The sequence below is a fragment of the Hippoglossus hippoglossus genome, chromosome 9 (assembly GCF_009819705.1).
Source record: "Hippoglossus hippoglossus isolate fHipHip1 chromosome 9, fHipHip1.pri, whole genome shotgun sequence".
In the NCBI taxonomy this organism is placed as follows: Eukaryota; Metazoa; Chordata; class Actinopteri; order Pleuronectiformes; family Pleuronectidae; genus Hippoglossus; species Hippoglossus hippoglossus.
The window spans coordinates 27,692,155-27,764,243 of NC_047159.1; the positions used below are offsets into that span (position 1 = coordinate 27,692,155).

General features: G+C 40.3%; 2 protein-coding genes across 3 annotated transcripts; one reads left to right on the top strand and one right to left on the bottom strand.

Moving 5' to 3' along the window:
• Positions 1-11,389: 11,389 nt before the first annotated feature.
• On the top strand, positions 11,390-51,768 carry adgrd2 (adhesion G protein-coupled receptor D2). 2 transcript variants are annotated; one of them, XM_034595734.1, is made up of 25 exons: positions 11,390-11,874; positions 12,195-12,252; positions 12,394-12,633; positions 12,734-13,363; positions 15,291-15,413; positions 17,759-17,844; positions 17,991-18,281; positions 19,785-19,896; positions 22,510-22,644; positions 23,017-23,125; positions 24,368-24,473; positions 24,786-24,841; positions 24,995-25,121; positions 25,224-25,327; positions 25,826-25,928; positions 27,164-27,317; positions 28,820-28,953; positions 30,686-30,801; positions 33,819-33,939; positions 41,751-41,792; positions 41,932-41,985; positions 42,207-42,354; positions 47,126-47,184; positions 47,278-47,308; positions 50,466-51,768. In XM_034595734.1, exons 1-25 carry the CDS (start codon positions 11,830-11,832, stop codon positions 50,471-50,473), a joined length of 3,192 nt encoding a protein of 1,063 aa, XP_034451625.1. In that variant the 5' UTR covers positions 11,390-11,829; the 3' UTR covers positions 50,474-51,768. The 2 variants fall into 2 exon arrangements, with proteins under 2 accessions (XP_034451625.1, XP_034451624.1); XM_034595733.1 differs by lacking the exon at positions 50,466-51,768 and adding an exon at positions 48,535-49,160.
• A 2,952-nt stretch (positions 51,769-54,720) lies between these two features.
• nr5a1a (nuclear receptor subfamily 5, group A, member 1a) lies at positions 54,721-69,708 on the bottom strand. Its single transcript, XM_034595799.1, has 7 exons — positions 69,517-69,708; positions 67,490-67,608; positions 67,103-67,244; positions 65,804-66,459; positions 58,985-59,104; positions 57,630-57,777; positions 54,721-55,625 (listed from the first exon to the last, which is right to left on the bottom strand). The coding sequence occupies exons 1-7, from the start codon at positions 69,536-69,538 to the stop codon at positions 55,378-55,380; spliced, it is 1,455 nt and encodes a 484-aa protein (XP_034451690.1). The 5' UTR covers positions 69,539-69,708; the 3' UTR covers positions 54,721-55,377.
• Between the last annotated feature and the right edge of the window lie 2,381 nt (positions 69,709-72,089).

Below are 72,089 nucleotides of genomic sequence, written 5' to 3' on the forward strand. Positions count from 1 at the left end.
GCGAGATTCCAAACAGCACAGAAATCTCCTAAGTGTTCAGGTGAGGGGTGGCACAGAATGCAGGACGAAGGGTGTGCCAAGACAGAGATCGACATCTGTGCTGTGTGTCTGTGTCTCAGTACGATATAGTAAAACAAAAAAATTTAATTATCAAAACGATCCGGAGGGGATTTTTACCAGTGGTTTTACCCAGTTACCGACTGCTGATAGTTTATCCAAATACATTGAAGACAATGTTCAGCTTGGCCCATATTCACGAACTGACTGTTAAGGCATTCTGCTTCCTCCACCACTCAGACGCACACACTGATTGCGTTTTTATTATATTTGTATTAATATTTAAAGTATAGCATGCCCAAATTGCACTCCCCATGACCCCTAAGAATGCACATGGCAAGTGTAAAGTTGATTAGATGGTTTGTGAACAGTGAACAGTTGTGAGATATGTTTTCCAAATACAGACAGACAGACGTTTATGGAATTAGTAGGTAGATACCATCTTTTTGCATGCTTGCAATGCAATACGATACAAGCAATTTCACCATATATCAGTCTGTGATTAGATCTATAACTGGTGTCTCATGTACAACAAACTATTGTACTTTGTAACAGAAAGAGGCCTGCACATCCCCTTATATGAAAAGAAGAGAGTGGCATTTGCCCCTGTTTATTGAGGTATAAAGGTTACAAAGATTACCAATTTACATTTTTAAATACTGAAATTGTTAAATATGCTGTAAGATATGATGCGCCATCTTCACTGAATCATTTACTGGTGTTCTGTGGTGTCACTGAAATGTTTTAGAGACCAGATTTTAGAGACGGATAAGAGTAATCTTATGGGGGTATGTATTTTGCTGTTAAGTAGCACACTGATACTTTTATTCATATGTAACTATGGTAGGATAGTATTATTTTCCATTATCTTAATCCACAATGTTAACGGGAGGAATGGTTACAGAAAGTCCAAACTGTTTCAGTGATCACAAGGGCACTTGACTACTGTTTCACGACAGACTTGAAAAAAAGTTAACCTATTAAGATGTGTTGAAATAGACAATTAGAGAATGTGGTTTTATGAGCAGCCAGCCTACAGTTTAGAGGTATTTACTGACCATCTGTAAAGTGAGCTGAGCTACACGCAGCACTCCACAACCTATTAATTGCAGTTATTAAAAAGCAGTGGAATTGGGCTTATATTAACTATGTGTTACTAAGTAATGCATTGCAGCCAAAACTGATCACGTTCAACCTGGTCACTAATCAGAAGTGCTATGTGATGATTTATAGTATAGAGAGTCCCTTCATAATGATGCTACTGTTACTGATATGTTTGTACTGGTTAAATCTGACATTTTCTTGTCTTCATAGTCAGGGTTTCTCTCAGAGTTGCATTGTCAAGGGTGTAACAATATCTCAGCACAAATCTACTGAAAGTCAGAGGAAGAAACAAATGCTGATATTTGCAAATCATTCTGTCAGTGTGAACAGTGTTGTTCTGTACTGTATGAACTCTTTCTCCAGAGGGAGAGGCTGACTCAGATCTGTACTGCTTCACTCAAGCTGAAACCCAGTTTTGTCCAAAGAGGACACAGCTAACACTGGCCCATCCCTCCCCGCTGACTTTCTCTTTGTCTCATGCCAACACCCTATATCGTTTATATGGCCGCTTTTAAAAGCAGTCTCCGTGGTGACGGTGTGACCCCTGCTGTTGTCAGCCAAGTCCTCAGCAGCCTGATTGATAGCCAAGAGGTGGCCATAAAGACTATCTGCTGTTGCCAGATTAGGCCAGACAAACATGGCCCATGATTGCTGACCAGCCAGGAATGTTTGTTTACAAGGGAGCATTCCGCCATTTTATGCCTAAAGATTTACACATATGTAAGCGATATACAATGTATATTTCATATGTATGTTGCAATTTGCTTTTGTACTGAAAATGTCAACTTACTGTACACAGTGGTGCAACCTGTGTATCATCCCTGTGAATTAACCAACTGCTTTTAAAAGTATTCAAACTTCAAGAAGCATATGCAGAATTCATCCCCCAAAGCATTTAATTTCTGCTCCATTCATAAATCATGTCACTGCCCTGTGAGATCAAGATGCGATGTGTATTCCATGAAGCAGGTTTACATGAGGAGTCAGCGTCATTTCAGGTCTATTCTGCAACGGAGCAGCTGGGTGTGATTAAAATAAGAGTGGGGATTGTCACTGTGTTTCTGTCCCGTCCTCTAATGCTCTGCTGGGCTTGTTCTTCTGGGAAAAGCCTTCATCCTCACTCCACATGTAGGTCACTGGCCTTTTGTGTGCAATGATGCGAGCCCACCAAGTGTTTGACGTTTCCATACCGCTCTTACAATTCCTAGGTTGTCATGGAAATACACTGGGTGGCAGTGGCAGCAATGTTACAGTGGAGGGAAGAGCGAGCAAAGGGAGGAGGTCAATTAGCCCGGCCTCTTTTGTGAGCTTCTGCTGGTTGTGCCCAGTCTGTTGATTAAGAAAGCTCTGACCAAAGGCGTCTGTTGACTTCAGGCAGAAAGCAAGACAGATCACTCAAAAAACTGGGAAAAACCAGAGCTCTGTTTCTCACACAGGAGGCTCCTGCAATTCTTCAATGTGGTCAAAACACATGTGTTAGATTTATATGGCCTCGCTGACCGAGTTGAACCATTCTCCAAAAACCTGAATGTCCTCTCCTCAATGCTTAGTCTGAAGTGAAGTGTGCAGAGTGTCTTGTTGACTTGGAGACAGTAAAACAGCTCTGAACAACTGTTTGCGCACAGAGCTCAGGGCCAATAAAGCAAAGAAACATTCTGTATGCATGCTCACACACACAACTATCTTACTTTCACTCCAGCCTCCATATTTGTTGATATTATGTGATGAGAGAGTAAACATTTCTGCATTTAAGCATGTAAGTGAACACGTGGGTGTCGGAAGACCCAGGATACATTGGGTACATTTAGCCTTTTAATTAATATATAGTTCTCACAACAGAAATCTTCCTCATGTTGACTGTAGTGGGTCAGGGTTGTGTCACTTTGGTGAGGTGATTGTGTTGCTCTGGGATGCATAGGGAAATGCCTTAGCATCTCTTGCCCTGAATTTCCGTTGACTGCCACTGTTTTAATAACCCATTTCACTGGAATGAAGGTGAGTCACTCCAGCACCTGCCTGTTTTCACCAACTGTCCAGTTTACGAGGAGCTTGCTATGCCACAACTTGTTTTGGGTTTCAGGAACATTTTTACAACATGGTTTATTTAGCTCTTATCAAACATGGCATATCAAATTCATTCTTAAAATGTAATAGCTTTCTGTTATTTGGGCATAGTCTAAATATCAGACTTGACGTTACCAAACCCAATAAAAATGCAGGAGCTAAGTCCTTCCTTCGTAAAGTAATAATAATAATAATAAACTTTATTTGTTTAGCACCTTTCATACAAGAAATGCAGCTGAAAGTGATTTACATACAATACAGATACAAATAAATCATGTTAATAAAAATAAAAACGTGTTTATAAAATAAAAACATGTTAAAATGTAATTCATATAAGAAAACAGATTGCAAGTAACATAAGGACAGGTTAAAATGACTTAAACTAAAAATGCATAAAAACAGAAAAGAACTAAAGTGATACAAAAAAACAAGAGCGCAGGATTGCGGGCAAGTGCAAGATCTATTTAAAGGCTGAGGTAAAGAGAAATGTTTTAAGTTTTCTTTTAAAGATGTTCACTGAACTAGCTAGCGGCAGTCTGTTCCACAACTTTGGAGCGTAATTAAAAAAGCTGCATCTTCGATTTTCTTTCGGCTGTTGTTGGGAACCTCGAATGAACTTGCTTCTAGAGGGGACATAGTTAACTAGAGAGTCAGCTATGTAACTCGGTCCTCGCCAATTCAGAGCCTTGTATGTGAGGAGGAGAACTTTAAAGTCAATCCTGTGTGTTACAGGTAACCAGTGGACTAACGTGTTCTCTCCTCTTGGTTCTGGTTAAAAGCTGAGCAGCAGAGTTCTGAATGACCTGGAGTCTCTTTATTGTTTTCTTTTGGAGGCCTGTAAAAAGTGTATTAACAGTCATCCAGTCGCCTAGAAATGAAGGCATGGTAACCAGCAACCAACAATCAAAACACTGCCTTCATGGTGTCCATGTTGTTAAATGGTAAGTGTGCTAACTTAAAAATAATTATCCCCCATCTAGAACAAAAAATGCCTCTGGTGCATGCATGAGCACGTACATGTGCTTGTACAAAAACGTGCAGAACACTTAAGGGTCTCAATTTGGGGACTTGTGGTCACTCTAGTTATGCAGCAACATGTTTTTGTCCACCTGATGATTCTACATCCAATAATCCATCTATATTGCTCATGTTGGTCTCTTCATGAAATAACATTTTAGCTACTTTATTCTTCATTATACTCAGCAGCAAATCCGTAACTATATCCTACTGTTTGCTGCTGAGCAGATTGAACAGTGGACAGTGGCTTTTTAGACAAGCACTATGCGATAAGAGTAAATAAAGTGTTACCAGCTGGCTAATTATCAGCTGAAACTTACTTAAAAGCTCCATAAAGCTGAGGACAGTTGCAGATTCAAGTATAATTTACCAAAGGTTAATCTCTACATTGAATAAATTTTACATTTTTCACATTATGGCAACTAGTGTTGTGCCTTTTCTATAAATGCCTGTTTCATGCCCTTTGGTAATGCTCCTACATCAGAATTATTCCATGGCATGTAGTAGGCTACATAATGCTTAATATAATAAAGTTGATTCAGTGACAACCTGCACTGCTTAAACATGGCTGAAATCAGCCACTCGGTTTAACAGTATTTAAGAGAGTCTGAAATGGTTGAAGTGTTCATATTTATATAGCTGGCAGTTAATAATATATGATCACATTTACCGTTTTCAGGCATAGACTTTTGGAGTATTCACACTATGGTGTCAGAACTTTCTCTGGAGATGACCTTTCACATTTGATGTACACAGCAGGAGATTCTCCTGTCAACAACGCAGGAATCTCTTAAGCTTTCAGGTGAGGGATGGTGCAGCATGCTGGAGGCAGAACACAATGTATCTATTCCACTTTGAAAACCATGTGATTCTGTACACAGCACATTGACCCTGCGTAAGCCTGTATCACCAAAAGCTCTTAAATCTCCTTGTCTTTCCAAGTTGACATGTTGGGTGGTGTCTGCTACGTGTATAATTGTATTCTGGGATATCTGTATTCTTTTCAGTCTTTCTCATTTTTGCATTCGTTGGATGTTTGAAACATCATCAAAGCACCAACTAGCTTGCGGTGAATCTCCTGTTGTTTTCTCACATGGTCTGATTCAGACATTACCTGGAGTTTCTACTGAGGGGCTGGCTGGAACAACATTAATTATAAGGAGTGTAGGCAGGAGAAGGTAAAAGCTTTTGTCACTGTCTGACTTTAGATTACAGGCATAAATCCATTTCCTGGAGAACCATGTATTAGTGTAAACAGGATTTGTATAAAACTTGAAAAAATATCATTATAAACAACAAAGCCATTCATTATAGCCAACAATACAGTACGTCGTACATTGTGACTTCATTGAAATCATTAGTGTTTACTCTGTATAACTCAGCCACAATCAGTGAAAACAAGTGGGTGAGGGCCTTTTAAATCAAAATTTAAAATGTTACTAAAAGATTGTTGTTTATCTATTCAAACTATGCATACTATGAAGATATAACACTGATTAAATGTAGGTTTAAAAGTTGCGGCTGGTTGTTTAAACTTCTTTGTGACATAGAACAGACTGTGTGATTGTATTTATCACAAGTAGCATTAACTGCACATGCAAATCAGATCCACCTCTCTGGAACTGGTCATTATGGAACACTGTGATTTCCAACAATAGCAGTTGTATAATTGTGACTATACAGAGTTTACTCACATTTATATCCGTACCTGAGGCAATCAATATAAATAAAGGAGTATTCCAAGAATCCCCAAGCTCAACTGTCAAGCAACTGCCAACCTTTGATTTGCAGCACTGAACTGAAACCTAGAAAATTCCTTTCAATTGTGGTATGAAAAACGTAACTGTAGAATAGATTTGAATTGTAAACATGTCCGATGATTCCTCATCACTATCCATAAAGCACAAGCTGTGTAGGTAAGCCACAACTACAGTGGCTGATGTTGAATTCAGTTGTTTCCATGAAACAGACCTGCCTTTCAGCATACTGACTCAGAAAGCACCAACAGTCTCATGAGTAGTACATCTAGTGTTTCTGTGCAAAATGAGTTTTCAAACGCACACATGCCCTGCCAAATATACTTAAAGAAGTTCAGAGTAGAACAGATCTGGGTCACAAAATCCTGATCAATGCCCATGGTTTTGTAGAGAACTGTGGGTGGAATCAGCCTTTGAGATGTAGTTAGAAGGCAAACTGTTGCAAACTAAATTCCTGAACAATATGGAAATTACTGCAGTGTTAGCTATGACATGTATTTTTTAATCACATGTCAGAAGATATCCCATTCAGCAACTTAATTATTTTTTCTGCTTTGTGAGTCATTCATCATACCCACCAACATGTATCACATGTCGCAAACGAGAGGGACATTTTTAAAAAACTTTTCCGCACTTGAAACTCCAGGGCTTCTTGTACCAGCTACAGAATTGCCCCGGCTTTTCCACCTGCAGGGACCCTTCTTTGACCTATTGGCATATTTAAAGGAAGTCAAGAAAAACAATTTATAATATGTTGACAAGTGACTTATCCTGTGAGTTACTAACACAGTTAGATAGTTGGGAATGTATCTTTCTTGATGGTTGAAAATAAGCAGACAAGGTGCCAAAGATGTCTGTGACAAAATCCAATCATCAATAGACCTTCAAAATAACTCAACAAATGATGAGAGTTTGAGACTTGGGTTTCAATTTATATTTGACATTGGCTTTGACATTGTTGTCTCTCTTAAAAGAACCTTTGAATTGTGCTCATGTGCTCCGGATTCAAACTGAGATGTATTTCTAAACTTTTACAATTACTGCAGTGTAACTCTTACCATCTTTAACAATAACTTTATTTGTCAAGTCATATAGCACCAGGAATTTGTGTATGGCATTAAAGCTCTATGGAGCATATCAGAACACTGTAAAGTGTCTTAACATATCCACCCATGGAGCCACTAGACATTGTCCAGTGTAAAGGCCAGCTATCAATGTGGCAGTTAAGTTTTCTATATTAACCTTTATGGGCCTGATCTACGAAGATCCCAAATAAAGAGTGCTAAATTGTATGTGCATTAAAACAGATTGCACGTTTGGATTGGGGGCGTTTTGCGGCTGATCTACTAAAAATTATTGCGCAAATGATAACAGGTGCAAACACCGTAGAGGCAGTAGTATTTAAATGAGTGTGGAGGTGAGGGGGCTGGGAGAGCACCCTCACCTGCTAGAGAGGATCAATCAGCGCAGGTGAGAGCTGTTAGCTGATTGGTCCTCGTGCTTAAAAGGCAGCGTCTGCACTGCCTCAGGATGAACCCAGAGACTCAGACCCTGGAGAGACTGACACACTGGAGAGACGCCCGGACTGAGCTGCAAAGCCAGTCTGCTTTAAGTTGTAGTTTGAATTTATGTTTATTTGATTAAAGAATGTTAAAAAGGAACACTTCCGTCTATGGCTGTATGTGGGAGAGCCCCGTGGCAAGGTCTATTGCCACACTGGCGCCCAACGTGGGGCTCCACACAGACACAGACCAGCAGGCGGAGTGGGAACTGGTTTGGAGGATGGGGGACCTGGTGACTGCGTACCGGGAGGAGAGCGCGAGGACCAGACGGGAGCTGGAGGCGCTCCTGAGGCAGGTGAAGACGGAGGCGATGACGTCGACGGATGCTCCGGTCTCCAACCCCCTTCCGGCCCCTGCACCCAGACTGGCGGTGAAGCCAGCGTCCCCGGGCCCCGGACCCAGACTGGCGGTGAAGCCAGCGTCCCCTGTCCCCGCACCTAGGCTGGCGGTGAAGCCAGCGTCCCCTGTCCCCGCACCTAGGCTGGCGGTGAAGCCAGCGTCCCCTGTCCCCGCACCCAGGCTGGCGGTGAAGCCAGCGTCCCCTGTCCCCGCACCCAGGCTGGCGGTGAAGCCAGCGTCCCCTGTCCCCGCACCCAGGCTGGCGGTGAAGCCAGCGTCCCCTGTCCCCGCACCTAGGCTGGCGGTGAAGCCAGCGTCCCCTGTCCCCGCACCTAGGCTAGCGGTGAAGCCAGCGTCCCCTGTCCCCGCACCCAGGCTGGTGGTACAGCCAGCGTCCCCTGCAGCCCCTGTTCCTGCGTCGGCGGAGAGGCCGACACCGGCAGGCCCGGTACCTTTTGCCGGGGCGCCCGGGCGGCGTCGCCCACCTGGCCGGCCTCCGGAGAGACGCTGCGTACGTCGTCGCCCACCTGCTCGACCTCCTGAGAGCCTCGGTGGATGGGCTTCCTCTCCTGGTCCGGGGGGGGGGGGAGTAGGTCAGGCCGGGATAAATCCCTGGCCTGAAATTTGCGGTGGAGGTATGTGGAGGTGAGGGGGCTGGGAGAGCACCCTCACCTCCACATTCCAAGAATGTTAAAAAGGAACACTTCCGTCTATGGCTGTATGTGGGAGAGCCCCGTGGCAAGGTCTATTGCCACAATGAGTGTTACTGGTTTCCGCCATGGAGCATTACGGAGAGCAGAATGACCGCAAGTGCAAAGCGAAATTTAATGCCATGGAATTGGAGGTGTTAGTGGAAGAGGCAAACAAACATGCTGTTGAGCTACAGCAAAGAAATATTAATATAACTCACAGAAACATGATATGGGAGAGTGTCTGCGAGAAAATGAATGCTGTGGGTAAAACAAAAAGAACAACTGATGAAATTAAGAGAAGATGGCAGGACGTAAGAAGAAGAACAAAAGAAAAAATAGCTGATAATAAAACCTCGGCAAATAAAACAGGTGGGGGGGCCGGTGGAAGAGATGCCTCTGACCAATATTACGCAGCAGGAACAATTCACTTTCTGTGGCACAAGCGCTCAGGCGCGACACTTTATTTCACCATACCAGACTGGTACATGGTGCTGATGGCATGGCAACAACACTCATTGAATCACATCCTCTGAGCAATTTGTCTTTAAAGTAAAAGTGCAACGTTCATTTTGTAAAAATAACTGGAAATCATTCAAAAGTATATACAAGGCACACACGTAAACAGTAATAAAGCAAATTCAGTTTTCATTTTATGAGGATGACTCACTAATGTCAGGTAATAATTCTGAAGTAGCTCCAGAGCATTTACACAGGCCAAGCAAACAGTCCATTCCAAACAGGCAGGTTTAGAACAGTCCCTGTATTAGTTTAGTTATTGTGCAAATCCACTTTTGCAGGAAAAAGGTTGCTGTGATGCTGTGTTAGTTTTTGTCTCTTGATTAATTATGGGTGTTTTTTGGGCATATCATGGAATAAACCAATCTGAATGTCATCTCCCTTCCCCTTCTGAAGCCAGGAGAGATTGCACTTTGGTGAATTGACATTGTCATGGCCGATTTTCCAGGTAATGAGAATAGATCAAATTTCCTCAGAGAAAACAGATCATCTTTGAGTGTGTGCGTGTGTGAAAAAACAGTACCATTTCTGTTTAAACCTTTTATAAGGAAAACTTTGGTTGTGTTGCTGTTCATTGATGTTTTGTAATGCAAATGTTTCTGCCTCAGTACATAACTTAAAACAATTATTTGATAGAAAGAGTTCTAGTGTGGATATTTCAGAGACTCTTTGTAGAAAATAAAACTGATGTGAAATCATTTTAGCAACATTTCATTCAGCTCAATTCTGCCCTTTATTATTCTTTACCTGACTACCTTTATGAGCATGAATCCCTGATTTGTAATTTTCAAATGACATGCTTGTGTTTTCACAGCCCAGTCTAAGCCCTGGAATGAGAGAGTTGTTGAGTTCAGATGAATGGGTGATAAGAGTGGAGGGCACGAGGGTGAGCAATGTCCATGAGCCTCAGCCTGGAGGAGCCTTTGTAACTGCAGGCTCTTGTCCAGTTGTTCACACTGTGAGTGGAAACCTCAGTCTATGCTGGATATCTACGTGGAATACTAATGACCGACTTTGTCTTAATCAGGCTTTGTCCGGAGCCCTGAATTCTCAGGATGTTACTGAGGATGTCACAGTTTTACTCCAGCAGTCTTACCATCCAGTCTCCTGGTTTGTAAAGCCACTCTACATACAATGATGATGTTAAAGGATTATTCTGGCTGTGAAGTTTATTGCTGCGTTATACACAGCAACATCACAGAAAGGAAGTCAGAATTGGTAAGAAAGCAAGCAGCTAGAAGCTCATTTATCTAGTTATCTCAACTGTACTTCATACAATCCATAATATTCAAACAGGGGAACTCTGGAAGGACTGCTATAACCTGCAATTATTTTACAAGCACAACGTATGCATTCCATTTCATCCAAAGCCATTAGGCTGCTCCTCCATAGCTGTCACAGATTGAAACGAAAAAGTACATCCAACGCAAATGCTAGTAACACTCATTTAACAGCCTTAAATACAGAATAACCTTAAATACAGAGCTATTTTACCCCAAAACCGTTATTTTACTTTTGCAGTTTGTGTGTGAAACTGTCAAGCACCTTTATCAAATCCATGGCTCTGAGCAGATCACTAGAACAATGAGGACATTCATTTTGCTACATAAAAATTGTGCTTACAGTTAACTGATTAATTTGTTTTCTCCATTCAACAGAACAAAAACAACAAACCAATGTCAGATGCACGCCTGTCTACAAACCAATCAATGTCAAGTGCAGGGAAGTACGTATGTCATACAAAAGTCTTTTGTCCCCTTCTTAAATTGCAATGCGAAACCAAAACTAACAGGATCAAATGTTAAAAATGTAACAAAGACATGAACTTTGATTTGGACTTCCAGTGGTGAAAATAAGTTTTGTATCGCCAACTTTACACAAGAAGCATAACATGATACATTTAAGGTCAAAAGGTATACAGAAGCTTTTCAACCATGCTGCACATAACCAGTAAATGAAAGCCACCCAAACAGGCAGACTGTATTGACTCTATAGATTACTGTACACTGGTTACATTTGTAGAACTAACATTTTATTGACTATGAAGTACAGCAAGAAAACAGAAGTTCTAATTAACTTTAGAGAGTCCAGAGACATAAATAAGTGCTATGTGGTAAAAACGTCCACCACCCTGCTTATCTAGATGAACCCTGTGCCAAATGCTTGACACTGCTTGCGTAAGTGGGGTTCTTTTAAAAAATGACCCAATTTGCATGAGAAAAGCAAATGGCTTCAGGGTGCTAAGGAGGGAGGGGTCTGAAGGGTCTGAAAGGAGGCAGACTGGAACTGTTGGACAGATGCACTGGGATCGCTGGCTGTCTCCCACTCAGGAGACCAGAAAGTCTGCTGGATATGCTGGAAGCTGTGGTTGAAGTCCCGGATGAGGAGTCTGGATCTGTGTCTGATTATGCCACACATATGGAGTTTCTTCCTAGATTACCAGGAGACTTTCTGCTGCTTTGGGAGAAAAATCTACAACTGACTTAAATGCAACAATGAATCAGGACATACTCTGAAAATCTGTTGAAGAGTGAAATACTAAAAATGTATTGCTTTGTTAAGATATGCTCAAAGCTACATTTAGGAAATTATTGGCTTAAATACCCATAATTGAAAGGATTTTGCATTTACTTTTTTCCAACGAGAAGATTATCTGGATACAGAAGTATTGTTTTTTTTGTAAGCTGATTTATTTCAGCTGGAGACTACACTGGTGTAGAGATGACTGGAGCCCTGCATACTGGACTCATTCTCTTCTCCTTCATGGTAACAACCTGTTCATTCTATGCTTAATGACTGCCTTTTCTGAACAACCAACATTCCTTATCTATTTTCAAATGGCACGAATTCCAACTTGCTGGACACTTAGTACTGCATGTGCCCAATAACGTATTGTTCTTTCTACTTATATATATTGTTTTCTACTTATATATATATTGTTGTTTTTATGTCCGATGCACCAACCACACCAAGTCAATTTCCTGAATGTGAAAATATACTTGGCCAATAAAATCATTCTGATTCTGATTCTGCACAGCATTGGTTAAAATGAAAAAAATAAAGTAACTTGACTTTTTCTTCTTTAGGTTGTATGTGAGAGTGAGCCAACACATGCTGGACCAGACAGAGTGGGGGGTTCACATGGTGAGAAACTGTGACTGTTGTGTCAGCCAGTAGTGTCAGTTCATTCTACTTATTGATGCATCACTGGGTTTTTATTCATATTTTTCTTAAATTTTGTATGTCTTGCTTTGTTGTGACTGTTATCTGTGTCTTATTCCCCAGGACAGTCCGAACTGGTCCATCTGACGTCTCACTCAGCCTTCCAGCTGTTCAATGACTCGCTTGCCTTTTCCAGAGCAGAGAGTTTTTGCAGAGGCCAATTCAGCTCCCTCGCCAACCTGGACCAGACAGAGGACCGGGAAGGGGCCTTAGAGCTGCTACAACAGACTGGACTTACTTTACCTATTTGGGTCAGGGACCCCAGCAAAGTAGCATCCAAGCCTGTGGCCCTAGCCAAGCAGTGTGAGTAGATCAGTGCATGGACCTTACACAGAAAGTAAAGTAATCGAAAAGTAAAATGTACACATTGAATCACTAACTTCTTTTGTTGCTCTAATTTTAGATGTGCAGTTCTCAGCTCTAAACTTCACAAAGGAAACCCGGGAGGGCTTTGCTCGTGTCAACATGTCCTTCCCTGCCCTGTCATCTGTCAGTGTGTGTGTTCGAGTTCAGTGGGACCCAGAGTGGAATGAGGTGTCCACCATCTTCTCCTATGCTGCACCTGTCTTTACCAATGAGTTCCAGCTACGAGGCCAAGCAGACATGCAGGAACGCATCCTCCTGGCGCTCATCATCCACGGGAAGCACCTGCCTTATAAGGCATCCTTCCCCAATGACGGTGCGTGGCATCACATCTGTGTTACATGGCGCCGCAGCATTGGCCAATGGGCTATCTATGTGGACGGTATCAGGAAGGACATGGGATCAGGAACAGACACTTCTAGGGATATCCATGGAGACGGGATACTCATTCTGGGTCAGGACCAAGACTCCTTTGGAGGGAATTTTACAGAGCCTTTTTTTGGAGCTATCACTGACCTGAATGTTTGGAATATGTATCTGGAAACAAGACATGCCAGTGCCCTCAATGCGTGTGCACTCATGACCCAGGAAGTGCTTTTCAGTTGGAATCTAGACTACCTTACCAGCCACCCAGTGGTCAAAGAGGTGCAGGCCCTTCTGTTTTGCCCAGGTAAGATCACAATGCTTCTGTGTATACCGAGCCACAGTTCAGCAACAGCCTTCCTCAAGTCAGCATTTCCAAGTTATAAGACTCCATCAATTGAATCTAATAAACACAGTCCTTCTTTGCCTTCTTTTTGAGGACAAACTTTGTGTTTCTGTAATGTTAGAGACAGACCATTCTGAGGAGGTGAATCCTCTCAGTTTGTCTCAGATGGGAAGGAAGTCCAGGGTTACTCTGGTAGTCTTTAGTTCTCTGAAGGTCACAGTTTTTGAGCACCATTGCTTCAGGTTATAATAATGTCTTAGTCACAGTAATGACTGAGATTTGGGAACTTAGTAACAATGTTTCAATCAGGTGAAAAGGAACAAAGGGATTTTTCTGACCAGAGGATGAAGAATCTAGAGTTTCTAGATTAGCCACATTTAGTTGGAAGAACAAATAATGATCTATTCATCAAACTGTCTGTTGAGCATTCCTCACAATTTACAGGCTCACACCCTAGTTCAACTTTGACTAAATTTATTTACCTTAGTATTGTGTGCACAGTTTCACAATTCCCTATAAATTAAACGAATAACTTACAGTTTGACCCCCAATACAAACTGTTGGTCTGTTACAGCCCATGTTTCTTGCTTTATTGGACTTCACTTGCTTTAAGAAATTTACATTTGAAAAAGATCTTAACATCCTTTGAAATAACTGCAATGCATCTGAAGAGAAACAATAGAACAGTCATCTACACTGATTATAAAGTCATCAGTATCTTATTGGTATAGGATTAAAAGCTTTAACCACCACTAAACACTAAACTTCTGCATTTGAAAGAGATAGCAATCTAACCCTAATCTCAAATTTGTGGGGGTGATATAACTAAATTGCTTTAATAAATTCATGCCAATAATGATGCTCATATACTGTGGCTTTGAATAATGCTCATCTAAAATATCATGAACTCTAACTTAAAGGTGTGTTAATTTTGAGTTTGTGTGAGTTTTTGCCAAATTCTTAATGGATGGGAAAACAATAACTAAAAAACTTTGCAGCAAATGCTTTTTTATAAATTAAAGAAGATGGACAGTTTGACTGTGCCCTCGGTCATCACACTTTCAAAATGAAAACCTATTCCCTCATAGGCTACTCTGACCATTTATTCAATATGCTTATTTCACAATTTGTGTGGTCTTTACTAGCTTTCTTTGTGTTTTATTCTTCTTCTTACAGTACCTGTATATATTTTAAGCGTTGATATTCATTCATAATATTCTCTATGGGGCAGCCTCCACTCATTTCTTGTTTTGCAGTCTTATCCTTACTATGTGTTCCAACTTGCGTCCTGACATCTGACGTCAGATTAGTAACAGTAAGATTTCTTACCCATTGGTTTCTCGATATGCCTTTGATCTAGTGTCAGAGTCATTCAGTATGAATTTCTCCATAAAGCATCTTGCACATCTAGACAGAGTGACAGTGAACAGTCCAAGACCAGAAACAGGTTAGGATGACTGAGTGAACAGAATGCAGGGGAGTGGGAGTGAAACAGAGAAGCAGGGGGGCTGGATGGAGGGGATTTCCCATAGCTCTGGCAGTGTAGGGGCCGCATGGGGGAGAACAGAAAGCACTGAGCTTCATGTTGAGTTTCATTTATTTCCCTTTTTTTTTACAATAACATGTTGAGTTTAAAGATTTTTTATATGCAGATTCTTTTCATTATTGCAATACTAATTTGAAATAAATTCATGATTCCTCCATTTGCTGTCGACTGTCAAGGACCTCTTGATGTTTCTGAAAGCCGTCAGTCTTTTGAATCCAATTTACCTCCTCCATTAGTTTTAATTTGATACCAGTAAAGACCTGTAAATGTGCTCAAGCTCACTCTTGTCTTGTTGTGTGTCACTTTGTGTATGAATGTGTGATCTTATGAATGTGTGAGAAGCTGTAGACCAGCAGATGGAGCTGCAGGGCTGCAGGACGCTGCAGCGCTGGTCAGATCAGCCCCCACTGTTTGGCTTGACAGACTGCTCGGAACGACTGCCATTCATCTGCAGGAGCAGCAGAGGTGAGCTCTCACAGTGTCCAAAGGAACAGGAGCAGTCTGGGTTTTTTTTAAGGGTTTGTCCTCTAATTGTTAATGTTAATTAGAAAATATGCCCTCTAATTGATATTGATTACATTAATACACCATGGTGTAGCCTGCATGAAGTGATATCCAAATATAATATATGCAAAATTAAATGAGATTTATCTCTCCCTGACCTAGAAAAGCTCATACAAGCCTTTGTCTTTTCCCGTCTGGACTATTGAATGAACTTTATACATGCCTAAGTCAAACCTCAGTAACTGGTTTGCAGCTTGTCCAAAAAGCTGCTACTCATATTTTAACTAAAACAAACTGTAGGTCTCATATCACGCTATCCTTGCATCCCTTCACTGGTTGTCAATTAAACTCAGGATTGATTTTGAAGTTCTTTTAATAACTTTCAAAGCTCAACATGGGCTGGCCCCTACTCAGATTTCGCAGCACTTGACTCCCTACAATCCTAGTCGCAATCTGAGATCGGCCAGCCTGTCCTAGTTAGCTGTACCTAGGTCAAGGCTGGCTACTCAAGGTGACCGTGCTTTCTCCCTCAGGGCCCCAAGGCTCTGGAAGTCCCTGCCTGACGAGACTAGGCTCAACTCGCTACCTATCCTAAAATCCCTGCTCAAACCATATTTTTTATAGGAAAGCATTTCTAACATGTTATTTGTAATTCTGGTATACTGTGTTGTTTGAAAGGGCCCATATTGTGTAAAATACATGTTCTGGGCTTTTACTATCCGTAATGACTTGAAGGGGGTCAGTAGGGACCCTCAGGGTATGAAAACAGTCACTCCGCTGACTTTTTCACTCAGTCCATTCTAAGAAATATGTTATCGAAATGTCTCGTTTCGTACTTCCTCCCCCATATGAGTCATACGGGATCGCACTCGTCTCTCAGCCCCACCCAGCCGGTACCAGTCCAGCCTCCGAACCCACCACCCCTCCTCCCCTCCACACCGAACGCGACACCAAGCAGACTTGTTGCTGAGCTAGCAGCTTGTTAGCTACCACAGGCTAACCACAACAAACAACACTGAAGAAACACTGCAGCGTGGAGGGATGCAAGGAAGAGAATGTGTCCGTGCACATTCCTCCTAATAACGTTACTGTGCGAGACCAGCGGTTTCGCTTTATTTCTTCTGACGTGCCGTGTCGGTGTGCTCACTACGGAGTCAAGTCTACGTTACTCCGTATTGAAACTCCGTACTGTAACTCGGGACGTTACTCCTACATTGGCCGACTGTCCTGCTAAAACTTGAACAAACATGAGGACGGTGTAACTTACCGCTCAAAAACATTCTGTTGTAACCGACTGTAAATATGTGACTGGTCTTCTATAGCTGCAAACATAACTTGACAATTAGCTGTGTTTATCTGAGAGAGTGAATGTGCCAGAATGAGACCGGTGATAGGCCTGGTCGTGTGTCACTCAAAGTGCAGTCAGCGAATCAGAGGAGGGGCTGAAGAGGCAGGCGTAAACAGCCTGTTCTGTCTGCAGCTCCAGAGAGAGGCAGAAGAGAGGACATGGAAATACACATTGCAGCAGTTTTTTCGACTTTAAACCACTGATATATCATCTTAGGGGGACCAATACCTCACATTAAATCCCAGAAAGGTGTAAAATATGGGGCCTTTAACTCCTTTATTCCTTTACTTTTATTGCAACAATATTTATGTAGTTTCTTAAATAGATCAGCTTTTGACTCTGCTGCCTATGAGAGTAGGTATTTAGTTTAGAAAGGCATAGAGGTAATGATGTCCGATCTACTGAGCGGGCCACATGACTTTCAGAATACTGCAATACAAGCCAGTAGCCAGTCAGATTTACCTTTAGCCTCAGCCTCACGTTCGGCTTTTAACGTTATTGCGATAAAGAGGCCGAAATGTCTGATGACGCCAAGGCACAACTAAAGATTATTATTTTCATTATAGCAACCAGTCCGACAGAGCCTAAATGTGATGGTTACACAACTGTTTCTTAAATTCTTGAATTGAGTGAGATGAAATGAGTTCATGACATGGTACATACATGTTGTAAATGTTAAATAAAGGGGGGGGGGGGGTCCCTTTATTTGATTTGATATGTTTCTGTGTTGGTTATTAGAGAGATAACAGGATTAAGTACAACTGTATAATGTGTTTGCCTGCAATAACTTATTTATTATATTTGAACTTTAGGTGAGGGAAAGGTCCGGGGTCAGTTTCTGTTAGTAGTTCAGTGTTTAACTGAAGGAAGCTTCAGTTGTCTGCAGGTTGATGACGAGTTCTCAGAGCAGGGACGCATTCTGCTATCATCCACTGATGTCCTGTTGTTTTTGGCACAGAGCGTTACCTGAAAATGAAGCAGATGAGTGAGTCTCAGCCTTCTGCCTTTATGAACCATCTGATGAAGATTTCCAACAAAACCCAGGTAGACAACCCAGCACTATGACTTCCACTCAAATATTTACATAATGTCAGCTTAATATACGCTTAATACTGTATTATAATAATAGTCAAAACAATAAATGAATAAATACACATTTTATTGAACCCACTGTCTGTCTCTGTTTCCAGCCAGTGCTGGAGCAGCAACCATCAGGGCTGAGCAGCCTGGCCCAAGCATCCGACCTCCTGGAAATCTCTGTCCAGGCCTTGGAGGACAATCAGCAGGAGGGACTGCAGCCAACAGACATGGTGTCCCTCATTCAGCTACTCTCTCTGGCTGCTGACATCCCCTCACAGCCGTCTGCTGCTGCCACCAGCCACAGCCAGGACAGCATCCAGGAGCTCAGCCAGCACTTCATCAGCGTGGCAGACAGCATCATTAATGAAGAAAACGCCCTCAAGTGGCAGGCCATCAGAGAGGTAGCACTTATACCATAGGGGAAGCACTATCACACTTTTTCTATACCACCAGTATAGCTCCTCTCTGTGTGGTAGTTTTAGAGGCCGGATACATGAGGTGTTTGCAGATCTATGCAATGGGTTAGGCTAACCCTACCCTAACCCTAATTCTTATGATATATATCTAGTATTCAGCATATCTTAGATGAAGAAAGGAAATCATTTTGGCCATATCTCAAGGACACTTAAGGAATGTCATAATAATACGTTTTTCACGTATTATGTATTTTTCAGCTTCTATGCAGTCATTGCAAAAAAGGCTTTTCTATTTCATGTTTAGTTTGAGGAGGAGTATTACAGCCTTTAGAAAACCCAATTTAAATCTATATCAAGCAGTATTATTTGAGGTCATCGAGGTACTGGTTATCAGCTGCCATATGAAAATGATGAGTCTCAACATTCTGTCATTTTTTCATAAGTTGATGTTCCACCTGAAAATACTGCCAACCACCCAAGACAATGCACGCCTGTCTGAGTTCTTATATAACATTCAGGAGGTCACTTGTACCTTGACTGGTTTTTATATTTATTTATTTATTTATTTTAGCAAATTCCAGTGTAATACACAGAGTCTTGGTTGTGACTGTGTTGGGGTGAGAAAAGAATTCATGAAATTTGGATTGATGGATAGGCAGACTGGCATTTCAGCTCGTGAGCACTAGAGGGCAGTATGCCTCTGTAGATACAATATTATGGGAGCTCATCATCAGCATCAGAATGATTAAGTTAGCACAAGATTTATTGACAAACACTGTTACAGCCTCTGTTTGTCTTGATTAAGACATATTGCAATCATCCAATTGTCATATTCAGAATTTCTGAACAAAATAATTACTCAGAAAGGAAATAAATATTCAGAAAGGAAATAGTTCTCTAATCCACTTCATTGTTTGGACATTGTGCTCTCCCAAAACTCTATTACCTTTTTTTTAACCTTTTTTTGTCACTTCTGCCTCTGCACTATTGATGTGTGCAGATTATGGATCCGTATAGAGTCTGCCTTGTGAGTGCTGTGAGTCTCTCAGAAATCTCCACCCCAACCCCCCACACCCCCACCCCCAGGCCTCTCGACACTCCCAAGGCCACCTCAGCCCAGACTCAATGAATGAGCAGCACTCTGAAAAACTGTAGCTGTACTCATCCACAAACCTCCCTCGCTGTGCTCCCAGCTCTGTCTCCAAGGCTCAGCTCTTAAATGGGCACACTGAATTCAGAATGCGGGGTTTAAAAACAGACAATGGCAAAATCTATGATTGCACCATGCGATATAGGCCTATCTCCCACTTCAGCCAAACTGTGCGTAGACTCTGGTAAACAGTTTACAGCACTAAAAGCGTGTGCTTATTGTGTGGCATATGAATGGTCATTTTGAAATGTACCTCTTTAGCTCTGACGACCGTGCGGAGTGGGGCAGAGTGGGTCAGTGTTGCTGCTGCTGAGACATCTGTGCTCTGTGAATTTTAGGTGGTGAATGGCCCCATGGATGTGGTCAAGAGTATTGACCGGATGGTGACCAGCCTGAGCCCTCACTTGATGGCAGAGACTGATCACCTGACCATTCACCGCCCCAATATCAGTAAGTGACACTCTCTCTCTCTCTCACACAAACACACACATATTTGCCCAGTACACACCTGGCAATAACATGCAGTTTTTGTGATCCGATCACAAGTGGACAGCTCTAAGTGCATGCATTCACACCTGACATTAAAATGTGGACCTACATGCATCTCGTGATCGGATCTCAGATCGGATCTCACCTCCCTGCCCTATATGCAAATACGTCCATCTTTTAAACTTGCAAAGATGCAATGCATGGTGGGAAGCAGCAAGGAAAGAAATCAAAATAACACTGACAATTCCTTTAAGGCAGAGCAGATCGCTTCTGTTGTTTAAACAGTTTAAACGATGCCTCCGGCACCTGTATGTGTACTTATTTCCACTGACACAGAGGACGTCGGAGGAGAAGGTGGTCCTTTAAGTGGCCAGGGCAACATTCGCATTCACGCAGCTAAAAGAATGTAGACACATGAAGCCCAGACCAACTCTGAACGTGGTCTCGGGCGTGATCGGATCGCTATCCTATCTGAGTGCATTCACACCTGTACTTAGAGCTGTCCACTTGTGATCAGATCACAAAAAAACACATGTTAATACCAGCTGTGTACAGGCTCACACACAATATTTACTGATAATTAAATGCAGGTTTTACACAATTATTGAATATGGACAGCCTTAGATTCATATTAATTGTAAGCCTGTCAGTGTTGTTCCATCCCTCTCTATTCTTAATCATCAAGGTTGTTACCTTATCAGGGGACACTATCAGCAGGTTTTTTGAACAGGGCTTTGTGAGATGTCCAGAGTGATATACCTCAGACCTAATGCGTTCTAACTACGACAGAAATTTGCAACAGAATTTTTCACGGCACCAAATATCAAATATTCACCATAACATTGCTCATAGTATAAAAATAATAATCTTGAAGCCTGACCTGGCAGAAACAAATGTGACAAAGTTCAAAATTAGCACATCTGTAAGAACTGAACAACCCTTTTTCTACACACACGGTTATTGTTTATTAGGTATACCTATACATTGTAATGCAAAAAGAAATCAGAGGAAAAACGATCTGGCAAAAATTTTTGTGTTAAGTTTCCACTGCTGAGTTTTTCTTGTCACTCAGTTAGTGTGATGGAACAACTCTCATAGACGCACACCGACACATTCCCTCACTTTCGATTCCTCTGCGTTAGCACACAGGGAATGTTGAACTGTCTTTGCGAGTGATGATCATTGTGAAGACAGGTTCAGGTCATTTGCATTTGGTTCACTGGTTCCAACCAGGGTCATGGGGGGGGGGGGGGGGATTATTTGAACAGTTTGAACATTTGATACTATCCTATAACCAAGATAAAGGTTTATAATGGAAGCAGTGGAATATTTGATACCCTAGACGAATTCAGTGATGTTGTCAGAAACAAGGTAACTAAAATTGTGTTTGTCTGATATTTTCAGCCTCCTTTTATCCATCATTTTCATTTATTCAAAAACAAGCACTTACTGTCAATGTGTATTTGTTTTCATTTTAATGTTCGATGTCTTCTTTGCACCCATGAGTTGGCGTAAAATAGTAACCCTTTATCAATGTTAAGCTACCCTCATGTCAAGAATAAACATTCAGCAACACCGGTGCAATAGTCATGGCATATTAATATTACCCATATTTGGCAAGACCACAAGACCCAATACTATAGTGCATGACTCACTTCAGATGACTGTGCAACATCATTGCTCGCTCTTTCACTCATGAAAGGATCTTTACCTCTGCTGGAGACGTAGTCAGTCTGAACCATATCAAAATATATTTTTTAGATTATTTAAGAGGTTATTATTTCCTATTTTTTTCTTATTTGAACGGTACAATTTGCTCTCTCTTGTGGTTAAATAACTAAATGTATGTAATCAGTTAGCCTGGTGGCCTCCTCAAGGAGGAGTCAGTGGTACTAGTTACTCAAAGCTGGATACTTAGAGCTACCAGCTACTTTACTTTGGTACTAAAGGCGAGCACAGTAAACCTCAACCATCATTCTACACATGGAGCTGCTGTGGCACAACCACTGTCACACAAATAAATATATCGGCTAAATAAATTCCTCTTGAGCCCGTGTTGATGTTATATTGGACAGAATAATAGTGAAAAGCATTGTTTAATCTTACCAGAATTACAAAAAAGTGTTTCATTAAATCCAACATACCACACATTCACCACTTGCATTATGATGATATGTATGTATGTGAACTTCTAAATGCTTAATTCAAGTTTTCTTCAAAGATGCCCAATTTTCCTTACCTCTGCAGTTGACATAATTAGCATGAAAAATCTCAAGTAGACTTTTAAGTTGAAATAAATCACTGACTTCTGGCACACATAAATGTACTAAAGTTGCCATGTTAACTTCTGTCCAGCTCAGGTAGATCAATTTAGATTATTATTAACCCATTATTAATTATGAAACCATAGTCTACAATACAAATCATCTTTGAAAAGTATTCAATCAGAATCAAAATGGATGTAATGATAACAGCTACTTATCTAAAGACACTTCTTAATGATGTAACTGAACTGTCTCCAGATTTTTTATGCAGAGAAATCGAACGGTGATTCTATTGTCCTGCCTTTATTAGAAGTGGAGGTGCAGCAGCAGTCACTGCAGGAAGGATTCAGAGGATCAATCTTCTGTGGGCCTGAGACAGAGAAGCACACCAACCTAGACTGTATTTCAGTCCCACTTCAGAAGATACAGGATCTCCATAACAACGGTAGGGAGATGCTGGAAGACCCTATCCTCTTCCTCCATTTGCACTTACAACAGTCACTTATTCAGAGTAGCTATCACAGTGCTGAGTGATAGCAGAGAGAAGACCATTTTATTAACCGAAGTCTTGTCGATAAATACAGAGGACAATATGCTAACAACAGAGTTGTAAATGTGTAGCATGCATTCACCTACTTACCCTCCCAAGGTCTCACAGTGAAGTGCAGATGGAGGCACATTGTTGGGTTTTGCAACTATTTATCCGAAACAATAAGTGATCCGAAATTAACAACATTTCTCTTAGTACTGTTTTGTTTGGCTGTCAGGTGCAAGCTGAAGGAAAGCTTAAACTTTCTGTTTTGTGCTGAATGTTTAGGCTTCAATAAGCTCACGTTGGTCAATACGTGGTATGGCTCTCTGCGGCCTCTTTTCAGTCCTGAGGAGAACATCACTATGGTTCCTACGGTCACGGATGGCAGCCAGAGGTAACATACAAACACAAACAGATCCTGAAATTATTTCTTTTTAAATATAATTTTCATGGTACCATCATCACAACTGTCACAGTATGGGATGTTTTTTTTAATCCTGATAGTAAGCAACTTAGTTTCAATGTGGGCTCAAATGCTACTCAACTAAATGTTTAAGTTTCAGAGTTATGGTTAGTTTGGGGGTTAGGTTATTTTATTTTATATGAATTTAGAATTAGGCAGGTGGTGAATAGTGAATCTTAGACTCCAAAAGGTTATCGTGGGATTTAAAACTGCCTTTTTGCAAACGTTTAAGTCACTTGAGCTAAAATATCCATGTCCAAAATGGTGTGAACATACTATTTACCAAGTGATTGAAAGAAAATGTCAATTTTGTAAATAGCATATGTTTTGCTGTAAGTTATTGTTTATGTTCACCTAGGGACTGCAAATGTTAATAGGTAGTTTGGCTAGAGGCTAAATTTGTTACAATTCCTCTTGAGATTGTTAATAATGTGTTTTCACATTGTCTAAATCATCCCAAGGATTGTTTATATGAAAACAGTTTACAGTGGTTAGTACTGTTGTCTCACAGAAAGAAGGAGGTTTGCATGTTCTCCCTGTGTCTGTGTGGGGTTTCTCTGAGTACTCTGGCTTCCTCCCATGGGGTTGCGTTGATTGGGCACCTTCAATGGCTGAAGGTGTAAATTCTAATTAATTAATTCAAATTTAATTAATTTTTCAAATTCAATTTTTGTTTTCCTTTGTAACATACACCAACCATACATGGTACAACGAGCAGTGAAAGGCTTTATACAACTCTCCTTGACTATTAAAGAATAAGAATTTACTATTCACAGAGAAAAATATAGTGTGAGGAAGGAAGGAAGAAATATATACATGTAAATTATATATATCTGGTAAGGATGGGTGCATAAACAGTAGGCTGCATGGAATCAAGTGCAGAAGTACTACACTTTATGTTAGCCAAAAGCAAAGATTTTGGCCCTGATGCGCAGGCAACCTGAATATATATATAAATAAATATAAATAAATATATCATTCAGGCTCTAAATGCAACACATAATTCAGTTTTTTGCTGTAAGAAACAGAATACAACTTGCTAATTTACTTTTGAGTGACACAAAATAACTTTTCTTTCATGCAGACAATCAAACTCTAGTAATCTATCATTCTGGTTTACAGCTTGCTCCTTGTTCTCATTATTAAGATGTATAAATCTGTGTACATAACCAGGTATTTGGGCACCGTCTTGGGCTCCTCTGTCATATCCACCACAGCGCTGGGAGATGACCAGCCGGTGAGCATGGCTGTTCACTTCCAGCTCCGGCACAGAGTACAGGTCAGCAAAATCTCTCAAATCATCTGATCATTATCATTTGGCTGTGGGGGTTGAGCAGTCATCTTCTAACCAGAAGGTTAGTGGTTCAATCCCAGCCTTCCCTATCTGCATACCAAATTGTCCTTGGGCAGAAATACTGAACCCGAAATTGCCCCTCATATCAAAAAAGTGCTGCCCATAGATGCATTGTATGAATGTGTCAAACTAAACTATACTGTAAAGTATGAATGGTCATCAAGACTAGAAATCCACTATATAAATACAGACTCTTTCTTTACATTATTTTTATTATGTGTTCAATATTTCCTACAGAATCCCACTGGTACTGTGTATGATCCAGTGTGTGCATTCTGGGATTTTGATCTCACGTAAGTATCAACCAACTGTAATACCACAGTTATCTTAGCTGTTTCATTAAAAATGTAATAAATGCAGCAAAACTTTTAGATAGGAACATATTTTCATTCTTGGCATTCCTGTGTGTATGTAGATATTTATATGTGCTGTTTGTGCCTGACTAGTCCGGAGGCTGGAGGGTGGTGGAATACCAAAGGCTGTGAGGTAGTGTCCAAAGAATATGGATACACTGTGTGCCATTGCAACCATACCACAAATTTTGCATTGCTGCTGCAGGTTTATGAAGCCCAGGTAACATTCCTCACTTGAATTACCATTGTGTATTTGGTGTAGGCTTTCATCTGCAGTATGTGCTGCTATGTATGGCTCACACTCTGTGTGTGTCTGTGTCAGAGGAGCCCAGAGAACGAAAACGCTCTGCAGGTGTTGACGTTCATCGGCTGTGGAGTGTCTCTGTGTGGCCTCCTCTTCACCTTCATCCTCTTCATCGCTGTGGGGTGAGTCACAAACGTTACAGAGTGCACTCTGTAAAGCGCAGAGGGTGAAAAGCATTTCATAAAACTCTGCCAGATTCACATCAATAAAAAAAGACAGAACATTGTGCTCTCTGGATATGTGAACATCACCACAGTAAAGCATTTTTGAAAAAAAAAATTTGAAAACCCCTGTGAGAGCCTCACTCAGGTATTTTAAGGTGTGTGTGTTTGCATGCATTTATATGTGTGGTCTTGGTACCACTCATTCTGTGGGGGCTTAAATCTGTTTACACAGTGACATTATTTGGACAAAACTAAACAAAAACTGTTTCTTTAAAGGCGGGGGTGTTTCAACTTTAGGGTAATGTTAGGGTTAGGGTTCGGGTTAGGTTAAGTTAAGGTTAACGGGGCAAGCAGTGTTCATGTTTACGGTTCAAGTAAGTCTCCAGGAAATGAATGTCCATGGAAAGTCAATGTAATTGTGTGTGTGTGTGTGTGTGTGTGTTCAAATCTTCTCAGTGTCCCTAAATCAGACCGTACCACTGTGCATAAGAACCTGATAGTTTCTCTGGGCATCGCTGAGCTGCTGTTGATGTGCAGTGACTGGGCATCTGCAAATGAGGTGGGAAACTGTATTATGAGGAGTAATAATAATTTAATAATGTTAAAAATAATACTAAATATGATTTCTCTATTCTTCACAAAATACAAATATTCACACAGACAGTAAAATATTTCTGGTCACCAGACCACAGTCTAATTCAGTCACAAGACATTCAAGGGCCCATATTGTGTAAAATACATTTTCTGGGCTTTTACTATCCGTAATGACTTGAAGGTGGTCAGTAGGGACCCTCAGGGTATGAAAACAGTCACTCCGCGGACTTTTTCACTCAGTCCATTCTAAGAAATATGTTATTGAAACGTCTCGTTTCGTTCTTCCTCCCCATATGATGTCATTCGGGATCGCACTCGTCTCTCAGCCCCACCCAGCCGGTACCAGTCCAGCCTCTGAACCCACCACCACCCCCGCTCCCCACCACCACCCCCTCCACACCGAACACGACATAAAACAGACATGTTGCTGAGCTAGCAGCTTGTTAGCTACCACGTAGACGTTACTCCGTATTGAAACTCCATTGTGAAACTCTGTACTGTAACTCGGGACGTTACTCCTACATTGGCCGACTGTCCTGCTAAAACTTGAACAAACGTGAGGACGGTGTAACTTACCGCTCAGAAACATTCTGTTGTAACCGACTGTAAATATGTGACTGGTCTTCTGTAGCTGCAAACATAACAATGTGACTTTCAGCTGTGTTTACCATCGTCAATGCGCCAGAATGAGACCCGTGATAGGCCTGGTCGTGTGTCACTCAAAGTGCAGTCAGCGAATCAGAGGAGGGGCTCAAGAGGCAGGTGAAAACAGCCTGTTCTGTCTGCAGCTCCAGAGAGAGGCAGAAGAGAGGACATACAACATTGCAGCAGTTTGTTCGACTTTAAACCACTGATATATCATCTTGGGGGGACCAATACCTCAAATTAAATCCCAGAAAGCTGTAAAATATGGGCCCTTTAAGTAGTTGCTCACAACTGCTGTTCACTAGCTGGACGACGGCTTTATATTGAATGGCATCTTTGATAGCAGCATTCGGAGATGATTAATGAAAGTATGCTAGTCATCTCATGTGTTGAGGACAGGCATCATGTGTTGGGTATCAAGTAAAAATCACTATTTCTATATTAACAATTGCTCAAATGACTGATCATTAATGAGATGGCTATATAAATACAGTCCATTTACCATTCCCAATAAAGAGCTCAGTCAGTGTATACTGTATATTTTTTATCCTGAAGGCAGCGTGCTTCATGGTGACTGCACTCCTTCACCTCTTCTTCATGGCGTCCTTCTCCTGGATGCTAGTGGAGGGCCTGCTGCTCTGGAGCAAAGTAGTGTCAGTCAACATCAGTGAGGACCGCAGGATGAAGCTCTACTACATCATTGGCTGGGGTAAACTCTCACCTCTCTTCACTGGCTCGTCACATTTCTGAATGATTTATGACCTGGATAACTCTTTGTTTTATTGTACTTCATTGTTTTTAATTTATAACTCTATTAGTCTGTCAACTCAAATATCTGTCATCTACCAACTAATTCCACGTCTGTCTGTCTGTATGTGGAACGCATAAAGGGAATGTGAACCATTTATCTTATCGGCTTCATACTTGCCATGTGTATTCTTAGTGGTCCAGGGAAGTGAAGTTTGGACATGCAATATGATCAACATTTTTAGAATTTGAATAAACAGACTTCTACGTCCCCGGATAAACTACAGCAGGGGTCACAATTTAATCTCCCGTGGGTCAAAACTGTCCTGTCACCAATAATATCTGCCCTGCTAGATCAATTTAGTAATTTTTTTAACCAAATCAGACTGACATCACAGGACTCACGGGTGCTGATCTCCATCATGGCAACATACAAAGAATCACTTCCTCTCTGGCAATTTGTCTTCAAAGTAAATGCACAACATTCATTTTGTTGCTGCAATGCTTCATATCGACCTGAATTAAAGAGATTATATTTAAAAGAGTTGTGAACATGCAGCGTATGAACACATAAGTAAAGTTAAGCAAATGTTTCCAACTTGTTCCCAATAAGCCAGGTTTTCAATGGGCACTGCATTAGTCATTACTATGTGTAAAGTTATTTTGGTCTACAATCTGGTTAACCACAGGTGGTGACATCAAATAAAAATCTTGATGCTCTCACATAATCTAGGGGTCCTTCACACAATCATCCTGCATCATAACACCATCACACCCGTTCTTCCATGTAGTGAATTTTATTTATTAAACCAGAATCCTTATCTCAGAATGTCAAGATAATTGTAATCTCAATAAACACCATGACTTTAATTGTAACTTTCCTTAGAAAAAGCTACCAAATTTGCTTTAATGTTAATTAACATTTGGTAAACATGTTTTTATTCCTGTTTTTCCACTTATTTAGTAGTCATCTAAATGTTTTCTCTATCTATAGAGATAATACATTGACAGCTGAATCCTACAGCACCTGATTGTTGTGGGGTTGTTTAGTGACTGGATTGTGACTTGCTTGTTTGTGCTAACTATTCCCAATATATCATAGTTATTGTAAGTATTAAATGTTTAATATGAAGGTAATCAACATACTATACTTCAACCTTAACCCAGTTTGAAATAAAGAAAACTACGCCTGCAGCTGCTATTGTTCATGTTCCCAAATCCAGCCGTATGTGTTGTGTCACAAACTGAGCTGAGGACAGTGTGTGAATATGGTGTCCCTCTCAGCCATCTGTGCAGATGTGATCAATGTTCCCCTTTAGACTAAATAAACCAAGAGAAGAGAACAGACTAAATATTCTGCGCAATACATGGCAGAAGTCATTGTTCCATAAATATCTTAAGACATCTTTTTTTGTTGTCACAACATGCCCACATTTCATTTTCTTTTATTGAATTGTTTTTCAGGACTGCCTGTTCTAATAGTTGGTGTAACACTGGCAGTATCAGTGGACAAATACAAGGCAGATGATCACTGCTGGCTCAATGTGAAGACTGACACCATCTGGGCCTTTGTGGGACCTGTAATATTTGTCTTGGCGGTATGTAAATGTTGTGTGTGTGTGTGTGTGTGTGTGTGCGTGTTTGAGTGTGAGTGGTATATGAACTCTAGTCTTAAGAACCTGTCTTCTCATACCTCTCCTCTCTCCCCCATTTTTCTCCACTCGCCCCAATCGGAGGCAGGTGGCCGCCCATATTGAGTCTGGTTCTGCGAGTTAAGAGGGAAATTTATCTCTACACTTAATTTTGGAAGGTCTCAACCTCAAGTGCCTTGAGATAATGTATGTTGTGATTTGATGCTATACAAATAAAAAAAAAGAATTGAAATCGAATTATCTTGCGCAAGAACACTGTCATATTTAGACTGGAGGAGATGGGGATCGAACCACCATCCTTCTGATTAGTAAATAAAACAAAAGTAATAAAAGTAAAGGTGCCTGTGCCTGTTTAGGGCTATAGATTACAACCCTTTAAATGGAGAGCAAGAGCAGCCTACCCTGTCCTAGGGTAACACTGGGATCTAACAAGCTAGACACCATCAATAACGTCTTCTGGTAACTCATAAATGCTCAAAGTCCCAATTGTCTTGACCCTGATTGGGGCTGTGGCTGAGGGGCAAGATACTGAACCCCAATTATCCCTCATAAAAAAGTGCTGCCCATAGATGCACTGTATGAATGGGTGAATGGCAATAACCTGTACTGTAAAGTGCTTTGAGTAGCCATCAAGACTAGAAAAGCGCTACATAAATACAGACCATTTACCATTTCATACAGAGAAGCCCATTGCAGGGCACCCACTAGGTGACCTGGTAGCACTGGTGCCCCGCATATGGAGATTTGAGCCTTCCTATAGTGGCCACAGGATTGTTGCTAACCCGGCCCGTTGCTAGGTGTCTTCCCTGCTCTCTTTTTCCATTTCATACTAACAGTCTCTTAAAACCCAAAAAGCCTGCAATATTTAACACAACCATGGTACGCAATAAAACAACAAATACAATACACAATACACAATACAACCAAGTAAAGAAATGCCTACAACAAAAGTGTTTCCAGAGGACAGAAAAAAATTGATGAATACAGCTCGGACATGCTCTTTCCAAAATGAGTTACTTCAAGATAATGAAGTGTTGTAGAATCAGCTTAAATGTAAGTGACCCATCTGAATTGATCACTTTGTCTATTCATTTTAGATCTGTATGTTTGCAGTGTTGTCAAACTGGAGATGGTCTTTTCTTGACTTACTTGTGTTTTATTTATTTGCATGTTTTCTTGTGTTACAGTGCATTGACCTAATAGGGCCGCTATAACAGGGTCCCCTATGATTTTGCATCTCACACAGACAGAAACAGACATACCAGCACTTGCATAGGAATTAACTTTATATTGATGTTACTCCACAGACCCAGAATTGGTTATGTAAGCATACCAGGGAACACAGGGAAAATAGCAGTAAAAGTTAGAGAAGAAGACAGCTTGCTGGCCAGGCATGGATGTAAACAATGCAAGTTTAAAAAAAAATGTTAATCTTCACAACTGTCTCCACTGTGTTTACCCTCTTTCTCTTTATTTTATTTTGGTTCCACCTCAGAAAACCAGGGAGCAAGAAAAAATAAAATAATGTCTTGTGCATGTGTGAAAATAGTTTTCTGTGATGTGATTCCCTGCGTGAATGTCCCTTGCTCTGCATGTAAGCAGGAGGCCAAGTGGATCTGCAGCGGCACATCTCGTGTTTTCTGGAGGCCATGTTGATCCTGTTGTCCTCTGCCTGCAGGTCAATGCAGTTGTGCTGTGTCGGGTTGTCATGGTGACGGTTTCCAGTGCTCATCGTCGTGCTAAGATGCTCAGTCCAAGCTCAGCATCAAAGTTGCAGACCTTTGACCTCACCTGGTGAGATACAATGGTTTCTCTCTCTCTCTCTCCCCTACTCTCTTTTGTCAGGCTTTGCCTCTTATGCGCCCACGCTCTCTCGCATACACTCTCTCACAAATACACAGTTGCTTTCTGGTCTAGGCAGCACAATAGTCATTAGAGACAGTGTGAGAGAATGGGAGTTAGGCTCAGGAGCCTGCTGTGGGAGCTGTCTGGGCTTATCAGTTTAACACCTGGTCCCAAATCTGTGTGTGTGTGTGTGTGTGTGTGTGTGTGTGTGTGTGTGTGTGTGTGTGTGTGTGTGTGTGTGTGTGTGTGTGTGTGTGTGTGTGTGTGTGTGTGTGTGTGTGTGTGTGTGTGTGTGTGCCTGCGTGTGTACATACAGTGAATTCTGCCACATAAAGACCTTTTACAATGTGATCAGTGTCTAAAACATAAAAATACTAACTTTAACTTTTCTGCCACTCACTAACCACTAAAGACTGAAGTGTTCTGGGTAATTCAAAACTCAGCATTTTCAACCATGAATACAGAAAAAAAACTTCCTCAGCATACTTAATAAACAGTATCTCCACTTTGCCATGACTTGGCCTCTATGCACATTCTATATGCTGTTCATAACCTACTGTACCTGTGATGCGTATATATGTATATGTATATATATATATATATATATATATATATATATATATATATATATATATATATATATATATATATATATATATATATACACTGAGTAGCAAACATTACTTCCTCTTTCCCTTTGTCAGGTCTGTTTATGTTGACTATGGTGGCAGGATGATAGAACAAACATTTCTAGTAATCCTGTTTGCCTGGTGATAAAATATATTGTGGTGGCGCAGTTTTGTTTTTGTTTTATTTGGGGGGGGCTAGCAAATTAAAGCCAGACTCAACAAAAACAACACAACACACGATATGCCAATCCTGTAGCCTTCATCAAGCTGCTGAGCAATGCTAAACTGCCACAAAAATGTAGCCTCAATGTGTCTAAGTGACTGTGGCAACTTTCATGGCGTTTGCTTTTTTAAGAGAGATGTTTAAGGTCTCGTACCCCCGTCGTTGTCCACAGTACCTCTGTGCCGGCACTTTGAAACAGCAAACAGAAAAACAATAAAAGACATTACTTACACCACATCCAGTTAGTCAACTCTGTTTCTCATAACAAGAGCGGGTGAAGCCTGGGTGCAAGCTCATCCTCATCAATTGCTGCTGAATCTGTAAATCACGTCGGTCCGGACCAAGCTCCTTTACCCTATTTGTTTCTTGTTGCAATGTTTTTAGGAAAGAAATGATCAGATTTGCAGAGTTCCCCTTGAAGTCTCCATATCTTTGCCGGTCAGCTCAGGGCAGAAGTAACTCAGTGACAGTGGATGTACCTGAGACGCATCGTGAGTCGTCCAATCACATGAGATAAAAAAAACGTAAATCAATACCTATTTGCTGTAAATGGAAAATCTGCAAGAACTAATTAGAGGGCAGCCCCAGATCCTGTGGTTGCCAAAAGTTTAAGCACCGCCATTCACTTCCAACGTCCTTTGCCACAGACAGAAATTAACCAAATACAATTTGAAAACTTATATTGAATGCTCACAGGCGCTTAAGGTCTACCAGGAGCATTGTATGAGTAAACTATTATTATCTAATTAAATTATGTTTAACATTTGTATACAGGCTTGCTTGTCTCAGGGTGTTGGAGGGGGCTGTATTTACCAGCCACCACTGCCTGTTTTAGTATTCTTAGTAAAGCCAAAGATGCTTGGACCTTACTGTGAGCAGTTTCTGTGGAATAAATAATCAGAATGAAAACGGTTGATAGAAAGGTCTGTGGAGTAGCCAGACCAGTGTGAACACTTAGATGCTGATGTGATTTTATTCATGAATTGTTTCAACCCTGTGTGCATACAACTGAAAGCCTATCCACTTGGGTGGGTGGCAGAATTGTCAGGGAGAGATATTTTTCAAAATCTGTAACGAGATACCACATGAGGGAAGTTAGAATTTAAGAAAACCTTCCTTTTAATGTATTGAACTGTGATTAGGTGATTTACCTGTACAATACATGTGCAGCATAACATTATCTAAATCTCCCTCATGTTGTAAGGATTGTAAAGTAAATGGATTATAAGACATCAATGTTCCATTTGTATTAGGGACATTATTCTGTCAGTACTGTGCTCTTTCAGAGGTTATTACACAGGTCAGTACACTAGAATTGGTAGATGTTACTAATATATCTTATGGCTGAGGAGAGACTACGATCTCTTTTCATATTCAGGTTTCTAAAAAAGTCCTTCAACCCAACATGCAGCAGCTCTCTTCCATCCAGAATTTCTTTTCACACATTTGTCTTAGAGTGATGAAAATTCCACAATGCCATTCCCCCTCTCACTATGTCTCTTCATTCCCTCACAAACAGACTGAAAGTAGATGTCTGTGCCAGCTCAAGAGTGTTATGTGAATTCAGGAGATTAGAGGGAAAAACGACTTTCAAAAATAAAAGGGAAGAGCGTTCTCTTCCCTTTTATTTTGAGTGCCGGCTTTGTCCTTGCACAGACACAGTGCAGTATGAAAATTCAATCTCTCTACCCAGGTGCAGCAGTGTGACAACAATAGTGGTTTGAACAAAGGCAACCTTTTCTGCCTTGCCCCATGAAATGGTTATGGGCCATATAAGCACCAGGATCATTGAAAGCATGATTGCAAAGGAACAGGAGTATGACTGTGGTAGGCGGTAAAATCTATCGCTGTGAAGAGATGTTTGATGTGAATTCAATGAAGAAATATTCTATAAATGTCATCAAAATACCTTGAAAACTCCACTTTGCTGAGTCCTTCTGTCTGCCTATACTCATGTGTAGTTCCCAGTTCTCACAACAGTGTGGAGTTTTGTTTCAGTAGCCTGGTAGATGTCATTCTTATGCATCTCCATTTTAGAATTCATGTGTTGAATTCATACGCATACTACATGTGCATTTATGATTTTTGTGCGTGCATTCTGTGTATGTTTGCAGGGCTGTGACACGTCCAGTGCTCATCCTGCTGCCCGTGCTGGGGCTGACCTGGCTGTGTGGGGTGCTGGTCCATCTGTCTGTTGTAGTCGCCTATGTCTTCATCGCTCTTAATGCCTTCCAGGTAAACAAACACATGCGATATCTGCAGAATCTTTTATTTATCAAAATGTTTCTGTTTCAAATCAAATACCTTTTACATTTTGGATAACGGTTCAAATTTAGGGGTTACCTAAAGCAGTCATGCTTGGTTTTTAACTTGGTCAGAATCTATATTTGTGTTAATAACAAGGTGAAAACAATGTGACAATGGAAAATATGTCCTCATTGTGAGTTTCAGCTCATCGTTAAAATCTGGCAGCTGTTTTCCGTAGGCTAAAACATAACTCACAAAATATATTGTTGCTCTGTAACTGCTTCATGTGTAAATAAGTAGTTTGCAAATATTTTACCACATCGTCTAAACAGGTGACATGTCAGTGTTGTGGTCTACCATGTTTCTGCTACCCACAAGTGACCAAGACAACAAAAGAGTTATTGCATCTGTCATTATGACACAAGAATAATTAAAGTTGCAGTGTGTAGAATTTGGTGACATCTAGTAGTGAAGTGTCATGTTGCAGCTGAATACCCCTCACCTCACCATCCCCTTCCAAACATGAAAGAGAACCTGTGCTAACCTTTATTTGTCATAAAAACTCAAAGGGTGTTTAGACTGTAAAAAACATGGCAGCTCCGAAGAGAGAACCGGCTCCCAATGTAAATATCAAGTATTTAAATACATAGGGCCCATTCTAGGCTAAAGAAAACAACAATTCATACAATGTAAATGATTACACACTATTTAAGTTTCTGCCAATAGATCCCTTTCAGCTAAATCTTAAACACTGAACCTTTAAAGTGCTGAATGATGACCAGCAATGCACAGCATAAACCAGCTGAAGAAGACGGTTGTACACATTGTACAAATAGAGCTTTTCCATCAATCATGCATTCAATCATACAATCTGGGGTTCAGACCCCCGACACCTGATTCATGATCGACCCCCTCTACCTCCAGAGTTATAGCTGCCCACGTATGCTGGAACTTTACAATTCATTCAGTTAAAGTTAAAATGAATATCCTGTGATCAGACATTTTAATGATTGTACACAGATAAAATCAGAACATGCATAAAGCTGTAATACAGACTTCCACAGTCTCGTCTGGTGATACAGGAAGACATAGCTGCTATATCCAACCCCTCGCCACTGCTGCAGGTGCAGCCTCATTTTTTTAGCTAATGTGACAAAACCAATTTTTTATTTCATTTCACTATTAAATGAATATGAAATTATTATTCTATTCTATTTAAAGATCGATAATTGGCCTAAGAAAGCATTGCACTCAAGTCAGCAGTGTGCCTCAGTCATATAGCGTAGTGATGTTGTATATTATATTCTTAAAGCATTGGTGAGCCAGGGAATTAATGCTTTTTCAACTAATTGCAGACAATAAAGTGTATAGTACAGTACAGTAATCCAGAGGGGTTGAAACTGAGGAATGAATTACTTTTGAGGTCAAAAGCAGAAAGACATTTTTAGATTTTAGCGATAAAAACCTGACTGTTTAACCCATTACCACAGTTCCCATCTTAATCAGTTTTTAAAGGTAAACATGTTGAAGTGTTTAGTTAGGGTTCATAACAGAAAACAATGGACTGGATGTATGTCACTGATTGACCATATGGTGTGTGTGTGTGTGTGTGTGTGTGTGTGTGTGTGTGTGTGTGTGTGTGTGTGTGTGTGTGTGTGTGTGTGTGTGTGTGTGTGTGTGTGTGTGTGTGTGTGTGTGTGTGTGTGTGTGTGTGTGTGTGTTGCGGATACCACTGGGAGACAAGTCATACCGGATCAACCTCCTTTATTCCTCCCCTGATAACACAGCACTCACTTCCTCTCTCTCACACCCTTCACTTACTGCACACTATATCCACACCCTGGTTCTGTTATGCTTATACCTTCTATCCATTTTGTGCATCTCCACATGTCTGTTCCTATGCCACCCACCCCTCCATGCTCTTCCGCAGTCTTTAATTAATCAAAATGAACTAGCCCCTGGGTGACCCCCAGAGAGCTGCTTGTTAATTTAGATTTACTGCCAGTGTCCAGCTGAGGGCAGATAACACTACAGTAGGAGTTCCTCATGCAGTTATGAGGGTGATGCTGGGCCAGCCCGTTTTCTTCTTATTACCCCCCAAAAATCTTTTTTTAATTGGCTGCTTCAACAGACTATAAAAGCAAGTATTATGGAGAGCCTGTGGGTCACGAAAGCAGAAAACAAGCACTAGTAGGACAAGACTAGGTTGAATAATAACATCCAGCAGAGGTTTTAGTTTAGAGGTTTAACTAAACCCTTAGCTAAAGTGTGGTGGTCTCAGCATGTGATTTTATCTGTCACCAAACCACTCCTGTCTTTCACATGTCAGTAGTAACCAGTAATCAGCATATGTACCTGTGTGAGACTACAAAGGACCTACTGCATTTGTGATTGTGCAACAATATATTCATAATCATATTCAAATGACTGAAAAGTTGAAAGAATTTTAATTAGTATTGATAAATAAGTCTTTGAGCTTGATGATATGAATTAAACTTTGTGGCTGGTGAGGTGCTGCATGTGCACCCTCTGCTGACCGGCAGCCACTGGTCTCAACAAAGAATAATTTGGTCAGTGATTTTTGTATGGTATTGAGCATAGTGCACATAGCATTAGTTCAGGCATGTCACAATGTAAAGCTCATCCACAATACTTAAGCTGACAGCAGCAGATCTCTATACCAGCTCACATCAGAGGATGGCTCAGCTGATCCCCTCCATATGTTTTCAAATGGCAAAGTTCATATTGCGTGTTCTATTAAAGCTGCTTTAGCTTCCAACTAGTAACGTGTGCCTACTTTTGCAATAGGCATTGATTATACCACCTTCAGTTGCTGTTTACATGCACATGATCATAAGAACCAGCATTTCAATTAAAAGCACTTCAAATATTTGCACTCTCCACACTAGAACCTATTTAGGAATGTTGTTTTTTCAATGCTACAAGTTAGGGAGTTTGTTAAAATGTTGCAACTATACCATTTAAATTACAGTTAAATAACTTAATTAATGCAGAGCAAGCTTAAACCTGTGTCTTCTTCAGCATCAGCAAAGCAGAGATTTAAAAATTTTGTTTTTGTAGAGAAAGACACAACACTTGATCAACAGTCACCATAGAAGCAGAGGAGGTTTGTCTGTAGCCCATAAAACATGTATAAACATAAAACCAATGAAAAGTCAGTTTGAGGCTTAGTCTGATTAATGTGTCTTAAAATGTTCTTCAATAATATTTGACCATGCTTACACTTCTGTTTATGAACATAATGGGCTCCGCCCTGCTCACATCACAGACTTATGTACATTATAATTTAGATGTATATGTAGTGTGTATATTTTTCCCCCAGTAGAAAAATGAAAACATTAATAATTTTTTTGTGTGAAGGACTCCCTAAGAGGAAAAGATGGAGGTAGTGTTATACAAAGACTAATATACTCTTAAGAGGAGGTCAGGGTGGATTGTTGGGAGCAAAATTAGCACTGACTTTAACACGGGCGATAGCAGTTTTTATCCTAAGTCACCAACTGCCAAATTTGGTTTCTTATTAACGATGACCATGATTTTCCTCCATTACATTAACTCTACCAAGGCCTTATATGCCATCAGATCAGAAAACACTCAATGAATCGTTCTTTCAACTGTCACGTATTTTGTTTTGGAAGTCCCTGATAATGTCAGGGTTAATGCTGCTAAATTGGTTGACTTCTTATTAGGGTAAATCCCCATGGTACTTCTGCTGAATTGCTAACCTGTTCCAGAACAGGTTAAGTAGGTAACAAATCAAACCCTGTCAACGTGCTACGTTCAATGGAGAATCGGGCACAGAATGCAGGACAGACTCGAGGATGCAGTTTAACAGATTATTGAAATGGAGAATAATGGTGGGACTCACGGGGAGGCAGGCAGAACAGCGGTGGAGTGGCAGTGAGGGATCCAGTGGCTTCAGCAGGCAACAGAGGGGAATAGTGAAGACGGCTGGCGGCGGACATGTTAGCAGGTGGTGTTGATCAGGAGCTGGCAGTCTGGGATGGTTCTGAACACAAGGAAACAAGAAGTTGGTCATGAGCACAGGCAAGGTAAGATAGAGCTAATGTCAGACGTAGCTCCACAGTAGTGGACGGAACGATCTGGCAAAGAGGTTGAAGTACTGCAGGAGGTGATGAGGGGATGAGCATTAGATGTACCAGCTGCCAGAGCTCAGGAGCAGGAAGCCACCTCCACACACAAACACACACACACACACACACACACACACACACACACAGAGGCGGGGTGGGACACAGAGAGGGGTTGGAGGAGAGGTGGAGATCATGACAGTATCCCCCCTCTAATGGGAGCCTCCAGGTGACCCACCCGGCTTCTCCGGATGATTCTGATGGAACTCCCTGACCATGGTTAGATCCAGGATGAAGGAGTGGGGGAACCCAGGAACATAGTATGTGTCACATACTGCTCATGTGACACCACATGAGCAGTATGGAGGCGTCTGAAGAAGGACTGTGCATTGACTTAAATTGTATTCTGCTCTAACACTGTTTACCCCTGAGACTCCTAAAGTGTTTTGTGGACTCAAACAGTTCACCCACCCTTCCATCGGTATCGTGGTGAGTAGATAATGAGTGAATCTTTCTTTCTGGGTGAACTATCCCTTTTTTGAGCTTTGCCAATAAACGTGTGGAAGGGAATCAGCTGAGCCATCAGTCCCATATGTACACCGATGACTACTGATGACGTATCTGGTTCCCTCAAGGACTACTAATGACATAACAGCTCCCTGAAGTGCAGTCCCAATTCGTAGGGGAGGTTTTCAACCACTACCCTTGTGACTCCGTTTCAAGGGGCAAGATAACCCTCGAAAAAACAAGGGGTAGGGGTAAGATGTGATTGGGCCTTAGAGTGCTTTAGGAATACAGGGAAGTGGTGAGAGTGAACTGTTACTTCGGCTATAGTAAGGTTGTGCAAAGGATCAAACATTGAGTGTGTGAAGTGAACTCACCACCCCTAAGAAACATAAATTCTGTGAGGAAGACACAGCAGGTCTGTATAAGGACCGCTGTCAATGTGTGATTAATTTTGAAGGAGTGGATTAAGCAAAGCTAGATCACATGTAACTAGCGGCGGCGAGCACATATGTTTGCAGTGTTTTAAAATATCTATGTGTAGGCAGAGCCGGCCCTAGTCTTTATGGGGCCCTAAGCAAAGTTTTATTGGCCCCCACCCCCTGGGTGCCGGCAATATTATTGACCATTGGCAATGCTTCTTCATTCACACTGTAAATCTAACATACTCATTGTCAATTTTATTAGTTGTTGCTGTGTTGCTTATACGAATGCCAGCCTTTATGCTTCTATCATTTTTTTTATCTTAATAAGCTCACACTCATGGACACACATGACTTCTATCAGACAGATGTCAAAAAAGAAATGGTGTCGATCAAAAATGACCAAATCAGCATTTTATTACTTTAATGGTACAAGTAATTAATCTCGCTCTACCCACAGACATAAAAACATAAAAGTAGATTTAATAAAAAATTGTCCCTTTAATAAGATCCAATGGCGATGCTTGAAGATAGTGCTTTGGTTCACTGATGAACTATGTTAAGTGAAAACAGTGAACTGGTGGAGACATTTGAATAATTGCGGCAGGAAAGCAGATGTGAGGAGGAGTCAGGCTTTTGTGGTAAGTGCACAAATAACATGCTTCAATCAATCCACGACTCTGCCTTAGGAAATATGATTAATAATGGTGTAACCCAGGATATTTTATGTAGTTTACCCAGTTACAGATGATCCTTATATGCTTCACCTTCTCCTGAAGGGCGGTCTGGCTCTGTGTGTAGCAGCAAACATGCTTCAGACCTCTAAAGTTATAGACTGAAGAATGCGCGGTGCATTAATCAGACAGGATTTTACTTTTCCCCCAAAAAGTATGCACATAAAGAGGTGTTAGCCTGTTTAATTTAATCAATGCCTGAGGAGGAAGATTGCCGGTTTAGCTTCGAAAGAATGAACTTGTTGAGGACACTGAACCGGACTCTAGGGCTTGGATTCTGGAATTCATGCTGAATAAGGCTGACTGGATGGGTTGTCCTCTAGGTCTGCGGAGTCGCTGCTGTGGCTGGGACTCATGATCGTTTGGCCGGCGGAGCAGTGGCCAGAGCTGGAACTGCAGCGGAGTTGCGGCTTGAGTGTTTCCTTTTCTCAGCGGCTTTCTTGGGAACATAAGAATTGGATGCATATGTTTTCCATGAACAGTGCAAAAGGTTCCTAATGCGAGGCTCCTGCACTATGGACTTTTTTCAAATCTGTCAAAGGGCAAAGTCACAGCATTGGATCAAAGATGAAACCTAATGCAAAGAGCAAAATCAATAAAACTTTTTGGCTTTTGACCAAAATTGGTACATGGGGACTGAGATAGACAATTATTTTATAAATTATTTAGACGTTTAAAAAAATATGGAAAAACTAAACAAAACATGAAAACTATTAACAATAATATATTTTTAAAGGGCTTTGTCATTCTTGGCTATGATTCTTAAAGAATGTATCAAATCATCATAAATCTTGACAGATATCTTCTGCCTATGTGGGGGAATGAGCCAAACAAAAATTTCAGCCAAAACCATAGGGGGCACCATAAATACCCAAAAAGTGTGCCACAAAACCCAGGGGTCAAAATTCGGTAGGCATGCTCTGGAGGCCAATATAAACCAAATCCAGTATATCAAGTGTTTCAAGTGGGCAAATATCCGTATAAATCAAGATTCTCTTAAGCAATCCTGATTAAGTGTGGGAATTTACTTTGTATGAGATTGTACCATATCATTTCTTTGCACTGTATGGGGTACAATCATCTTTCTGTGTAACAGCCTGCCTGATGATGTGAAGGGCAGTAGCTCCCTCACCACTTTGAAAACAAACTCACAAGATCTGCTAGCTACTCACTGGCTAACCTTAATAGTCTATTTCATGGTCTTGATGACTTGCTTTTGTTTGACAAGCATGTATTTGTGTTGTGCTATTGTGTGTAGCTTTGTTGCTTCTCCTGTGCGTTTCCTCTTGTATAATTTTGTATGCCACTTTATTGTGTTGTTTTTTGCTGTGACATGCCAAGAGACAACCGATGTAAATTAGATTGTAGCACAATCGAAAAATGGTCTGTATTTATATCGCGCTTTTCTTGTTTTGATGACCACTTTGTTGACTGTGGTAAAGCGTAAATGGTGTCATTAAGGTACGAGTTGTTCACTGTCACTTTTAAATAAGATAAAACACAAGATGCCTTCCATTGTAGCAAACTACAAACGTTTTACTTTGAAGCACAAACCAGGGGAGGTAATTAAGTTGGTACTGCTGGTGGTTGGGTGCAGGAATCCTATTTTTATCGTGCCCCCCACTTCCTCAATGCATCACTATGGGAGGTCTACAAGCTGCAACGTTAGAGAAAACTCATTTTGTCCAAATTACATTTCTGAAACAGATTTTCCCCAGTCCAGTTTGGATTCAGTTCAGTTGAGATTTAAGTGCCACACCCTGCTGAATGTAACTGAAGTTTGTGCCAAAGGGGAGTAGATACACACAGATAGAGTGCCTGTAGAGGTATTTTAAAATATCTTCTTTTCCTTTTGATAGTCAAGAGGAAAACATCGTTAGAATAAGATGACAGAGTGCAGCACTGAATGGACTTGATGAAGATTCGTAATGTCAATAAAAGCTGTACTGTATGAATGGAGTTTATTCTCTTCCATTTCTCCACATCTTTCACATGTGCTTTCTAATATGTGTCTCTCCCCTCTGCAGGGTCTGTACATCTTCTTAGTGTATGCTGTTTACAACAGTGAGGTAAGAAGGCATTCACTCCATTGTCAGTGCCACTGTCTGTCGCCGCTGCGGCAGAATATCAGAATGTATCTTTGTACGGTATGTGAGGCTTCCAGCCTTTTGGACAAATCAGTGGGTGTAAAACTTGCTTCTCATTTAGGTGAGGAATGCCATAAAGAGGATCAAAGAAAAGAGAAAGGCCTTATCTTTCACGGTGAGTGAGTAAGAAGCACACAGCAGTGGTCAGGTCCATCAGTACAGGGCAGAAAATAAATTCCCTCTCCACACATCTAACCCTAACCCAAACTCAGACTTTGCTTTTTTGTGTGTAGTTTCTAAGGATATAAGTAGTTTGATAGACTAGTATGCATACTATACTTCATTATAAAAACATACAGCTGTGGCACTTCTGATTCGGTTGTGCTGTATTTTCAGAACTGTTCCCAGCCAACCAGCTTCCTGCCATCCCAAAGGGCCCCAATTACCTCCTGGTGCCGCAGTCAACCAGCCCCCTCCAGTCCTGAGACCAGTGAGACCTCTGGACCCCCCAGTTCCACGTCCACATCATTGGTCATCAAGAATGGTAGGTTGCATTACCAACATTGTCTCACTAAAGAACCACCTAAAGAAATCATTCAAAATAGCGTCAACTGAGAGTAAGCTGTTTGTCCTTGTTTGATCTTGAAGATGGCCTAGTGGCCGGCAACTCACTGTCATACGTTACATTAGGTAACCGATATTAGTTTAGCTAACTGATCAGTTTCATCTGGTCAGTTTCATCTGGCACAATCATAAACGTGTATCTTAGACATATTAACAATCTCTTGAGGACTTACCTTTTCTGAGATGATCTCCTCTCCTAGTACCTCGAACACCCTAACATTCCGAACTAGCACCTTCTATGAGCACTGTGCTTATTGTGCTTACTTGGATTAGACAGAGTGGTTCTGCTCAAACATAGTTTGGAAATGGTAACTGAATTTCTGAGCTTCGTCAGGGTGTAGTACAGTAGAGCAGAGAGACACCTGTAACCATGGTAACTGTGCACAAAGATTGTGACAGCTGTCCCCTCACAATGCACTGAAGACATCTATGATGAAAACTAGTCACTGACACAAACCAGACTAAAATTGGTGATAGTGATTATGGATTTGGATCTTGGTGGCAGCTGATCGTGGATTATGATTACAACTAGATTGCTTGGATATACCATATTCCCATTCACATATACAACCATCATTGGCAATACCTCTATCATTACAATTGTCAGAATTGCTCCCTTCATCTCTGTTGGACATTTTCTTAAATACTTTAAACATTGATAGAACTCTAATTTATGTATTTTGTCATGAATGTTGTAAAGATTGTTATTTTCTTGATTTGCTCTTATGATGTGATTCCTCACATGTGGCTCTCTCTGAAGTCTCTATCTAAGGATATAGAGTTCTTGACAGTGTAGAGGTAGGCAAAATTCACAGTTATGCAACATTCATTAAAACAACATTTGTGAAAGAAAAACATTTATTATGAAGATAATAAAGTATAAAAACACAAATTACTAAAGATGTACTTACTATATAAAGATGTGTATGTGAGTATGCGTGTGTGTGTGTGTCTGTGTGAGTGAGTGTGCTTTCAAAATGGCGGCAGGCCACTATTTAGATAATGGGAACCCCCCCCCCCCCCCCCCCATTAGAAGGTTTACGACATGTGGCGGGGGTCTGAGAGATGTGTGGGGAGATATGCGTGTGTGTGTGTGTGTTGGTGCCACGTTAGAGAAAGTAGCTAGTTGCATGCAAAGAAAGACTGTGAAGAGCATAACTAACATTAACTTTCAAATAACTTATAACCGAAATATCACAGCAACACAAATCAAACTTATAAACATCACACGGAATTGAATGAGCAGTCTTTGCTTAGTCTAGTATAATTATTAAGCCCAGTTGTGTTACCCGTCCATGAAAAGGGAAAAAAGGTTACTGTGCCGTTTGAAGTCCAGTGAAGTCGTCTTGCTGGTTCGTGGCTCCTGTTTTTGTGGTTCTGTTGTGCGATGCAGCTCTTGTGCTGAAGTTCTTAGGCAGGCTCTTGCGTCGCTGCCTTTTGGAAGGTTTTAGCAGTCTGCTCCAGTCAGGCCTGCTTGAAGGTTGGTAGAGCTTGGATTGGGAGGAGGTTTCCCTGATGAGGTGAGCTGCAAGCTGCACCTCTCCTCCATTGAAGTTGAGTAGAAAGAGATAGAAGAGAGAGAATAGAGGGGGGGACTTAGCTTATATTGGCCTGGTGACCTCCTGGGTCATGGGGCCCAGAGTGACCAATAGTGGTTGAAACTTGTGTCCCCGGTCGGTTTTCACACCTCTGTGTGAAGTTGAAGCACCCTGGGAGACTGAGTTCTGGCTGCTATTAAATTATCCTGCTGACCAATTGTTTCCAGAGTGAGTCATGACAGAGTCACGGCATCAAGCGATGAGAAGTGGAAGTGAAACTTTCTGACACTGACATCGAGGTGTTTATCAGTGAGGTGGAGGTGAAGAGCGATTTTATTTGACAGCAGTGATGTCACTAATAAAAAAAATACACTGCTGCTGCTGATGATGATAACACAATGAGTGAGAGTCAGGACGATAGAAAGAACGGAGCCTGTAATAAAAAATAATCTAATTCAAATGTGGAGGAAAATAAATTATTGCTTCACAGTGAATGTGAGGGAACTTGTTGTATCACCTGTTCGTTTTTTAATCATCCAAAACGGCAGGATTATTAAATTCAGAGCAGCTGTGATGTCCTCAGTCTATAAAATTTTACAGAATTATTATTATATACTTGTGTTTGTACTGGGATGGTTCGGTTCGATCTGTTTAAAACTGGATTCAGTTCAGCACAAAGATCACAGATCACAGATCTCTAGAATCTATATCATCATGGGATAAAAACTCTTTCTGATCGCGAAACCCTTGTTTCCTCCTCATCCTTCCATTTGCGTGCATCCATCACGCAGCATTACACACGAGTGTCACCACAGTATTTACATATTTAGAGCAATCGGACAGATTACTTCACACATCAGTGGATCCTAACCTCCACTCTGGGATATTATTTGGAAATAGAAGTTCGAAAGTGAATAGTTTTTATTTATTTTTAGTGAGTGATCTCCAGTGTGCTCTGTGCGCCTGATGGCACAGTCACGTTCACTGCAGAGATGTTACACACACTCGTCCTGGATGATACACGCACAGTGTCAGAAGATATTGTTAAAAACTATTAATGACTCAGCTCTGCAACTCTGCTGTTTAATGGTATCTGAACATAATTTGCTGTAAATTGTTTTATATCTTTTTCAATTGAAGTTTTGTATGGAACAGTTATGTCACGCTAGCACGTAGCGCTCTTGGTTTTAATGTTCATGATGAAGTGGATCAACAATCTGACTTCAGTTCACCACCTCACGTCTGCATCGTCATTTTCTCGTCTCCAAAACATTCGTACGCATGGTTCAGATTTAGCGTGGAAGTGCGCACATTCTCCCTTCAAGTTTGTTTTTATAAATTTGCAACGTTTGCGTGAGAAGTCGCGTACGCATCTTTCAGGCCCAGTTTTGTGCAAACACAACGGTTATAAATGAGGCCCTTGGGTGAGATAAATCAATTAGCAGTAGGCTGGCTGCTGGGTGTGGCTGGGTCTGAAATGACAGCACGGCTAGGAGCAGAACTGATGACAAACTATACTGAATGAATGAATCAAATAAACGGAATGACAGTACAAGGGACTAAACTTGATAAAAACATGAGAAATTCCAGAGCACAGGCCAGGAACATGGGACACTATATAAAGTAGAATTGGCTGTGTTTTTCAGATTGGGTGTGTAAGACAAGGAACAAGGCTGATTAATACATTAAGATCGATTTTAGGTTGATTAATAGTCAAAAAATGGTTGCATTTCTTCTTCCTCAGCTGATACCACAAGGCATATGGTTAGAGGTGGAAAAATACTTACACTGGTTTCCAGTAGCCTCATTTATAAAACAGTGGATAGGATTCATACTAAAAGTATACTTGCGCACAAAGGCCGAAAATGGCGTATACCAAAATATATTCCGATTTATAAAACCTTGCGCACGCACACCTGAAGGCAATGTTCCAACTCCACCTCCACTCCACCTTGAAATGTGCGTATGTGAATGAATGTTTTACTCACCCAGTTCTATAGAAAACTGCAAACAGCCAGTTCTTACCCAGTTACTCTCTCTCTTTCACACACGCACACACACACACACACAAACACACACACACACACAGGTGTGCAGATAAAATATTCTTTAGAAAGGAGTTTTTCTATGATACATTTTGCTTTATCATTACCCTTTCAAAACCTGAGTAACAAGGTGCTTCACAGGAGCACAAAAAATATAATATCAGAAAATAGAAGGAATTTCAGGGAGTGGTCAGAGTTCAAGAAACATAACAAAATCCAAAAGAACAACATCAAATGACTGGAATAGACATAAGTTTATGAAAATGATATACAGTGTCAGTGTAAAAGCTTTAAAAGTTGTGTCCTTGGCTGTTCTATAAAGTTAGATGTACACTGTGATGGACACAAAAGATGTGACAGAAACATGACAAGATCTTCGGTCATGGCTCCAAAACACTGCTCCTACATTTCACGGTGAGAGAGGTTCAGAGGAGCACTGTGTGTTGCCATCATAGACACAGTGACTTATGGTAGGCTAGTTGTAGTTCTCTGGGTTCAGTGTGTCACAGTATTAAATCTCATTTTGACAATTCATAGTGAGAGCATTGTTGAAGCATTCCTTCATTTCTTACACATTTTTCTTTTAATTGCCTTCACATACAAATGTTGGATGGACAAACAACATTTAATTCAACTAAATCAACAGAAAGTTTAGAATATACAGGTCACAGAGCGTCATTGACTATCAGTTATCATCACCAATGTCCCGTTATGTGCACCACAGCTGTGAAGCAAACTCTCCTGCACTTCCACTGTTCTTTGTGACTGGAATAAGTGAATACTGAGTGGGGCAGAAAGCCGACTGCTGATGATGATTTCTTCTCTTGGTTTTTCCCATCAGTAGAAGTCTGTCCCGCAAACGCAAGACTGATGACTATACAACATTAATTCATCATAAATAGAAGGATAAATACAAGAAATATGCAAACAGAAAGAACATAAAGATGCTACTAAGAACTCAACTAATTAATCCTGTTTGTTTTTTGTCATTTTATGACACTTTCTTTTGTACATTATATTTACTTCATGTTGTGGCCTTGCATAAACAAATCTATTGTTCCTGGAAGACAAATGCAAACTTTAAATACAAATACTTTTTGTCTTTCAGAGAGTTTCAGAACTGACAGCTTTGTGAGTTTCTCTCTAAAACCAACATCAGGAAACCAAGTAAGTAACACCTATAGTGTACAATATGTAGTCATATATATCACAGTGAATGAACAGGACTAAATGTTGGATTTGTCTTTTTGATTCTAACAGGTGGTCCAGCTGACTGCATTCAAACCATCAGGTACAACGCTTACATCTCTAACTACTGGAGTTTGCAATATTTGAAACAATACCATACAATTTTTACTAGAATATTCTATACATTGTATACACAGTAACTTTATAGTGTATATAGAATCAGAAAATCTTTTTTGATCCCTGCAGGGAAATTGCTTGTTACAGTTATACAACACACAAGACAAAGGAAAATAAGTAAATAAGTAAAAACTATAAAAATGACTTTGATCAATAAGTGAAAAGAAGAATGTACAAATCAAAATGTGCAAAAAGTAAAGAAGAAAAGAGAGGGGTCACACGCACAGGGAATGACATCACACATGCAGGAGGATGTAAACACTATCCAAGATGCTCTCTGAATGTGAACTATGGCTGTAGCACCTCACCTAAGTGTTCACTGTCTGGGCAGCACAACAATTCCATTCTGAAATCTCTGAAAGCCGTCAAAGGCAGCAAGGAGATTTGGAGTAACTCCGTGTAGCCGTGTCTCTGTGAAAATCCTGAACACTAAACTCATGGAAATCACTGTCATTCCTCTATCTTACTGTCCACTTACCTCACATTGTCCACGATGATAGAAGAGAGATAGGGCTTACATCTCCTCCATCAATCAATCAATCAATCAATCAAATTTTATTTGTATAGCCCATATTCACAAATTACAATTTGTCTCATAGGGCTTTAACATGGTGTGACATCCTCTGCCCTTAACCCTCAACAAGAGTAAGGAAAAACTACTAAAAAACCTTTTAACAGGGTAAAAAGAAGGTAGAAACCTCAGAGAGAGCCACATGTGAGGATCCCTCTCCCAGGACGGACAGAAGTGCAATAGATGCCAAGTGTAAAGGAGAACATCATCAAGATAAGGGTTTTAGCAGCATTGATAAGGGTAAACATTTTGAAGCATAACTGAAGGTCAATGAATTGATGGATTATTGTCAGTAACGGTCGAGGATCTGAGGAGAAATACTATATATCAAGCAGTCCTGCTGCAATCATAGTCTATGGTCAGCTGCCAGCAAGATCATGATCCACCATCAAGATCGGATGCCACTATAGTCCACAGTCATTGTCCACTGCCGCCCCATTAGGATCCATCATCAGCTGCCACCTCGATCGTGGTCCACCACCATTATCTGATGCCAACATCAGTCTCTGTTGTCTTGACCCAGCTCTCTTCCCTCGTCTCTTTGTACCGCCTCTTCAACTTCCTCCTCCAGATTTCTGCAGGGATGTCCATGGTTCTGGTCTTCATGTCGACTAGTTTCAGTGTGATCAAAGAAGTAAAATATTAGATCTCTGTCATGTTTTGAAAGGAAACACCTTAAATAAGTTACTATTAAGAATTTAAACAAGTAAGACAAAAGAGTAAAGTTTACAAAATAAGATAACAATGAGCAGCAACAAATGCAACTAACTGATAATTTTGTCACAAATAAAGAAAGGACACAAAGATGTTGCAATAAATAATTGATGGAATGGTGTGAATATGTCTTGTGCGTTCACTGAGCAGTAGTGGTGTGGAATGCAGTAACTGAAGTTTTAACACTGAGAACAAAGCCTGTGACCTCCCACAATGGGTAGTAGTGTCGGGAGGGGAATTATTGTTTTAGTCTGCTGAAAACAATGGTGATTGATGAACCACAGCCTGGCCCCTGGTCCTTTTGGTGCATCTCTCTCTCTCTCTCCCTTGTCTTGCTGTGGTCTGTACCATCACTATCTAGTGCTGAACTCAACTGGGTTTCATTTGTGATACGACAGCAAAATGCACCGTCAGCCAGAGACTTGTACTGCTTTTGTACTGTGTTGGGTATTTTGACAGTTCCTCAATAAAAAAGTATGTGAAACATAAAAAACACTCCCTGAAATGGAATACTGAAGAGGCCTGTAATCAAACACAGGGCCAAGACTTAGTGTGACTAAGAATATGAATAAAAGGAATCAACTGTCACACAAAACCTCAACAAGTCACATGCTATGAGGATCCTGAAGACATTACCTTTACTGATTTTTAAAATGTGAATGCTGAACCCTGTGTGTGGGTCATATGGTGGCATCTCCACACTGAGGGAGGTGTGTGAAGCTGCACTAGGCTATGATGTATTTGTCATTAAATGTATTCATGCAGTCTTAAATGAACTCGGTCAATGCCATCACCTACACATGACAGCCTGCGTGTTTCACAGCCCAGCAACCATCTGTGGCCTGTGTACCTTCACTTACTCCATGCTAGGAATGCATTAGGTCCACCTGCTTTCTCTTTTGCTCATTTAAAAATATATATATATATTTGCATGCTTACACATTTAAATTCCAGATTTAAGTTGACTGATATTTAAATTTATATTATGGTTATTATTAGTAGTGCACGTTTACTGAGATGGTGTTAAAACATGGTCTGATGGTCTATTTTTAGTCCTGTTATGTTTTTATTTTCACAGGAGAAAAAGAACATTATACTTGTAATCTTTTCTGTCATGGAAATCATTCTTAAAGGTTTCAAAGGTTTGGAGAAAACATCTATTGATGGCTTCAGTCTAAACAATAAGAGCTTCCTAAAACCCTCATGCTCAGTGTGTGTGTGTGAGAAATGAATGGGTTAGAGCACAGCCATCGATAAATGATACAATTGACTGACCTGAGGAGAAAGAGCAAAAGCAACGTTAATTCTCTTAGATTTACCTGCACAGAGTGCAACGTTAGGCCTGTGTGAAAAACTGCCCCCGTGTCTTTTGTTGATTTGAATGGGCAGGCGTGCACCACAGATGGTCCCCATATTTCCATAGGGTTAAGTCACTGTCATTGGCTCTAAATTGCCTGGCGTTAGGGAGAGGGAAGTTCTTAACAGATTCATTAAATGTTTGGCCGTCTGCGAGGAACGCCTGATGATGGTGTTTAGAGTGCTGCTGGGTGATCATTGTTGACTGTCGAGACAAAGGGGAAGTTCATTCCCTTAATCAGGAACAGACAGTGCCGGCTATTCATGCTATCAGCCATTAACCACTCCAACACCTGCTCTCTCTCACTGTGCCTTTCATTTCCCTCCCTTCTTGTTTTCTTCTTTGTGCACAAACACACTCACACTCCTGTAATGCAAAAACATTACACATCAGTTTAAGCCTGGAGTCGAAGCTAATGCGTTTCACTTTATTTCTCTGCAGGTTGTTGAACTGCAAATGGAGTGGACCCTGATACTCACTTAACATCAACATGCATCATCCTGAAAGAAGGGGAGAGTGGACCCACACATCCACAGACACCACCTGATGAAGAGCACGGCCGACACACACACACTGGAGGGTGTGAGAGAGAACCAGCATGAAGCAGAGATACACCTCACTGCTCTGAGGTCAGATCAATATTCTGATCTGACCACTTCTTTATCTGTCACTGTTTTGTAAAAGAAACTCTAATCCCTGAGGAAAGTTTACAGTGATTCAGCAAACTTAAAAATACAGTTCGCCCAAATCCAAAGTCAGTTTTGAGAATACTATTTTATTCTCCACAAACATCGTTGTGAACAGACTTTATAGGATATAATATAGTAATTAAAACTGTAGACAGTAGTTTTTCATAATCATGTTACAGACACGTTGCTGTTGTTGTTCACTTCTACTGTGGTGGAAGCACAGCTACCTGAAAACTTAACTAAATCAAACTAAGCCACTGTATCTGCTTGACTACATAGTGTATTTTTCACTATTATTCATTAAATGTTATTTAGAATAGTTCTGGCTCGCCTGCTCCCACAGGCCCACTAAAATGTACCTCATCAACTTGTACCACTCATTTAACACTGGGCCTCATTCTTCTGTCTTTCTGCTTTCAAACCTGGGGCCCAACATAATCTCCTATAGTATAGTCCTATACATTTTTGTTTTTCCTTGCTGTAAAGTGTGTTTTCAGTCTTACTGTACTGTAAATAGAAGATATAATAAAGTTTTAGATTGTATCCTTACAGCTCAACAGGCTTTGGGCTGTAAAAAACAACCAGATAGTGAGAGTTCGACACAGATGTTTGCAAGAACATCCCAGAGATGTTCAAAAGACGTGAGAAACAGAGAAACTGCTTTTTCTATATTATGAAAAGCAGCAGCCATCTTGACTTTGCTCTCTCGTCCGTACAGCAGAGATCACTGTACGCTGAGAAAGTCTGTGGATATCCCAGAGGTGTGTGTGCGTGTGTGTGTGTGTGTGTGTGTTTGTTTGTGTGTCTGTATATGTAAAAAAAAAACAGAAGATGTTTGTTGTTATACATGATGATTTTTGATGATAATGTTTTGAAGTCAGACAAGGCTAAACAACAGCCACATAGTAGCCTCTTTTACACTGTTCAATTCAGGAATGTTGGACCTTTTTTTCTGCCTCGCTGGTCCGTATAAATGATACTGACATGGAATGGGGGGGGGGGGGGGGGGGGTGTTCCACCTTGATGCTGGAGGTAGAGGTACTTCACAGCCGGAGTGATGTCTGTTTATAAGTAGTGGGACTGACATAGTGGGACAGGACGCTGTACATCTTCCATCACATAGTGGCTTTGTTTGGTTCATTGTAAAAAAAGCCAAGGCAGCACAACGAGGGGTCTTCTTAGCACTGATGTGTTGGGACCTCTGTATGAAAGGGGCCAGTGACTGAATATAATATCATCTTGTACACAGTATGAGCTCTGTATCATTTGTGCACAACATGATGAATGTCATGCAATGATAGTCGACACAAGTGGAGCTTTTCTTCATTGAATTTTATTTTATTGTTATGATGCTATTACAATAAAATATATTTAAAGAAAACAAAATGTTTAGGTCACTTTCTCTTCACTTCAGTTAAAGATGGGACAGACTGTGAACTCACAGGAAGGAAAGAAGTGATCAAAAACAAAGGCAATATCAAGAGAATCAGTTCCACCACGGTAGCATTTTGACCTCGACATAAAGCGGAGAACTTTTTGTGTTGAAATGTATCTTCATCTTGCAGTAGATATTCACTTCACAACATAAATATACTGTACAGAGTGATTACACAGCTCTCTCAACTGGAAAAAACCTGGTGTGTGTGTATCTTAGACATTAAGTTAAGGCAGGTGGAGTGATTGTCTACGACACCTTGAAATGTGCCACGGCGATGGATGAGCACAGAATGTTTCTAAATGTCCACAGTGAGAAAGTTTAGCTGCACAATCTTACAAACACTGGGTGAGCGGTGTCTTTGTTTCTCAGGTGGTGCTGGTTACACTGACAGTCATTATCGGTTACATTGTCATCATCGCTGACAGACATGCTTTCAAACAGGGTTTAACACATCTGGGGACAAAATACATCTGCTTCTTTTCAACACAGATGAACACTGACTGCTACAGATACACTGTACAGTGTTCTAGGGTCAGTAAGGCCGGAGATGTTGTCCACCAATTGCCCGATAGGATATTCTGTTGAAAATCTATACATTATGCAGGAATATGTCAGTGACTGTTCCTATCAGTGGCCAATGATGATCACCCTGACAAGAACAAAATTCTGGATGGAACACTTTACTTTTTAAAAATAGAACATGATGTGTATTAAATACTGTCTCCTCAACTGGATCACAGTGTTCATCTTTCATCTCTGTAATGATTCAAATAGCTTGGCTGTTGTGCTCAGTGACAACTGCAACATGCACGAGAAACAAAAAAATGGTGACAAATGTGGATGAGATTGGATCAGTGGTACAAGTTAGTAAAAAAAAAGAAATACGAAAAACTGGCACATTTCGATGTAAATGTTCTGCTCCTGGCAAACGCTACTTCCACATGAAGTAATAATGGTGTCTTCAGGACGGATTTGTGTCGCTCACTACTATTAAACCAACCCCCTCTTTCTTACAGAAATGGACACAACTTCACTTAATGACTGAATGAAGGAATATATGCAGTGTCCTACAGAGTTAAGTTTATATTGCAACAGCACATACATTTGGAATGAAATACCACCAGAATTATGGGTTTAATTAACATAAGAATGAACAATCTTTTAAATAAAATATTCATATTAAATATATCAGCAAAACACATTGTCAACATATTTTTTTTTTTTTTTCCTACAATATTTGCTTTTGGCAACCAAACATGATTAATGACTTTGTGGTTCTGGTTAGGACTCTCACAGCACAGCTGCAGGGACAGATCTTGGGTTGAATATTGAGAAAGTCAAGAAGAAGAGAGAGATGGGATATGTTTAACGTCTTTGTATTAAATCATAATCCTGATTTCCCCTAAACTTGACCAAAGAGATTTAGTAACCTGAAGTTAACCAGCATCCTTTGCTTTGTATAGACCCAGTTGTTTGGAGACCAAGCAGAACAAAATGACTGTCATTCACTGCTAACATGCAGCGAGTTGCTGCCGTCAACATTTACTATAATGCCAACATTGAAAAGGGAAATTACAAATAGTGCCCAACAAGTGACATTTGATCAGCTGTTTCAGGAAAGGACTGAGCTTTTTAAAATTGAAGCTATATATTAGTGACAGGTTTCTAATGGTTTATGTCTTCAGCAGGAACCAGTGGATTTGGCTGAGAGTCAAACACAGGGCAGGGAAGATTTGATGACAACAAGGATATATTAGCACATTAGCATTAATTACAGAAAGTATATGTTCAGAAAATTTGATATTTTTCATTATGTTCTCCAACAACCGTCTCAGTAACAGCACCAATGATCAGTCAATTGTGAGTCAGTGTGTTGAAAAGTGACACAAACGTAACCTTTCTTTTTTGAGGGCCTGTTGTTTTCTTGAGATATGGACTAAATAAATTACATTTTGAAAAGACACTTGAAACCAAATGTTGCCAGATGCATCTTTTCCCTCCCTGTGTCATCTTTGCTGAAGGGCAAACACCTTTTGCTTTCACACGTTTTCTGTTTTAGAAAAATGCTGTCATTTTCATTCATCTCTTTCTTACCATTAGCACACCGATGTGTCTTTTCTCCCTCCCCTCCCTGCTCGGACTTTTATTTTTTCACCCACAAAGCACATTGTATACTGTGTACAGTTTCTCTATTTACCTTCTCCTTTCTCTGCCTGTGTCCCTCTCTCTCACTTTTTCAGAGTTCGATGAATAATTATATTTGTCTTAACATGTCCGGCTTTGATATACCAATTTATTAACATCTAAATAGATTAAAGTAAAACTATACTGAACCCCATCATTTTTTTTTTTTTTGTAAGGTTGGTCTAATATAGTCTGACAAGACCACAGTGTTTAAAACCCTGAAGTCTGTATGCATCTAAATAATAATCTAATAATAATAATAATCTGGGAACAACATTGCTGATCTTGGAATCATAAGGTCGCATCTGACATTTAGATCAAAAGAGATTAATTTAGACCCTCAAATCGGATTGCTGAAAAAAGGCTACAAAATCTGCCTCAAAAAGTGCACGTTAGCTCACCCAACCATCAGATGTTTCGTACAAATAGTCCCATCTTGTTTCGTGACGGATGAACATCAGCTCACCCAGCACCCAACCTCACAATAAACATCCTATCAGTATCACTGGAAACTGGTTTCATTTTCTACATGTCACTATATGATCCAGGTAGCAGCTATGGACAGACACCATGATGTGATGGCTGTTCAGCACTGGTGCAGGCTGCGCCCTCTTCCTCTGAGTTTACATGTTTGCTGGGCAGCTGTGGGACGTAGGAAATCTTGTTGGTGCCATTGGATTTGTGTTATATTTGGTCAAAGAGAATTGAATGCAACTCTACAGGCAGATCTTATTTTTAGGTGTTTGAAAACAGGGAAGAAAATCCAGTTTACAAAGGTCACGTTAATGGAGCTCTCAAGGATATAAAAACATTAACAATCAAAATAGCCAAACTGCCTTGAGTACAGATGGAACTTTATAACTCCAAACTCAAAAGAACATTTTCTCCTCTCCAACTCAACTCCACTCACTAAGATGACCCAGTACGAACCTGTGTATCTCCTTAGATTTGTTTCACCTCTCTCACACTCTCTCTTACACACTCAGACTCACTTAAACAAACAGCACATGACGGTGGAGCCTTCTGCGCACATCCCTCACACTCACGCTCGTTTGGCATGCAGCATCTCAATGAGCAGGTTGTTGCAGGGCACCTCTCCGCTCAGATGCATGTAGCACAGGTAGTCCTCGGCCTGCGTGCTGAGGGAGCGCAGCTCTGGCAGCCGCATCACCAGCTGGCTGAACTTCTCCTGGAACTGAGGGTAGGTGGACAGGGTGTACTCCAGCAGAGCTGCATTCACCTGCTCCTGGACGCCCTCCACAAATGCCTGGTTCTCCAGCAGCTTCACATCTGCACACACACGATGATACATAAAACATCTTTAATATTTGTATTAGATCTCTTAAGGCAGCCATAAAATCCCTGATAGTATACAACATATAGGTATAATGAATAGAAGATTCATTGAGGGAGATGTTAAATAAGATAATTTCCCAGGACTTAAAGGTAATTAAGGGGAGATAAATATTGTTATGTATGTATTGTGCATTTTAATGGGATTTTAAGCTTCATGATATAAAATATAAAGCAGGACAAGAAGATTCATCTGGTTTTATTTTGCTTTTCCAGTAACCTGCTGTAAAACATATTTGGAATTCACATTTTATATTGAATTTAGAGTTTGGCCCATATAAAGAACATAATTCTTCCCATAAACTGAAAATCAAGCCTTTTAATAATGTGATTTTGTTGAAATATATAAAAAAGTTTTACAGTTTACATTAATTCCTTTCCTTTGTGAAAAGGTTTGTCCTGAACTTTGGAAATAGTAATTTAATGAAATAATCTCATCTCGAGGTTCACTTACTATGATATGTTGTGGAACTTTCAACCACATGTCATCAGGGAATAGAGATTTATATACATCTTAATGATGGAGACATCTTAATGTCAACTGATTGAACTGCTATATGCTGCGCTTCTATCACTGCCGTCACAGTCGTCAGGGGCAATTTGGGGTTCAGTATCTTGCCATGCGGTGTAATTTTGAAATCTAAAAAAGATTCCTCTTTTGTTATATACATTTGTTTGCTTGCTTATTTGAATGACAACTAGTTAGTGCCAATATTGAGTTTGCCGTTTGGATTCAGAGAAATTCCTTTAATTTGTTCCAGTGTGTTAGTATTACACTTACTATATATATTAAAAGGCTATTTCAGAATAACAGAGAGAAGAAACCAATCAGTTTGATAAAAAACACTCATTTATGTTAGCTACTGGGTTGCATATATACAGTATATAGTATAGATAGAGCTTATATATATATATATATACATATATAAGCTGTATCTATACTTTGTGGAGTGTGGGTGGCTGTGTGTTAGTGTTCGTGTTTCTGTGTACGTATGAGACAATAGCCAAGCCCTTGGGTGGACCGGCATTCAGCATCAGCTGAGCCCATCCTGGAGAATCCTTTCAGACAGTAATTAAATGTTTTGAATCAATGTTCTGAATCATCTTTTCAAACTGCTTAAGGGCAATTAAATTACCCCCAACAGACCTGACTCTGAAGATGAGGGAGAGCGAGAGGGAGAGCAAGAGCGAGAGCGAGAGCGCAAGCAAAGGAGCTGCCGGCAAAGACAGCAAATATTTTCTGCCTATGACAAGTGCTCTCACCATTCAAAAGCTCTTTGTTCCCCGCTTTGCCAGCGCTAAACAGCAAACACTTCTGGGAATCTGGGCAAGCCGCATCTATGCTCTCTCCATCTGCACAAGCCGCTACATGAATGTTGGTCCTACCATCGAATGATAGAGCCATCCATTATGCTTCTTTTGAATGCCATTAGTGGACAATGGTGGAGGATGTCTTTGTTAATATTGGCTTTTGTCAACCCTAGAAATTTAATTAAGTGAATTTATTGGAGGGAGAAAGGCCAGTTTGGAAAATACTATATAGATAAATAGGTACTGCAGATAAGCTGCAGCGGTGACAGATTTTCATTAAAATGTCACTGTTGCTATTCAAATAGAGCCAAGAGACAGCATCAATATGTCAGCGCCACAAACATGATTGATTTTTGCATCAAAACTGGCTATTCTTCTGCAAGTACACAATCTACACGTTACACATGTATAACCTCAGGACTTTCAAAACACATTTTGTTTTGATTCAAGGATGAATCAGTCTCAATAAATATTGGAAAATCTGTACGTGAAATATTAATTATGTTTAGCCTATTTGAATGTTGTTAGTCTGACGACCCTGATATCATCTTATAATGAGATAGATATAAGGTGACAACATGCCTCTTCATCCCATCCCAGTGATGGATTACAAACATGAGGGTGACTCACTGGGGTTGAACAGGAGGAGGAATTTCAGGCAGGCGATCTCTCTGCGGTCAACCTGCAGCACCCGCAACCTCGCCGCCAGCTCCTGACCTCTCTGCACCAAACCGGACAGAGTGACCTCAGCTTGGGACAGGATGGATGACAGCTCCACCTGCAAACACGGGCTACTGGTTATTTTCTAAGCCCCTTAGTCATGAGACTTAAGTGCAAGGACTCTTTTTAAGTGAAGCGTGTGAAAAGTTGATCCCCATTTGCAGGGTTTTTGTGATGTTTTCTTTCCTTCTGTATTTTAATCAAACAGAAGAAAACAGAGTTTGTCCCTCAACATCAGTGGAACAACATAGAGAATAAGGTGTGTTCAAAAACATGAGCTGAGCCACCTACTGTGGTAACAATAATTGCAAAATGATCTGTACTCCTTCACTTCACAACTAAACTGCTCACATTCATATTAACAGTCATAGAGGAAAGTCATGAATATACTCCAACATTAAGCATGTGGCTATTCTGTGTTCTAAACACAGAAAAACAACACCAAATCAATATTGTTTAAATTCATTTTCAATTATTGAATAAATGTTATAATTCAGACAGACAACAAATGATGATTGCTAATATTTTTCACCCTCAGCCCCACATTCCATCCACCCTCTTCAATATGTGCTGTGTGGTCATTTAGAAATGTGCAACATAGTGATGATGATATTTTATTACACCAGGATTGTTAAGATTCATTTCATGTCAGGTGATCATGTGCTTCAGTGTTGCATATTCCCACACTAATTAATTAAATTAGCAAAAACAAGCAAATGCAGTTTGTGGAGCTCTCAGAGCTGACTGGTACACATCGTTGTGTCAATTAGGTCATCAGCAAAATCTCCTTGAAGTAACCATTCAATGATACCTTATATAACTTTAAATTATGACAAACATCACATGATTAAATGATACTCCAGGGAAAAAAATAGTTTCCAGCCCATTTTATCAGCTCTTTAGAGGCAGCCACAGCTCAAGACCCACATTCTGATATATGGTGTTTTATCATGTGGTACTGAGCAGGTGTTGGTCAAATGTTTTTCCTTTCATCTGTTTCATTACACATCTACATGTCGTCTTTAACCGGACAAATTTAAAGATATTTTGCACTGTAAATATGGATCAGTGGCCTTTTTATAAAATATATAAAAATATCAGCACTGCTAAACCTGCTCCTTTGATAGATCAAACAAAGACAATAGACACTGGGACTGCAGTCAGAAGATTTGGAAACAAGCCCTTCTTTTGATTCAGCTGAGGTGTTAGTGAATGAAGCAGACTGTGCATTGTGTTGAGGGGAAGTTGTAGGTGGGAGTTGTTACCTCCTGGCCGGTCACCAGCAGGATACTGTCTTCCTTTCCATGTTGCACTTGTCTGAAAATGTGATCCAGGACCAGAAGTTCCGACCAGCAGTTATGGAGCAGCTTCATTTGATCTCCCACCTTCGGACAGACAGACAGACGGATGGAGAGAAGAGGCAGATGAACGAAGAGAGCAGAGACAAAGAAATCTTCTTCTTATGGCAGGTCAACAATCTGAGGTTAATCCTGTTCATACATTCACATCTCATGGCTTTTTTCTTTTCCTTCTCTTTGTTGACGTTACACTGAAAATCCTGATCGATAGACTTTCAGAAATGTAAATAGTTGGGATTATTCATCTTTTAATGTCTCTCACAGATTCTAAACTCACCTTGGATGGAGGAAATCAATAACCTCCTTTTCAAATGTATTTTCTACCATTTTGTGTTGTTGTACAACATATAAAATGGTCTATGGAAGCCTCGGACTTTTCCTTCTTCACTGTGTAAATTTTAAAATGGTGTATGCTGCCTTGCAGACAAATCTCACTAAATTATGTGACAAAAACAGAGATGAAAAAAAGAGAAGAGAAATGAGATGATGCTTGGTGGTATGTGTATGTCAGTATGTGTGTTTCTTCTGTGAATGTGTCCTATGTTGTGTATTTATGAGCATCGTCTGAGACCTGTTCACCTCTCCCTAACCTTCCATCTGCTCCGCTCTGGGGGATGGACGTGCAATATTGTCTACACAGTGAAGGACACAGCAGTCAGTAATTTTCCAGCCGCAGCTGCTAATAGGCCCAAACACACATTCGTCTGACACGGAGCTGACAGAATTACTGTCTATGTGAATTAAACTATATATCAGTGGATGAGGGGAGGGTCCAATCTTGTTGGCCACAAACCCATCTGAACTGCTGCAGTGGTGGGGTCCTGGCTGTACAATGATAAAGGAAGGGGTTAAGGAAGTAAGAGGTCTCAGCGACCTCCTGCGCTTCCTCTTCGGGAGGAGTTGTACACTGAGCTGCAGCCAAAAAATCAGGGGAAAAGGGCTTTATTTTATTCTCAGTGTTACTGCCTGCCCCAAGGACTGGGTTACACTGATATACAGTATCAGGTTATAAAGCTGTCATACGTAATGTTTTAGCTGTGAGAGCCACATTGTATCTCACAGGCATGAAGTACAAATCTCCAGGATTGTCACAGAAAATAAAAAGCATACATCCTCAGCTATGTGTGAAACATCGGGTTATGCCATGTTCATGAAATCTTTTTTCAGGAGTTGTTTAGAGCACAGTGCAGATCATGAGCACCTTGTTTGAAAATGTACAGTGTTTTTTCTTTCAGCTTTTCCCTGTTAAGTGAACAAATATGACTATAGACCACATTTGACCCTTCAAACACCATTAATCCTTTGATTTGTATTTCTTTTTTATTACATTATCAATAAATACTGAATAACTGGACCCTATATAGATACTGAACCATGAATTGCCCGTCATAGAAAAAAGTGTGTGTGTGAATGGGTGAATGGCAATAGCCTGTACTGTAAAGATTAGAAAAGTGCGTTTTACGGCCATTTCAGATTTTTGAGAAAACGTTGGGTCACAAAACAACAGCAGTTTTATCCGTTTTATGTTGAAGATAACAAACACAGCTAGTTTAATCTTATGTAGAGAGAATCACTAAGATTTCAATACCTCCATATGCCCTGTGCTTGGCCCTATTCGACCAGCTTACTGTGCTTGGTGCTTTGCTTAAAGTGGGTAAATATGACATCGAGATGAACTGCAGATGTTCACATTATGGTTCCTTTGAAGGCTGTTACTGACAGTTCAAATCCACCATCTCCCTGGTGGTTAGTGAAAGTAATCTTGAGCAGGAGAGGCTAATGGTGTTACGGCCTTTTCAAATCAGCAGTCAGGCAGTCAATGATTGGCAATGCCAGCTCTGGCACAAATATATATTGGCATCACACTATCAAACCGTAATGTAGCAACCCTGACTACAACACCAGCAAGAGCAATATAAATCCAACATGTCTGGATTCAGCCTGCTTTGAGAGGGATGACAGTGTCGGACACACACTCCTCAAGTCTGCCCATTCATTCTATTTTGCTGAATTAAGAGTTGAGGCTACATGTGTCGTTGAATGTGTTCTGCAGTGGTGTGACAGTGTTTAGACAATGCAAGTGTCTTCTGTGTTGTCAGTGGGAATCATGTCGAGTGTGCTGCAGTGCAGCTGTGAAGAAGCAGTGGACACAATGTTCAGTAAGTAGCAGCAGATACTGTACAGCAACACTATTGGCAAATGAAAAAGCTGCATTTCTACTTACTTTGGAAACATATAGACTGAACATAAACTTAAACCTGTGCTGCACCTCATCAACAAACCTGCTGCTGTTAACAGCAGTCACAATATGAGAATGTTACTGGAAAAAGATTAAATCTAATGTTGGAAAAATAAGTTTAATATTTAAAAAGATTGAATATACAATATCCCTCACTGACGTTTGTTATGTGACACACAGAGGGAATATATGAATATTTGATAATATTAATATTTAGTGTCTTAAAAGGTCTTGTCTTTCTGAAAATGGCTTCCTCAAATTTCAAGTATTGTGTATATAACTTTGTTGCTCAGAGTAAATCTTTATTGCATTCAATTTTTGAGCAGAACTCTTTGAAATCTTCCTGGACATGTTACTGTGTCACTACACTGGCTCCAGTAGCAGCACATTCATGATGATCAGTATGTGCACGTCCTCAGCAACAATGTAGACGAGCGCAGCACAGAGCTGCAGTGGAGAGCTGACATTCCCCCGTTATCGCCTACATGGAATGTAATAATCCAGCCCAGGGAAACAGCTCTTTCTGCCGGAGGCTATCTTGGCAAAAAATGCTCAGCTTTATTCTCACTGTCCATGCTGGTCGTCCACTGAACGTAAAACTGCTCTGACTGTCAACAGAAACACATCAGATGAATTAAGCATGAAGCTCTGAGAAGTGTTAAAGTGCAGATGTGAACATTTTTCACATTTTGCTCCTTGCCTGCCTCTGTTTTCCATTTATTTTATAGAATTCATTATTTATGCAAATCAAAAGATCTCTTTTTTTTTAAATATGCTGATGTTGCTGATATACCATAACATTTTTAGAACACTATCTCTTCATGATTTATAGATATTTATTTTCTGGCCCCTACAAATGACAACTACCTTCTCTCAAGCTAATACGTAATTTTACATTCACCTATGTTTCCGTCTTTACTTTTAATTACATCAAATAATTCACAATGCACAGGGAAATTGTCAGTCCGTCCGAACTGAAACTACAGTTTTAAATGTTTACAGAGAGTAGAGAGACAGAGAGACACACATTCTTATTTCTAATCATTTCTTATTTCTTATTTTTTAAATTCTAATTAAATTATATTTACAGTAGCCTACTAATACAAACAGGAAATAGCAAGATGGGGAAACTTTTGAAATGAATGTCTCTGCTCTTCCTAAAATTACTTCATTTAGGCTATCCACTTCTGCAAAACAATGTCACAGCAGCTGCACTATGGTTCAACATCATGAGGAGGAAGCAAAGGATGATGGTCTTAATTTAATATAGGAAAAGTTTGTAGCTACTTGAATTCAGCTGTTGAAATCTTCTCAGAAAAGACACAGGAAATGAAAGGTGAATTCTTGTCTTGTGCCTATGACATAATAAAAGACCTCAACAACCATGAAGGAAATAGTGTTTATAATATTTTCTCTCCAAGCAAATATCTTAATTGTACAGGGTATAAAAAAAACAGTGATGTCACTGATTATCCTAATTACCACTACACATGCATGTGTTGAAGGGACACACTGGGACTACGTATGAATGAGACTCAGATTAGAGTTCCACGCTCCCACTCATGAATCCTGCAAATATAGTGCGACAAAAGGCAGAAAACATGACTGAATATGTGAGCAAGTCTGCAGTGTGCAACACAAATGTGAAACAGGTATCCCATTGCGCAGTGCTGCAGGCGTTTCTGACAGAAAATGTTAATTAAAGTAAATTTGAATCTGCATATTTTAGGGAGGATTCAATTGTAATATGTTAAGACATTTTCTTGTCTACTCCACGGTGATGACATGTGAGCAGCATCTGTGCTTCTCTCCTTTATCAGTTATGGAAAGAAACGTTGTTGTTAGTCTGAGAGGATACAACAAATCACACCTTCAACACAATGTGGTCTTTGTTTCTGAGACGAGGATGGCATAAAAGAATCAAATCCTTCCTGATGTTCTCAACCATCATATTTAGTCCTTTTCATACGACATATTTCCATTTGCATCTCTACTGATATGAATCAAGAATCTGAAACATCCATCTCTCACGTTTTTATATAACATGTACCTTGAACAACCAACCTGTGTTATATACTGTATTTTGAATGACCTCATACTGTTGCCATCATCTGTTAGCAGCCCTAAACATGGCTGAATGCATGCACGTATGCATGTGTGTAGTGCCTTTTTACAGGAAGCCATGCTGCTGTCTATGCAAAGACGCAGCTGCTTTTGGGGCAAGCAAAGAATATAATCAGAGAGAAACTAGACAAAGACCCAGCTCTGTTCATCCAGCTCTGCTTACTTCTACTTGGCTTAGGTGATTTCAAGCACAACAGACACCTCTTGTGTTAATAGTCCTGGCAAAATATGGTTAAAATGAGTTCATGTAAATGGTTCACTTAGTGACCAGGGGACTGTTTCACATATGAATGACAGGAGCAGACGTGCTCCATCTGTTTATATTAAATTTAAATACAGTGTATTACATCTGATCAAAAAACAGGCCAACGGCCTCAACCCAACTTCTGTTGCTACAGGCAGATTATAGATATCATATCATCATTTATAGCAGAATTTTTTCCTCACAGTTGTGTACCAAGCATGATTTGCCAGAAAAGAATTCTGATCCTACATTTTGCATTTTTACTTTGATCAGTGGGTGTATTCAGCCATACAGCAAAACAGTTAACCGCAACAACAGTATTGATTTCTACAGCATGACACGTCAAGTTTGACTGTGACAGCAAATGATATACATGTTTGTGTTACAGTGTGTTATAGTGTGTGTTATAGCAGCTCACAAAGACAATCAGTGCTGGAGATGATGGACTGGGACACTGATGTAATTATCCTCAGAGGTGTGTGTGTGTGTGTGTGTGTGTGTGTGTGTGTGTGTGTGTGTGTGTGTGTGTGTGTGTGTGTGTGTGTGTGTGTGTGTGTGTGTGTGTGGAGTTTTTGGTGTAGTCCGATCATCTAAATGCATGACATGACAAAAAGACTCCAGCGTCATGATTAGATCACACATCAAGCTACAGTTGACCAGAAATAAAATATAAATAAATAGATCAAAATAGAGGAGAAGGTTCTTTTTTAATATTAGTGTTAAACATTATTGTTTGTGCGTATGCGTTAATATGGAAAACCAGAGCAAAAAACCTTGATAAAGCACACGTACTGTAAAGATGCAATGTAAGTGAATAATGTGTAACAGTAATTTCATGAAGCTATTGCTTCTGTCCCTGCAGAGCAAAATCACCCAAGTACAGGCATTAACCTCCAGCAGCTCATGTGCATGTTTTACACATGTTTTAGTTGAAATCTTGTATACTCATACATTCCATGCTTTTTTTTACCCGTGTGATCTCCAGTCATTATACAATGAGGCATGAAGCCCCTCTTGCAAAGAACTGAAGTGTATTTTCACAACGTATAAAAATCCACTGTTGCCTAACGTGGGTTTCAGGCAGTGCATTGTGGTTGTATGAGTCAAATTTGGATGTATTTGAGGTTGTTTATACTGAAAATGAATATAAGGCTGTGAACTCTATTGCCTCAGATCTAAAACAAGCCAGCTGATCGTAAAACACCCTTTTCCCTCTGATTTCTTAGAGCAAAGCAAATGTTATGCAACTGCGTTCCTATTTTTTTTAGTAACACATTGCATTGTTAGACAAAAAGGGACAAATAGAAAATAGGAAAACTGCAAAAAGAAAGAGAAGAGTAATGTGACATGTCCTTGCTAACGCTTGTAATTATCAATGGGTTTTACTTTTTAGATGCATCTGCACTAGCAAACCGATCCTCTCTTCAAAAACTGCTGTAAATGATCATCAACATATCTTAGCTGCTCCTAAATATCATCACATGTTTTAGTTATGCTAGATTCATCAATGATAATATGAAGTGTTTTTCCATATGTTTAAACGACAGGGCCATTGTGAGAAGGGTTCTGTACTTCTGTACTGAAAGTGGACTCTTGTGGCTTCTAGTCTTTCTGATTGTCAAATTTAAGTTTATATTTATATTACTAAAAACAGAGACATACATTAGAGTTTTCCCACTAACCTCAGCTTTGATACAGACATTAGGAAAGTTCATAAAGGTAGGAAATATAATGTGGCATTCATGGATTGTGAGCTCTTGTTTTCTGATTTCTCATTTTTTGAAATGTGAATTTTATAACTGAAAATCTGAGGCATTGATGGAGGAAATGGAAAAAATTACAAATTAAAAACAGAAAGAAAAAAATCCAAAATACCAATGTTTTTGCTTTTGTATATGGAACATTTCATTTATGGTATTTGTAGTATTTATCATACCTCTTTTTGTGAAATACAACATAGAGTTAGAATTCAGATAGAGATTTTAGACTGTCCTGTTCAAAGGCTGGAGTTTAACATAAAATGAAATCTGGAGTGCAGCTGTAAAATGTGACCTTTGAACTGTTCAGAGTAGACATGCCTGTGTGAACATGAGGACGGGGCAGAGAGCTTGGTACTCACCCTGAGCTCCTTGAAGAAGATGCAGCTTCGAGCCCACTCCACTATGGAGAAGAGAGTCTGGTCTGCCATGCGACACATTAGACTGAAGGTGCTGGGCTTGTCCAGCCGGCCCCGGCCACTCTGCTCCTGCTGCAGATGAGCCACAATCTTATTCTGCACCACCAGTTCATCTGGATCACAGCGCAGCAGCTCCAGCACCAGCGGTGGCAGGCTGGGCGGCTGTGGCGAGGCTGAGGGGTACATGTCTGGGTAGGGGTATCCTGTCAGAGACTCAGGTGAGCTGGTGTAGTCAGGACACTCAGCTTTAATTGCCCTGCCAGGGAAGGCTGTGTACTGGTACTGGCTAGTGATTGGCATGTGGGACTGCATGGCCATGCCTAAGGATGGGGGTCCATAGAGGTTGGCCTCGTAGTCTGTCGGGGTGATAGAGCTTGGGGTGGAGGGGAGCAAATTTTTGGAAATGGTGGGCAGCGTGTGCAGGGTGCCGGTGAAGCCATAGTCAGTCTGCAGCGGAGAGGCTGGTGGAGGAGCTGCGCTCTCCAGCTTGAACCCATTGGATCGTATCAAAGCCTTCTTCTGTTGCTTCAAGGCCCTGTCTCTCTTGTACATGGGGCCAAATTTATTCCTCCCCCCACGCATGCGGTCTGCTCGCACCGCTGTCATACAAGGGACAAGAGGCAAAAAACAGATTTACTATTAAAACACCAACTCTACTGAGTTCTGCTGCACTGTCATCCCAATAAACTGAACTCAGACTCTGTGCTCATAGACCATGAGCTGCATTTCAGCAGCAACTATTCATACAGAGTAAATAACAGACATGTTGGTCATTTTTGCTTCCCTTTTTAGGGCTGAGAAGAATCCCCAGAGTCTGTGCAGCTCCACTCCTTCTTGTAGCCTAAATAGAGCTTTTGATTTAAAACAGGGGAGTCTCCGGGGTTTTATCAGTAAGTCAAGAATGTGTCCTTTTTCTGCTACGGAAGCAGGTGCTTTCCTGCATTGCTGTCTGGGAATTAATCTCATCCCATGTGCATATGAAACAAGAGAGCCACCAGCACCAAAACAAATATTTATAGGTGTTTTCTTCAGAAAAAATGATGAACTTGTAAACATTTAAATAGGAACAGCTAGTTTGTGGAATTATTATTAGAATTGTACCATACAAACTGCAATAATGAATGTGTAACAATTTGAAGTCTCTAGATGTTCCCCTCCCAAGTAATAACTCAGTGACCCACGAGTAAATGTCGTCTGCAGATCGGATCCATTTAAATTTGGGCTGTGCACAGTGACGTTTACCTTCTAGCCGCATCCCGACGTTGAGGCATTTCTGGAAGCGACAGAAAGGACATCTCTTCCTCTGGGTCTTGTCTATTTTACACTCTTGGTTTTCCGCACATGTGTACCTCTTGTTATTCTGCACCGTCCTCTTAAAGAAGCCCTGAAACACGCACCACACATGGAGTTTTTAATCATCCAAACTTGTGTCTTTAAAATAAAACGACATTATTTAATCCGCTGAGGATAAAGGCTTTAGGTCTATATCTGAGGCTACATATTATAATATATTAATTCATATACACATCAGGGTATAACAGTGTTTGATATTTTGGGACATGAGAAATAGAAATAAAAAGCTTTAGTCTATTGTTTGAATGTTTTTTGTGTGTTTTTCTGCATCTTTACCTTGCAGCTCTCACAGGTGAGCAGACCGTAGTGGTATCCAGACACTTTGTCTCCACACACAGGACACAGCTCTTCAAGGTCATCATCATATGTGTATTCCATAACCTTCAAAGTCACACCTTCACACCCAAACACACACACACACACACACACACACACACACACACACACACACACACACACACACACACACACCCAGGACAAGTTAGCGCACTGTTGAAACATCCACATTTTCTCTCGACGATTAATAACAGAAAATAAAAAGCGTATCCTCCTTTATTTTTACAATAGTCTAGTTAGAATAAGACGATTTGATTTAATGGTTTTTCAGATGTCTGGCACTTTGAAACACGTTATATTTCTTAAATTAAAAAAAAACATAATATTTTTATTCAAATTAGCCTATGTTTGTTGTTGTTATCCCTGTGAAATAAATAATATTGTTCTTGTTAATCAGCATGGCCGAATTGTTGTTCCTTCACATTTAAAGAAATTGAATCTTACATTTATAGAACTATAAGGCTATAAGAACACAATTTATTTGAAACTACCCCAATTATTTAATGAAAATTAATTTTGTGCGCATTTTGAGCTGAATAATAGGTATGTATATTATACACGATAGCCTACTGGTTATTTTAGAATAGATATTGTTCTTTATTCTTTATTAAAGCTCTTTTGCCAAAAATGTATTTTTAAGACATGAATTCAAATTTATCGAACAGTCAATTTATTGAATAGTTGAACAGATCAACAAATGATCTGTGTTGATATAAAAAACGGTCGTTAACGAATGTCGGAAATACTGAGACATGATTTAACAGGATACCTAATTACCTACATGAGTTTATATATATCCTATATATATATATATATATATATATATATATAAATTGTTTTTTTCCTCGCTTTTTACAGTGATAATGACTGTTGTGATTTAGCGCTATATATGTATGTATTATTTTATAAATAACCGAAATGTGAATTTTAAGACCCCGCTCTCCATGCACTTTCTTTTCACTGTGAATTTATGACATAATAATATACGATACAAATCTGTGAATTTTAATGAATCCACCCCATCCACCCCACACATGACTTTGATTTTCCCACTATGTGTGTTTTGTATTCGAGGTTGAAATCCTCTACCTGCCAGGGGACATGAGGAAGCTTCATCCCTGAGTTCACAGTGTAACTCATCACAGGCTGTAGCGCTCGGCCCGTTAGACGGAGCGGTGAAACACTGCTCGGCCGCCGTGAGGAATCGAACAGCCGGTTACTCTGCGGCCGTTGAGCCGCCACGTTGAGACAGAAGCAGTCGCAGTGACGAACGGGGACGATGTGAGGAATCAGCGCGAGACGTGGAGGCCATGAAACCGACGTGTCACGCGCCCGGTGAAGCGGTCCAGAGGACACGCGGACAGTCGGAGGATGTACGAGAGTTGCCGCGCGGCGTTTGTATGAAACAAATCAAATGATTATAAGTTATTTTGTTGTTTTGTAATTATTATTATTATTATTATTATTATTATTATTATTGTACGATCGTTGTTTGACATGCCCAAATCATCAACACATTAAAATAGGTCGTTATATCAGACTATTAGTTTTCTAAAGATTATATTGTCGACAGAATTTGAATGCTATAAATTGAATAACTTAGCAACTAATTATTACAAAGGCCTATTTTATTCTTTTGTATTCTTTGTTTTTTTTCTAAATGTTTACTTAATTTCACAATTGTTGGTCTCGTGTTATTTTAGTTTTTAAAGAGACCAACTTGTATTTTTTTTAATTTCCATTGTCGTTTAATAAAAGGGGAAGCACAAATTTATCGGTTTTGCCAAAAATAAATACATTGCTGTATTTGCCTGTCAGACAACGTATCGTGTATCTTAATGAGACAACAGGCTGTGGATCTGTGACGCTGAGGATTGACTTTGTGCAGGTTTAGTTCCACAGAGCATTTAAACATGTACCTGCAGGCTGTAATGCAGACACAGACTGATGACAGAGGAGAGACTTACCGTGAGCCTTGTCTCCCAACATCTGAACCGCAGCCAGTCAGTGGTGATTGTCTGATGAGTACAAGCTGATGGAGGAGTAGCTGCAGCCTCACATTGGCTGCTGAGCAGAGCAAAATCAAAAAGGACACAAATCCGGATGGACACGGTCTATTTTAACACTGCTTTAAGAACCAGTGAGGCCACAACTGCAGCTCGGAGTGAAACTCCTTCTGTCCGCTCGCTCTTTACTGTGCATCCCTTATCAGTAAAGTTCGGCTAGCGAGCTGCTATTGGTGGACCCGGAGTCACGTGACGGACGCTCGCTGCCTCCCCAGTGAAAATGCCTGGACAGAGGAGCAGAGCGGTGCTGATGAGGAGTCACACCTTCTACACACACTAACCGGCTCGATCAGCTCGATTTGTTCAAGCCCGTTTAGCAAAAAGCCTGCGAAAGAGCAGCTTTCACAGCTGTAGTTACAGACAATATGTTCATACTTTTGTTATTCAATTACATATGTTCTGAAATTTACTTTTGATGAGACTTTGGAGAGGGAACTTTTGAATACACACGCGACCTAACAGATTATAAAACACTCAAGTTCTCAAAATCTCTATTCTGACATGATTACTGTTGTATGGTTACATCAACAATACTAATACTACCGATAATAATAATAATAATAATAATAATAATAATAATAATAATAATAATAATAATAATAATAATAATAATAATAATAATAATAACAATACTATTAATAATATTAATAATAATGTGGCACTATTAGTATTTAGTATATTAGTATATGTTATAATGAGTTGTATTTATTAGTGCATTTATTAGGTTTATATTAGACTAATTAGGTATTTGCCATTTCATCAGCTTTCATTTCTATATAGCTTTAGCAGAGTAATCGTACAGATTTACTGATTGTTAAGTTTATTTTTAAACCGGCTTGTTATTCATTGTTGGCTGTTTCATTCTGGATATTTCTATATTTATCTCCACATATACATGCATGCACAGTTGTTCCAACCCATGTTGGCATTAATATCAATTGACTCTGTTCGGGCATTTTGCTTGGTAAGCACTGTGAGACGTCAAACTGTCTATTGTTAGCTGATGACACAGGAAGCAGTGGGTGGCTGCTGAGGCTCCGTCAGGATTCTGAGGGTCATTGTGTGGAAACGCGAACAAAGCTGAGGGTCCTCAACTGTTGGCCGTCATACAGTTTTAAAGACAGGAAACACTAACGATACTGACGTTGATACAAAGCCCATATCCATTTGCTGAAATTGATTACCATCCCTTTCTGGACTGTTAGATGGGCTCAGTCTCTGCCATACAGTGAGGGGTTCTCTGGCTACACACATCTCTTCCTCATGGTCACCCTTGGTAAAACTTTTCAGACCACTGACTGTCCCTTGAGGAGACAGAGTCCTATAACTGCTCATTTAGCATTCTTAAAATACAGTTTAGCAATTAACTTCTTAGCGTTACTGGACACATATCTCTTTCACAATCAAATGCCGCTATAATCACATCTTTCGCGAGCAAGTCAAAATCATCTGTATGTCTTCAATCACTCACACAGGGGTTAATCCTGGTTGTTATTCTAAGAGCAGGTTTTGGAGAACAAATTGCTCAACAAACTCTCACACCAACATTATGATTATAGTTTGATGATGTCGAATTACCAGTGGGAGGATAAAGATATATCAGCAGAATTTATGGTAAAATAAGCTGCTTTGTTAATTTGTTAATGTTAGGGGATGGATTGACAGTTGATAGACAGCACCCTGACTTCCACTCACATTGCTCGTCTGCTTGACAGTGAATCTGAAGAGTTTGGAAGCAACTGATGGTAAAATGGTTTGTATTTAGTCTTGATGGCCACTCAAACCGCTTTGCAGTACAGTTTATTGCCATTTAACCCATTCACACACACATGCATACAGTGTATCTATGGGCAGCACTCTTTCTATTAGGGGCAATTCAGGCTTCAGTATCTGGCACTTGGGCATGCAGATGGGGAAGACTGGGATCGAACCGCCGCCCTTGATGATGGGGAAGGTAAGTTCATGGCACTGAGGTGTTGTCTGAAGACAATTAGTCAAGTATCAAATTACACAAATCGGAGTGATTTATGTAACATTTTAAATGTTGCACCCCATTGGTGACCTGGGGACAACAAATCACAAAGATGTAGAATTACAGAATCCATTCTACAGATTCTACAGATGATTCTTAACCATCCATAATGAACCCCTGGAAAATTCAAAATTCAAACAGTCCTGCAAGAAGTCCCCCTTCATTGAGGTTCCGATGGTCACTTTTTATTATCTCCACCTATATTTGCATCGTTGTTTATCTATCTGTTTTTCATCAGGATTGGGCAAAAACTACTGTGGTTTTTGTTTTTTCAACTTGGTGGAGGGGTTGGGCCAGGGAAGAACCCATTCACTTTCGAGCAGATTCGATCGACGAGGCAGATCCAGGATTTTTTTTATCACTATCTTTAACTGTGGCATTTTTATGAATTTCTCAAGAAATAATACAGAGATGTTTATGAAAAAATCTGCCATATGTAGAG

Excerpts from the sequence above, each read along its gene's own strand:
- adgrd2 (XM_034595733.1), top strand. The coding sequence starts at position 11,830 with ATGACTGGAGCCCTGCATACTGGACTCATTCTCTTCTCCTTCATG. Across the intron at positions 25,929-27,163 it reads ACTGGGCATCTGCAAATGAG|GCAGCGTGCTTCATGGTGAC; the intron begins GTGGGAAACTGT and ends TTTATCCTGAAG. Across the intron at positions 41,793-41,931 it reads ATGCTGTTTACAACAGTGAG|GTGAGGAATGCCATAAAGAG; the intron begins GTAAGAAGGCAT and ends CTTCTCATTTAG.
- nr5a1a (XM_034595799.1), bottom strand. The coding sequence starts at position 69,538 with ATGTTGGGAGACAAGGCTCACG. Across the intron at positions 67,609-69,516 it reads GTTGGGAGACAAGGCTCACG|GTGTGACTTTGAAGGTTATG; the intron begins GTAAGTCTCTCC and ends TTGGGTGTGAAG. Across the intron at positions 59,105-65,803 it reads TCTTCTTCAAGGAGCTCAGG|GTGGGAGATCAAATGAAGCT; the intron begins GTGAGTACCAAG and ends GTCTGTCCGAAG.